The sequence below is a fragment of the Nicotiana tomentosiformis genome, chromosome 5 (genome assembly GCF_000390325.3).
Source record: "Nicotiana tomentosiformis chromosome 5, ASM39032v3, whole genome shotgun sequence".
Lineage (NCBI taxonomy): Eukaryota > Viridiplantae > Streptophyta > Magnoliopsida > Solanales > Solanaceae > Nicotiana > Nicotiana tomentosiformis.
This window is the reverse complement of record NC_090816.1, coordinates 21,309,211-21,381,299: the sequence shown is the minus strand read 5'-3', so window position 1 is coordinate 21,381,299 and position 72,089 is coordinate 21,309,211. Positions and strand designations below refer to the sequence as shown.

General features: G+C 36.2%; 4 protein-coding genes and 2 non-coding genes across 9 annotated transcripts; all 6 read right to left on the bottom strand.

The window, feature by feature from the left end:
- Positions 1–15,362: 15,362 nt before the first annotated feature.
- LOC104089899 (zinc finger protein ZAT11-like) lies at positions 15,363–16,460 on the bottom strand. The gene has a single exon (XM_009594909.4). It carries the CDS (start codon positions 16,323–16,325, stop codon positions 15,819–15,821), a length of 507 nt encoding a protein of 168 aa, XP_009593204.1. The 5' UTR covers positions 16,326–16,460; the 3' UTR covers positions 15,363–15,818.
- A 17,822-nt stretch (positions 16,461–34,282) lies between these two features.
- On the bottom strand, positions 34,283–34,441 carry LOC117276565 (U1 spliceosomal RNA). The gene has a single exon (XR_004506827.1). It is a non-coding gene; the product is annotated as a U1 spliceosomal RNA (small nuclear RNA).
- A 464-nt stretch (positions 34,442–34,905) lies between these two features.
- Positions 34,906–41,553, bottom strand: LOC104095375 (uncharacterized). The gene is made up of 9 exons (XM_009601499.4): positions 41,361–41,553; positions 39,034–40,685; positions 38,604–38,830; positions 38,188–38,520; positions 37,199–37,445; positions 36,489–36,617; positions 36,196–36,411; positions 35,631–35,754; positions 34,906–35,352 (listed from the first exon to the last, which is right to left on the bottom strand). Exons 2-9 carry the CDS (start codon positions 40,579–40,581, stop codon positions 35,114–35,116), a joined length of 3,063 nt encoding a protein of 1,020 aa, XP_009599794.1. The 5' UTR covers positions 40,582–40,685; positions 41,361–41,553; the 3' UTR covers positions 34,906–35,113.
- A 7,041-nt stretch (positions 41,554–48,594) lies between these two features.
- TRNAC-GCA (transfer RNA cysteine (anticodon GCA)) lies at positions 48,595–48,666 on the bottom strand. The gene has a single exon. It is a non-coding gene; the product is annotated as a tRNA-Cys (tRNA).
- Positions 48,667–49,421: 755 nt separating this feature from the next.
- Positions 49,422–57,120, bottom strand: LOC104095373 (elongator complex protein 1). Of its 4 annotated transcripts, none has more exons than XM_009601496.4 (6): positions 56,818–57,120; positions 55,234–55,558; positions 51,295–54,352; positions 50,923–51,021; positions 50,515–50,833; positions 49,422–49,808 (listed from the first exon to the last, which is right to left on the bottom strand). In XM_009601496.4, exons 1-5 carry the CDS (start codon positions 56,974–56,976, stop codon positions 50,524–50,526), a joined length of 3,951 nt encoding a protein of 1,316 aa, XP_009599791.1. In that variant the 5' UTR covers positions 56,977–57,120; the 3' UTR covers positions 49,422–49,808; positions 50,515–50,523. The 4 variants fall into 4 exon arrangements, with proteins under 4 accessions (XP_009599791.1, XP_009599790.1, XP_033511776.1 ...); XM_009601495.4 differs by having other exon boundaries at positions 49,422–49,805; XM_033655885.2 differs by having other exon boundaries at positions 49,422–49,805; positions 55,234–55,555.
- Positions 57,121–63,328: 6,208 nt separating this feature from the next.
- LOC104095372 (ACT domain-containing protein ACR9) lies at positions 63,329–68,800 on the bottom strand. Its single transcript, XM_009601494.4, has 6 exons — positions 68,452–68,800; positions 66,142–66,360; positions 65,957–66,062; positions 64,496–64,844; positions 63,945–64,229; positions 63,329–63,824 (listed from the first exon to the last, which is right to left on the bottom strand). Exons 1-6 carry the CDS (start codon positions 68,603–68,605, stop codon positions 63,678–63,680), a joined length of 1,260 nt encoding a protein of 419 aa, XP_009599789.1. The 5' UTR covers positions 68,606–68,800; the 3' UTR covers positions 63,329–63,677.
- Between the last annotated feature and the right edge of the window lie 3,289 nt (positions 68,801–72,089).

Genomic DNA, 72,089 nt, shown 5'->3' with positions numbered 1-72,089 from the left:
TAGATGGTCCTACTATTGAAGACTCGCCTCTGAGAGATATCTTCTCATTGGTTAAACTTTTTCTTCCCATTTGTATAACTGTGGAGTTTGATGTGGATCCGTATGACGATCCTGAAGGGGATGTTCTTCCTTTGGATTGTGGGGATGATCTTCCCCATCCTCTACCTCTACCTCACCCCCATGGGGGTTCCATCCTACAAGTATTCACGAGATAAGAAATCTGGTAGAGAACTATCAATTCCCTTTTTGTATTGAATTTCAAAATCAAAAGGGGCTAATTGAGCCTGCCATCTTGCAAATATTATTTTCGAGGCATCATGTTTAAAATCTTTGTTAAACATATATTTAACAGATTGTGCGTCAGTTTTTATCAAAAACTTTTGATTGTATAAATCATCTTGAAATTTTAAAACACACTTAACTATGGTTAACATTTCATTAGCCACAGTAGCGTATTTTCTCTGGGCTTCGAACCATTTTCCAGAGTAAAATCTAATCAAATATTCATGCTTATTACTAGGATTTATTTGTTTCAAAATCCCTCCGTAACCGATATTGGACGCATCTGTCTCTATAATCTTTTGCCATGCAGGATTAGCAAGGGTCAGACAAGATAAAGATTTAACAAATTTTTTAATATTTCTTCATTGACCGTATAATGTCTTTGTTTTGGGATCTTTCTTCATTAATTTATCCCAAAATTTGTTATAAAAGGTCTTGTATAAACATGGAACTTGTTCCTCGGTAAATCCAACTTCTGGAGTCCATTTATGTATCCAAGGAATAGAGAATTCCAAAAAGAAATATATCTGGTCAATCTTCTCTAAGTAACAGATATGATCTGTGTGATAAAGTTCATTTATAATTGGAGAAATTTTTGTCCATTCTTTGTATAACATGAGAAATGGATCTGGTAAAATCTTTATAGTCGAAGCGTGGTATGACCACCAGTTTAAGAACCAATTTGGAATGGGATCTGCAAATATCTTTGCACATACTTTAACGAACCAAGTATGCTTGTGCCTATCATTATTTTAGTAAAGGACTTTATCAAAGGCCTGGATATAATCCCAATAAGTAAAATTCATGCGAGACTTGTTAAGGCTTATCTGCCTTTCTTTCATCGTGGATATTCCCCAATCTTCAACAGATATAATCTGTTTGATTATGATCTTTGAGAAGTTATAAACATTCTCGTTTGTACTTGTAACGACCCGGCCGGTCGTTTCGAGAGTTATAACCCTGTTTTTCCCATTCCTACTTCTTTTTGTGTTATTCAGCTATATTATGTTATATCGGATTAGTTGGTTCGAGTCCGGAAGGAGCTCGGGGTGAAATGAGACACTTAGTCTCTTAATTGAAAATTTTAAGTTAGAAAAATGGATCGGATATGGACCTATATGTAAACGACCTCGGATTTGAATTTTGATGATTCCAATAGCTCCGTATGGTGATTTTTGGCTTAGGAGCGTGTCCGGAATATTATTTGGAAGTCCGTAGAGCAATTAGGCTTGAAATGCCGAAAGTTTTATTTTGAGAAGTTTGACCAGGGGGTTGACTTTTTGATATCGGGGTCGAAATCTGATTCTAAAAATTGGAATACCCCTGTTATGTCATTTAGGACTTGTGTGCAAAATTTGAGGTCAATCGGATGTGATTTGATAGGTTCCGGAGTTGTTTGTAAAAATTAGAAATTTCAAAGTTCATTAGGCTTGAATTGGGATGTAATTCATGGTTTTAGCATTGTTTGAGGTGATTTGAGGATTGGACTAAGTTCGTATGATGTTTTAGGACTTGTTGGTATATTTTATTGAGGTCCCGAGGGCCTCGGGTGAGTTTCGGATGGTTAACGGATCAAAAATTGAACTAGAACAGCTGCTGCAATTTCCTTCTGTTGGAAATTGCTTCTGCCCAGAATCGAGCCCAGATCGAGCTCAGGGTCGATGGCCACGATCGAAGCCCAGATCGAGCTCAAGGTCGAGGGCCACGATCGAGCCCAAGGTCGAGGGTCACGATCGAAGGCATGATCGAGCCCAGGGTCGAGGGTCACGATCGAAGGCATGATCGAGCCCAGGGTCGAGGGTCACGATCGAAGGCAAGATCGAGCCCAGGGTCGAGGGTCACAGTCGAAGGCTGGGAAGAAGACATAACCGAGAACCAGGAGAACCAGGATCGAGGACCTCGATCGAAGGCCAAGATCGAGGCAGAACCGAGGATGTCTGGGAAGAATTATAAAAATGGGGGCTTCGTTCCATTTGCCATTTTTGACAAATTGGAGCTTGGGGAGAGGCGATTTTTGTTATATTTTCAAGAAAAACTTGAGGTAAGTCCCTTGTGATCATTTCTACTCCATAATAGTGAATTATCATTGAGTAATCTGACTAGATTACATGATTTTGAGGTGTAAATCAGAGATTGAAACTTAGAAATTTGAAATTTGATTTGTATATTTGAGGGTCGAGTTAAGGTCGGATTTTGGTAAAATTGGTATGGGTAGACTCGTGGTTGAATGGGCTTTCGGATTTTATAACTTTTGTCGGGTTCCGAGACGTGGGCCCCACAGGCGATTTTTGAGCCAATTTCGGGTTTTGGTCTAATTTTGAAGCTTTTCTTGTGGAATTCATTCCATTAGCGTATATTGATGGTATTATACTGATTGTGAATAGATTTGGAGCATTTGGAGGCCGAGTCCAGAGGCAAGAGCATTGCGGGGTAGAGATTTGACCGGTTTGAGGTAAGTAACGATTGTAAATCTAGTCCTGAGGGTATGAAACCCCGGATTTTGTATCATTCTACTATTTTTAGTAACGCACATGCTAGGTGACGGGCGTGTGGGCGTGCACTATTGGGGATTTTTGACTTGGTCCGCCCCGTAGCAACTGTAAAGTTTCATACTTTGTTGAAACCATTGATACTTATATGATTTAGAAAGATTTTATGTAAATTGGGCTGAATGCCATGTTTGGGCCTTGCGCCAATGCTGTTTGGACCCTTAGGGGCTGTTTCTTACCATCCTCTCATTATTTTCGACTGAAAATCTATACTCAGTCATGGTTACACTTGTTTACCGCATAACTCCATTTTATGACTCTATTTTGATGCATATAAATGTTTTGGGCCGAATGCCATGTTTTACTGAAATGCCCGAGTGGCTTGATTTGTGAGAATGAGTATGGATCGGGGCTGCCCGCCTGCAGCATACTTATGACTGAGTGAGGCCGAGGGCCTGATTTGTGAGGATGAGTGTGGATCGGGGCTGCCCGCCTGCAGCATACTTTATTATTATCGCACGTGAGTTGTCCGTGCAGATTATAGCGCTTGGGCTGAAGGAGCCCCTCCGGAGTCTGTACACACCCCCAGTGAGCGCAGGTACCTACTGAGTGCGAGTGCCGAGTGCTGAGTGACTGGGAGGCATGAGTGATTGTGAGGTATGCCCGAGTGGCAAGAGTGATTGTGAGGTATGCCCGAGTGGCAAGAGTGACTGTGAGGTTTGCCCGAGGGGCTGTATATGAGTGATGTTTTGCCCGAGGGGCTGTTTATGATTTCATCATTTTGCTCACCTTTGCATTGAGCCTTTGTTTGAAAAACTGTTGGAAAGATGTTTTTAAATGATTTTCTTTTTACTGGAACTAGGTTTAAACGAGATGTTTGATTCAAATCCTGATTTTTAAAAGCATGTGGTATTTTACTGAGATTTCCTAATATGAACGTCATATGCTTTATTGCTCGTCACTACTGCTCAGTCTTTATTTATTATTGTTACTTACTGAGTTGGCGTACTCACGTTACTCCCTGCACCTTGTGTGCAGATCCAGGTATGGCTGGACACGGTAGCAGTTATTGAGTGTTTTGGTTGCAGATTTTTCTTAGAGATAGCAAGGTAGCTGTTTGGCGATCGCAGCCCCTGCTCTTCTCCCTCTTGTCTTCCTCTAGTTGTATTTAGCTATTTTCCAGGCTGAGTTAGCCTTGACATTGTTAGACAGATCGTAGTAGATGCTCATGACTAGTGACACCCCGATGTCGGGCTTTTCTTTTCCGCACTTCTGTTTTTCTTTGATTTAAACTCTTTAAATGGAGGTTTTTATGTTAGATAACCTTGAAATTATCTTTGAAATGAAAATATCGTTTTGTTTTGGAAATGAGTCGGCTTGCCTAGTTCCACGATAGGCGCCATCACGACAGGGGGTTAGTTTTGGATCGTGACAGTACTATAACCAGAAAAGTGCTAAAATTCTGCACTGCCAGTACTAGTCAGTATAGTTTCATAATAAGAACGGGTTTTGCATGACTCACTCGGATAATATAATCCATTTATCAAATATCTTTGGAATATCTTCCATGGTTCTTCTTTTCTCTAAATGTCAGAATTTTTTAAAATAACTATTATTTTTTTTTTAGTCACTTTTTCATAGGACTTGATATCATCATTGTCCTCTTTTGTAACAGAAGCAAAAGTATCACTTTGCTTTTGAGCAGTCAAATATGCCTGCAATTGCGCGTATAACGGGCTATCTTCTGGAATATCTTCCAGGTGAATAGATAGTCCTACTATTGAAGACTCGCCTCTGAGAGATATCTTCTCATTGGTTAAACTTTTTCTTCCCATTTGTATAACTGTAGAGTTTGATGTGGATCCGTATAACGATCCTGAAGGGGACGTTCTTCCTTTGGATTGTGGGGATGATCTTCCCCATCCTCTACCTCTACCTCGCCCCCATGGGGGTTCCATCCTGCAAGTATTCACGAGATAAGAAATCTGGCAGAGAATTATCAATTTCCTTTTTGTATTGAATTTCAAAATCAGAAGGGGCTAATTGAGCATGCCATCTTGCAAATATTATTTTCGAGGCATCATGTTTAAAATCTTTGTTAAACATATATTTAACAGATTGTGCGTCAGTTTTTACCAAAAACTTTTGATTGTATAAATCATCTTAAAATTTTAAAACACACTTAACTATGGTTAACATTTCATGAACCACAGTAGCGTACTTTCTCTGCGCTTCGGACCATTTTCCAGAGTAAAATCTAATCAACTATTCATGCTTATTACTAGGATTTATTTGTTTCAAAATCCCTCCGTAACCGATATTGGACGCATCTGTCTCTATAATCTTTTGCCATGCAGGATAGCAAGGGTCAGACAAGGTAAAGATTTAACACGTTGTTTAATATTTCTAACCAAAATAGTATGACTATCAGTCCAAGTATTTTTATAATTCTTTTTTAGTCTAATCATATAAGGGGGTTAAATCGCGAGATAAATCTTTATAAAAAGGCAATATATAATTCAAACTTCCCAGAAATCTTTGTAACTGAGTTCTATCAGTAATAACATCGGGAAAATTTGAGGCAAAATCTATAGCTCTTTGAATCGGAGTTATATTTTCTTGACAAATATAATGTCCTAAAAATTGAATATTAGTTTGGAATAAACTCATTTTTTGTTTTGAAATAACCAAACCATTTTGTATAACAATTCTCTTAAAAATATCCAAATGCTTAATATGCATTTCAAATGTTTTGGAGAATACCAAAATGTCTTCAATATAAACATGATAAAATCCAGATAGGGGTTGAATATATCATTCATGATTTTTTGAAATTCAGAAGGGGCATTTTTCAAACCAAAAGGCATGACATTCCATTCATATTGCCCAAATGGAACATTAAAAGCAGTTCTATAAGTATGCTCTTTAAATATTTGAATCTGCCAATATCCAGATTTTAAATCAAATTTTAAAAATATATTGGCATCATATAATCTTGACAATAAATCCTTTTTATTGGGAATTGGATATCTAATCCACTTTAAAAACTTATTTAAAGGTTTATAATTAATAACCAATCTAGGAACTCCACGTTTCTTTTCACCAGCATTATTAACATAGAAGGTTGTGCAAGACCAAGGAGATTTTGAGGGTTTGATCAAACCCTTTTGTAGCAAATTATCAATCTCTTTCTTGCAGAATTCTACCAATTCAGTGTTCACTGACAAGGTCGAGATTTAGTAGGAATATCATTCTCAACAAAATTATCTTCATATGGCAGAGTAACAATATGCTTTATTCTATTCCAAAAGGCACTGGGATGCTTTGCACAAATATCAATAGCAATATTTTCGGAGATCAATTTGATCTTTTCTTGCACTTTAGTAGAATTTAAAGTATCAAATATATTCATACTAAAAAATTCTAATTGTAACGAATCAATATGCTTCTGCTTCATATCAATTAAAGCATTTATATCTCTCGTTACTGGATCTGTAATAAAAGTATAACTAATCTCTTTATCCTTATAAGTAGCAGTAAAACCTTTCGAGTATATGCTGGTAAAAGGATAAATAGCATTTATAAACAGTGTTCCAAGTATAATTGGAGGGTATAACTGATTTTTCACTAAGAAAAAGAAGTGAGGAATGCAGACTTTATTCTAACAAATACCAGTATTAGGCAATTTATACTCTATATCTAAAGCATGTCCTGATGCAGATTTAACCATATGAGTTATTTTATGAAAATATTTAGTCGGCACTAAACCTTCTTGAATGCAGCTAACATCAGCTCCACTATCAATCATAGAAATATTTGTAATAGAAAAACTATTATCAATAAGAATAGTACATTTAATATACCATCTATGAGTAGTAACAATTTGCATCATTCCGAAAAACATATCATGTTGAGAATAGATCTTAATAGGTTTTTCAGAAGAAATATCATTTTCAGAAATACCTTTGTTTTTATCATCAGATTTCTCAACTGGAGAATTGATTTTCTCAATCTGAGTAATCCTATGATCACAAATCATTTGATTTTGTTTAAGAGATTTGATCTCTCGTTTCAAGTTTTCAACTTCAACCTTTAAATCATCGAAAGAAGAATCTCTTGCTGGAGTAGTACTTTTATTTAAAATACGGTTATTAACCTCTGATAAAGAATAAGGAGCAGAATATTCAAATTCCTTTTTTGAGTTTTCAAAAGGTTTTGAAGAACTTGAAGAAGAACTTGAACTATTACTAATAGCCAAATTAATAATCTTTTCGCGAAGTTTTTCATCAGTAACTTCTTTTAAAAGTTCTATCACATTATCAGATGTAATAGTTTTCATATTCAAATCTTGAAATTGAGATTGTAGTTTATAAAACTCATCACCATCACAAGTGCATGTATTACCTTTGCAAGTTGAGCAAGTATTATCAACATTTTTATCACTATCAGATAAATCAAGTAAATCTACTTCAGCTTCAGATTCTGACTCGGAATAATAATCAGATTCTGATCCAGAAGTGTATAACAAACCATAAATCTTATCACGTAACTCATCGTCTAGTTCTAAGATTTTCAGCTTTTGAAGCTTATAGTTTGGAGCTATATGGCCAAACTTTCCACATTTGTAACACTTAATATCAGCAAGTTCTCTCTTAGACCTATTTTTGGTAAATCTAGTAGACTTTCGATGGGCTTTCTTGGCTTCTCGTTCCTCTTTGGATCTATATCTAGATCTCTTTTACCTATAAGGACTGTCTTGGTTAGGGTATCTATGATACTTATATTTTTTCTTCTTATGAGTAGAAGTCTTGGGTAAACCGAATTGGGTGCAAAAGTCCCCTAATTGGTTTCTTTCCTTAAGCTTATCCATTTTAAGTTGTCTAGACAATCTTAACTCATTGCACAGATTTAACCCTTCCTGTGTGCAAATTCCTATCAACTTACCATAGGTATAGTCTTTGTATGGAATTTCACCATAGCTACCTCTTAGAATCTTTCTAACTCTTTAAGCAAATAAAGAGGGAAGGCCATCTATAAACTTAGCTTTCCAATGTTCAAACTTATTTTCTGGTAGTTCCATCACTCTACTCATAAAAGTATTTTTATACCATCTAAACTCGCTTAAGGTCCTACATCTAAGGCCATTTAGCAGAGTACGGACAGTCTCATTCTGATTGGTAAATCTACCATTAAAATGTTCTAATATGGTAAGAACAAGGGTGAAAACAGAATCTTCTCTATTTGCTACTAGAGCCGTGCCTAAGTTATCAACTCCTTCGTCAGGGGCTATGGCATTAATAACCATTGCCTTTTCTTCGGTAGTCAAATAATTATCTCACCAGCCACGAAGTTGGCTAGTAAAACCTGCAACAATCATTTTACAAATAGTTCTATCTGTATTTTTCACACTTTTACAGATAGTTGCATACATAAGCATTCTATGCACAAGAATAGTTAATTGTCTATCAGTCAAACCATCAAGATTCCATTCATAAATTTCGGAACCACTGTAAGACGTATTAGTCTGATTCCAATCACGTTCCTCTATTAAGACATCTTGAGGAGTAGGACGATTGTAATAATAAGTTTGCATTTTGGATTTATCAGCATATCTGCTATTCTTTTTGGGATAACCTCTGAGTTTATTAAACTCTGACCAAACTTAATTTTTATAATCAAAAGTAGTATCTATTTTATCGGCAAAATCTTTTGATAAATCAATAGGTTTGACATTTAAACCAGATAACTTTTTATCTAGAAGTTCTTCTAAATCGTTTAAAGATTTGAATTTAAAATCCTAAATTTTAGGGGGTCTTTGAACATGAGTAGGAACAATTTGAGCTTCTGATTTGCTTCCTGAAGTAGAGGCAATATCAGTTACTTTCTTGCCAGTACTCATTTCTTTTATCAAAACTGTTAAATCACAAAATTTTTTATCAAGAGAACTGATATGTTCACCCAAAACTTTAACATATAAACTTAAATAATTATTTTGAGAAATTAATATTAATTTCTACGATGCTGACTGCAGCAACATCTTCATCAATAAATTTTTGAAATGCAGTAAAAGTAATACCTGTATTATTGGGTAAAACAAAAGGTGCTTGAGGAGGGTATATAGCTTTAGTAATATTGTCACTCCCGTCTTTATAAGATCTTTGTAAAACATTTATATAAAGAGGTAAATAAGTGGTTATAAACCAAGGAACAAAATACATAATTTGATTATGTAAAGCACAGGTTTCATAAAAGTCTTGAGAAATATTATTTAAATCTTCTTTACTATAAGTATCAAAAAACCAAGTTTTAAACCGGTTCCATTTATCACTAAAAAATTCTTTTTGGATATAAATTCTAGCTTGTGACTCTAGACTAAAATCAATTTGGTGTGGGATCATTAAGTATCATTGGGGTTGAAGTCCATCTCGGACGCAGAAGGAATATCCTTATCAGAAATATTATCATTATCCTGAACAATATTTGTCTGGGGGTTAATCTTAACCCTTTCAACTAGCTTATTACCTACTTTAGTAGAAATTGTATGCAAAGATGCAGCATGATTTTTAGCTGGTCCATAGACTGGTTCAACATGATAAATATGTTGAATGTCGGTTAACAGTCTATGATTGGTAAAGGAATGTCTATTATAATTAGAACTAGTAGCAGGCAACAGTCTATTATTAGAAAATGACTGTCTACTATAAGGGTACTGAATTAGCTAGATTAAGAATTCTCAAGTGTGTTAAAATAGAAATTTTTAACTGGTGGAAACCTCGATGGACATATAAAAGTCAGCAGAGGTGCGAAACAATTCCAGTTCTCGAGTCCCTAATAGGGATTTTTGTCTATATAAGCTTATATATATACTATACTATATACTATATATATAGTATACATATATATATATATATATATATATATATATATATATATATATATATATATATATTAAGATGTATATATAGTATATAAAGATGTATAGTATAGTATATATATATATAGTATAGTATAGTATAGTATAGTATATACTATACTATACTATATATACATCTTAAGATATATAAGCTATATTCGATTTACTATATATATATCTTAAGATATATAAGCTATATTCGATTTACTATATATGCATCTTAAGATATATAAGCTATATTCGATATATATATATAAATATATATATTTATATATATATATACACTATACTATACTATACTATATATACATCTTAAGATATATAAGCTATATTCGATTTACTATATATATATCTTAAGATATATAAGCTATATTCGATTTACTATACATATATACTATACTGTATTATATATATCTTAAGATATATTAGCTATATTCGATATATATATATACACTATACTATACTATATATACATCTTAAGATATATAAGTTATAAGATATATAAGTTATAAGATATATATATATATATATATATATATATCGAATATAGCTTATATACTATACACTTACTATATATATATATATATATACACACACACACACACACACACACACTATACTATACTATAATACTATATATACATCTTAAGATATATTTATATCTTAAGTGTATGGTATATATATATATATATATATATATATATATCTTAACATGTATATATAGCTATAAAACGTTTGGGGTTAAAACAAAATTGGGGGGTTAAACGACTATTTTATAAATAGCCAAAGGCTATTTTGGCAGGTAAAACAACCATATTTTAAATGCCATAACAGCTATAATGTGGCAGATTTGGTTTTTTAAAAAAAATTAGTCGTTGGGCACGGATAGGCCCGTTTAGGACCGCTTGAACCGGCCCACTTCCCAGCCGGTCCCGGTCCAGGTCTCGCGGGCCTCGCCTATGGGACCGGTCCACTACCCAGCCCACCTCCCCACGGTCCCGGTCCTATCCGGTTAGGACTGTTTAGGCCCACCGCCCATTTGGGCTTGCGGTCCTGGGCCCGGTCCTAACCGGCCCACATGCCACCCTTATTCTGAACCCTCTCCGACGAGTCATACAATTATAATTGAACACAGGATAAGCACCAAATGGGAGAACGAGGCTGTAATACGCAAAATGACCAGTCGGGTCGTTACAGTTAGCTTGCTAAAATACAAAGAAGACACAACGTTTGGGGGACGGGTGGGCTCCAATGGAGTGTTTTGTTTAAAAATGGGGGGGCAGTTTTTATGTTGCTACTTTTGTCTGGTCGGGGAAGGAGACGGGCTTGTATTTTTATATAGGTATAGCGCATATATAGAAGGCGTTATAGTATAGCGCCTCCTGCATATGCGCTATACCTCCCGCCAACTTAAAGTTCATATATAGCGGATGTATTCACTGCGCTATACCTTAACGGATAAATGTGTCGTTAAGGTATAGCGCAGTGAATGATCGCGTTAAATATAAAATGGTACTCAATTGTTTTTCACCTATTTTTGTCGTTTGAGTCCAAAAAGACCACACTTTGGTACCGGACTCCAAATACTAATGGCGACTTGGCCGGTCACAACTCAAAACTTTGAACCTAACTTGAACTCTAAACTAGGAATAGAAGAATTAAGAAAAATAAAAAATGGGAGGACTTTTAGCTCCCGTTTGATTATAGATTTTGGCTTCACTTTTTCATTTTTTGTTTTTTGAAAACATTATTTGTTTGCGAAATATGATCATGTTTTGGAGAAACAAGCTTCAAAAATTTTCAAGTTCCCAAAAAACTGGTTTAGGGCACTGTTTGGATGAAAAATTTTCTTACACTCACAAAACATCAACTTTTCTTCAAATAAAATGCATGTCCAAACACAATTCAACTTTCAAAAATTACTATCCACACAATTTCAAAAACTCTTTTTCATGTTCAATCAAATCTATATCAGTAATATGCGAAATTCAACTTGGATGTCACTTTATTTTTGCAGATAGAAATCAACTTGCTTGACTAGTTTAGATTCTGTAACGACCCGGCCGGTCATTTTGAGTGTATTAGCCCTGATCCCCTGTTTACTACTTTTTCATTACCTTTTTCTGCTTATATGACTTGCCGGGAGGTTGTTGTTGTGGTTTCGGAGTGAATTGGGACACTTAGTTCCTAAAACGGATGCTTAACGGATCGAAATTTGGACTTGTGAAATTGCTAAAGCTTTCAAGCTTCTGGTGTAATCGCACATGCGGTGGGGTGGCCGTAGGTGCGGACACGCACGTGCGAGAGGCCAAGTGTAGAAGTGGGATTGAGGAGATGGACAGGGGTCACAGGTGCGAGGGAATTTTCGCATCTGCAAGCTCGCAGAAGCGCTTGAAATTCCGCAGATACGGAGAGTGAGCTGGAAGGGGAGACCGCAGAAGCAGACCACTATCTGCAGGTGCGCACACGCAGGTGCGACCACCTGATCGCAAAAGCGGTCCCAATCACCTTGAGCCATTTCCGCACCTGCGATGGAAATTTCGCAGGTGCGACTGGTGGTCCGCAGGAGCGAGATCGCTGGGCAGAAAAGAGAAAATTTTGAGGGTTTGATCTCATTTCCAATTTTGGGACTTTGAGAGCACGGATTGGACGATTATTTGAGGGATTTTCAGAGAAAGTTGTTGGGTAACGATTCTTAACTCCTTTATGGTTATATTCCACTAATCTATGGTTGATTTCATCATTTAATTTCGGATTTGGATTGCAATTTTGGGGAAAATGGGAAGAAGTTCTTCAACTAAGATTTTGGGTATTGATTGAGATTTTGACATCGGATTTGGATAATTTTGGTGCGAGTGAACTAATGAGGGAATGAGTGTTCATATTTTGTGACTTTTACCCGATTCCGATATGTGGGCTCGGGGAGACTTTTTTAGGCGATTTTCTAATTTCTTGCTTTAGTTTTGATTTCATTAATTAGATTAATTTCTTATAATTGTATTTATGGTATGTAATTGATTTTTGTCTAGATTTGGGCCATTCGGAGTCGGATATTCGTGAAAAATGAATTGTTACCGATTGATTGAGCTTGGTTCGAGGTAAGTGGCTTGCCTAACCTTATGTGGGGAAAATCCCCTTAGTATTTGGTATTGTTGTGATATGTGAGCGCCGTGTACATGAGGTGACGAGTACGTACACGGGCTATTTGTTGTAAAACCCAATTTATTTTACTGAGTAGCAACTTATTTTTCCTTAAATTTGAGTTATATCGTTTAAATGAGTATTAGTCTGTTTTCATTCTTAATTGAGCTATACCAATATGGGTAGTTATCCTGTTTAGTCTAATATCGCATGTCTACGTGCTTTAACTGCTCGTTTGAACTATGTGAAGCATGCTTAGTTGATTTCCTGCTTTTCCTTATTCTTCATCAATATAACTATAGAAATCTTGCTATCAATTATTGTATTTATCGGTTTGAGCTGTGTGTTTACTTTTGAGACTGCGAAGCGGTTCCTCGGAAGTTCTCCCTGCATATTTACTTTTGAGACTACGAGGCGGTTCCTCGGGAGTTCTCCCTGCACATTTACTTTTGAGACTACGAGGCGGTACCTCGGGAGTTCTCCCTGTATATTTACTTTTTGGACTACGAGATATGAGATGGTATCTCGGGAGCGCCCCTGTTGTTATATCATTGTGTGGTGGTGTTATTGCTTTGTGAATACTAATAACCCTTATAAATCCCACATGGCCATGAATTCCTCAATTCCATTCTTTCTTTCCGACCAAAACCAGTTAAACCAACTTCTCCTCCTAAACCAAAAACACATGAGTGTTCAATTTGTGGGCTTGAGTTTCCAATAGGCCAAGCATTAGGTGGCCATATGAGAAGGCATAGAGGTATGACGAATGAAAATAATATTCATCTTGTAAGGAAATCAAAGAGTCCAAGAGTTTTGTGTTTGGATTTGAACTTGACCCTTTGGAGAATGATTTAGAGTTTAAGTTGAAGAAGGCTGCCCCTGTAGTTGATTGTTTTTTGTAATTAAATACGGGACGAGATAAGATACGAATTTATTTTAAGGATTCTGCAAGTTCAGTTGAACTCATTATTTTTTACTTGTACTATGTAAATATATAAACTTGAAATGTGTTATGTGTACGTGAAATAAGATATTCATTCTAAAACCACAGACTTTATGTTTTGGATTCACTTGTGTACTTGACAAATTAATCTTATCAAAACGTCTAGACGCTAATTTTTTTTCTTTTCTTTTTTCTCCTTATTATTATGGATCTATTACGAATAGAGATTTATATATTCGTTTATATATGCGTGGGATAGGAGCCTCACCTTGTAGATATTTTACTCATAGATTACATGAGATCGTAGAAAGATTAGTATACCAGACACCAACTTGAATTCAATATGTCTTTAACATATGATTGGTGATCGTTTTCACTGTATTTTTGTATCAGTATATTTTAGTCGTCCAATTTTCAGATCATACTTCCATAAGAGATAGTAATTAACTCTGTAGCAAAGAGATTTCGTTTACTATATGAGAATGGTAGCTGGCTGAAGGATAGGACTAACGTCCATCCTCAGAATTTGTTATGACTGTAAATATTTCCTTGTTACATAAAATTCTTTAACTACCACAACAGAAAAAGAGATTCGTTTAGTTTATATATCATGCATGAATATCAAAGTCTGTTGCTATCATATCTAATTCAAGAGATACACCTAAAACATGGATAGATGGACTAATGTTTGGAAATGGGAAGAATTTGACAAAATGATTATTTGTTTATATTTCATTAATTTGTGATTATTGACACATTACTATTGGATTGGTAAAGTAAAGTTGTATATTTACATATATGTTGTATGTTCCAATCCCAATCCAACAGATTAGTAGATGTGGCTCCACCCCATCTGAGTTATGATCTACATATATGTTGCTTGGACTCTTCAAAATTGTCACCAAGTCAGATTCTTCAAAATTAATGTATCTTTTGAGGATTCGAAATGAATGCAATAACATTTTTAGAGAGTCCAAGCAACATAAGTTCTGACAATTCGGCTGAAATGAAGGGTATCTCACCAACTGATCAGGCCAATTTCTGTTACATTTTGCCCTATTAATCCATGTAAGCAGCCTCAGATATGTCTCTCCCCTTATTTGTTATGTTAGTTTTATTACACGACAGAAATGACATTGCTTGAATAGTATACATATGGCTACACCCTTTATGAAAATAATCTCAAAACTGCTTTCTCTAGAGGGGTTGTGGAAAAATTTCTATCATCCCGTGTTGAGTCCTGAATCGGTGGGATATATGTGGACTTGGTGTTTTTTTTATATGATCTCGGAAAAATCTTCGCCTCATAAGCTAGTTTTTCGAGTTGACTTAGGCTTGAGCCTCAATTTTTATCATCCCTATTCTCACCCTCCTCATCATATGAATGTGAACTGGATTTTCCAAGCATTAAGCTTCAATCACGGGTCAAAGATGCAAAACCATCACAAGAGTTGTGAATAACATGACCAATATACTTGTTTTTATGTTCACTCGTGATCTAAACTAAAGCAAATGTAATAGTCAATATTTATGAAAGAAATATTATAGTATATCTGAAATTTTCCACAACTAACAAATAATACCAAACGCAGTGTAAACACAATCATCAAGTATATAAAACACTATATAAATCACATATATATTACATCCAGGCTTATGTATGAATAATCACATACAGTTAACCTTTAATTTTGACATTCTTAAATAATCCATCTATAAAACGAAATCCACAAGATTAGAGACTCCTAAATCCCTCATATAAACGAATAAATAAATCCTTATCTAGAGCAAGATCTATAACAAGAAAAAAGAAAGAAAAAAAAGAAGGCAGCCCGGTAAATAAGGCATCTCGCGTTCACGCAGGGCCCGAGGAAGGGTTGCACCCTAAGAGGTGTGATGTAGACAGTCTAACCTAATGCAAGCATTAGTGGCTGATTCCATGGCTCGAACACGTGACCTATAGGTCATTCTGAGACAACTTTACCGTTTCTCCACTGACTCCCCTATATAACATGTAAACTCCAGAAATTATACTTTCTAGTGATTACAATCACAAGAAGCAATCAACTACAGGAGATGACTTCCCCAACTTGAACTCTAAATCATTCTCCAAAGGGGTCAAGTTCAAATCCAAACATAAAACTCTCCGACTATTTGATTTCTTTACAACATGAGGAACTTGAATATTATTATTTTCATTCAATATAGCTCTATGCCTTCTCATATGCCCACCTAAAGCTTGACCTATAGGAAACTCAACCCCACAAATTGAACACTCATGTGTTTTTGGTTTAGGAGGAGAAGTTGACAACTGATGAAAATTCAATTCTCCCATTAATCTTGGCTTCTTATGACTTGCCCTGTGACCGCCGAGAGCTTGAAATGAAGAAAATTGTCTATTGCAAGTTTTACACTCGAAAACTCGATTAGGAGATTTGTTGATATTGTCAAAATTATTTGCTTGGCGAGAGAGAAGCATCAAGTAATTGGCCATGGTTGTAATGGTATCAAACTCACCTTCTCTTTCTCTCTTTATTGGTAGAACCACCATTTTCATGCAAATGTTTGAGAAATGGTACGTACTTTTGTTTCTTTTGTGGGGTTTTTTGGTTGAATATTGGGTGTGGACGAGGGGTTTTTGGTTAACTTTTGTAGGAAGAAGAAAGAATGAAATATTGTTTAGGTTCTTGTGGGGGAATTAGGTTATTTATTTATAAGGGTTTTTAGTTTGATTAGTTTGACTAGGATTAGTTGAATTTTTTGTCATGACGAGATCGGGCGTGTACTTTCTTGTGGGATAAGTTATATACACTTCTTTATCTGTTTAGGAAATGACAGTGGGGATTTTAATCTAAAATGAGTATGTAGAAGTTTTGATAACATGAATGAGTGGTTTGTTCAGTGGCGGAGGTAGAAATTTTACCAAGAGATTCGAAAAATTGAAAAAGTAAATATACGAAGTAGCCAAGGAGATTTCAACATCTTATACAGATAAAAAAGGTTTAACCTTATATACGTAATGTAATTTTCTGATGAATTGAAGAGGGTTCAGATGAACCTCTAGCTCCGCCTCTAGTCTTGTTGGGTCACATTAGTGGTAGCAAAATAGATTTAAAAAACAGTTATCGGTCCATATTATCTACTAAAATATAGGTTGAATAATGAACGTTTTAAAAATAGATCAAATATGGATAAGATCCATATTATCCACTTAAAAAATGGATAACCAATTGGTTTAACTTTTATATTTGCGAAAACTCAAATTAGAGGTTCCTCGAGTTTTGGAGACTAAGGAATTCTCCCAAAAGTGTTCATATTCAAAAAGTCATAGATAAGATATTCATATTATTCGACGGGTAACCCATATTCTATACGTATTAAATATAGGTCGGGTCGAATATTTTCGTTTTTGCATTAACCGTTTTTGACTCATTCATATCCGACCTGATCCGCTCGTTTGCCACTCCTGGGGCAGACATCATGGATTACGCAAGCGTGACAATGTGGCTTAGCGAATACTACTAATCTCTTTGCCGAAAGATAAAAAACTATAACAATAAATTACTAGTCTCCTACTTGTACTAGCAATTTGCATAAACAAAGTCGTGAGTTGACTAGCGAACCAACATGTTACATGACGATATATATTTACGTAAATTCGTGGCACCTTCATTTTTCTAGAAATTCTATTAATTAGTTCCTCCCACTTTGGTTTATTTTTTACTTTGAAAGAACTAAAATGATAAGTCAGCAACTACTATTATCATTAAGTCGTCTGTTGGGGGTCGGAAAGGGGAGTTTTGTTCATATGCTAATTAAGCAAAGGAATATAATGTTAATGTGGTGAATAATGATAAAAGGATTGTCATATGGTGAGCAATAATGTAGGAATTATTAAGGAAGAAATAATAATACATGGAATATTATGCAGAGATTATATATATTTTAAGGATATTTTTATCTTTAAACCTCCTATTACACATTTTATCCCACATAAAACCTAATGCGGACATAAACTAAACACCACATTAGTATACGGGAATTATTTTTTTTGAGACAGCTAACAAACATTAATAATCATGCATTATCTTTTTTAATTCCTCTAACCAAACATAAATAACCATGGCTTGTATTATTTACGGGAATTATCCCATCTAAATGCTACACAGATATTTTGATGCATCGATCGAAATTTATGTGAGAACAAGGAATTAAACATATTATTTGTGTACGGTTAAAACCGATTCCCAGTCATAAAGACCGGTCGAGACAATAACGTTTCAATCGAAGGGTATTCACATGGCAAGCTCGAACGAATTCCGAAGTAGAGACGTCGAGCTTCGAGCTATAAGACCAATCAACAGCAAAACTCGATATCATTATCGAGCTCGTGTCTGAATCGGACTACGGGGCAACGCCGATCAACACAGGCCTCGAATATCGATGCTCCAAGGCAGAACCGAGCTCGAACTAAGACTGGGGATTCGATCTAGCACCGAGCTCGAGTCAGTGCCAAGCTCGCAGACAAGAGCCGTTACAACCGCACCAAGGGAGAGAATCTTGGCGAGAATCAAGGGAAAGACAAACCATCGTGGGTTCTCCACTATATGTATTATGTTATTATGTTGTTATAGATAAAGTAGTGACCCTCTACTATAAAAAGGGAGATAGACTACAATAGAGAGGGATCCTCCAAGATACATTAAGATTTTATTGTGCTTGTTCTTTTTATATTTTTCAGTCTTCCCGTCCATCATTCCCATTTCATAGCAAAAAATACCTGTATTATCATTTTGTATCAAAAAAATTTGCATACCCTTAGAACCATATTTAAATTTAACGTTATCCGATTTTTCGGGTAAACAGTTTGGCGCCCATCGTGGAGCTAAGGGTAACAGTGATTGTTTGATATAAATCTACAGTACACTCCAGCTTACAACTTGGAATCAGCAATGGCTCTACCTATCGACCTTGAAGCCGACCTTCAAGATAAAACCAACAACTTGGTGCCCGGGGACGGAAGGCTACCTGACAACGGCAATGAGGCTCGAATCGAAGAACCCGAAATTCGAACCGAAGTACCACTGGATATCAATTCGCAAATAGCTCTAGAAGCGAATCAGCGTTCTGAACCGGAAAGAAGCGTTCAGGGCGGTGCTCGATCCATAGCCCGAGACACCTACAGCACGGGGGAAATCGGGGTCAGCTTGCGTATGATTTTTGAAATGTTACAAGCCCAACAAGCGGCGATAGCTCAGTTGCAGAGCCGAACTCATACGCAAAGCGGGCCGAACTCCAATCCGCTTCTTCGAGAAGTCACCCCCAAAACGGAACCCGCAGTAGTGAAATCAAACGAGCAGGAATCGGGGACCGCTCCTGAAATTGCTAAATTGCTCGAGAAACTCACAAAGCGAGTCGAAGCCAACGACAAAAAAGTAAAAACGTATAACGCTAGGGTCGATCAAATTCCGGGGGCTCCGCCAATGATAAAAGGGCTCGATTCGAAAAAAATCATACAAAAGCCTTTTCCCTCGAGCGCGGCCCCAAAACCAATCTCCAAAAAATTTTGTATACCCGAAATTCCCAAATATAACGGTACGACCGATCCTAACGAACACGTCACCTCCTACACATGTGCCATCAAAGGCAACGATTTGGAGGATGATGAGATCGAATCCGTATTGTTGAAAAAGTTCGGAGAGACCCTCGCAAAGGGAGCAATGATCTGGTATCACAACTTACCATCAAATTCCATTGATTCTTTCGCCATGTTAGCAGACTCGTTCGTAAAAGCACATGTTGGTGCCATAAAGGTTGCAACGAGAAAATCGGACCTCTTCAAAGTAAAACAAAGGGGTAACGAAATGTTGAGGGAATTCGTATCCCGATTTCAAATGGAGCGTATGGACTTGCCACCGGTCACAAACGATTGGGCCGTACAAGCTTTCACCCAAGGACTGAACGGGCTAAGTTCGACAGCATCACGTTGGCTGAAACAAAATTTGATCGAGTACCCAGCAATAACTTAGGCAGATGTACACAACCGGTACCAATCAGAAATCAGGGTCGAAGATGATCAATTGGGAGCTTCGTATGGGCCCGTACGTCAGAACCACACAACCACTAAAAATCAAAGGGAAACCAACAGAGAACAAAGGTCGAACAGAGACCGATACCAACCGTATGACACAGATCGGATGAACAATGGTTCAGCACGTGATACGGTTCGGAACAACCGAAGGATTGATCGGGGGCAAAATTCTCGGGGACTTATGAGCAAGAGCGGCTTTGATAAATATACAGATCCTGTAGAAGTCCCTCGACTATCGGAGTATAACTTCAACATTGGTACATCCGCCATCGTATCGGCCATCGGACGCATCAAAGACATCAGATGGCCTCGACCCATGCAAACCGATCCTGCCCAAAGGAATTCCAATCAAATGTGCGAATATCATGGAACCCATGGCCACAGAACCGAAGATTGCAGGCAACTAAGAGAGGAAGTGGCCCGCTTATTTAACAAAGGACACCTTCAGGAATTTCTGAGCGATAGGGCAAAGAACCATTTTAGAGACAAGGAATTCGGCAAGCAAAACGAGCCAGAAGAATCGCGACACATCATTCACATGATCGTCGGCGGTGTCGATGCCCCCCATGGACCGATGCTTAAACGCACTAAAACATCGATTGTGAAGCGATCTCGAACTCAAGATTATACACCCACATAGACTTTATCCTTCAGTGATGAAGATACAGAGGGAATATTCCAACCTCATAACGATGCACTAGTAATGTCTGTACTCATGAATAAAACTAAGATTAAGCGTGTGTTAATTGATCCAGGTAGCTCAGCCAATATCATCAGATCGAGAGTCGTAGAACAGCTCGGCCTGCAAGATCAGGTCGTACCCGTAACTCTAGTTCTAAACGGATTCAATATGGCATGTGAAACCATTAAAGGCGAGATTACCCTACCGATAAACGTGGCCGAAAACATCCAGCAAACAAAGTTTCACGTGATCGAAGGTGAAATGAGATATAACGCCCTCTTCGGAAGGCCGTGGATCCACAGCATGAGAGTCTTACCCTCGACCCTACACCAGGTCCTCAAATTCTCAATATCGGGAGGTGTCAAAATAGTGTACGGGGAAAAACCGGCCGCAAAAGAAATGTTCTCCGTTGAAGAAGCAAAATCAATATCCTCGCCTTCACCGATAAAAGGATCAGGTTCAAAGCAGAGTGCCAAATAGCAATCACAGACATCGGCTTCGACCCAGCCAGGTAAGCAGAATGTTGAAGAAGACGATGATGATCGATGGATCCCTCGATCCTTCGTAACCCCTGATGATTTCGATGCCACCAAATCAATAATTGAGGAACTCGAACAAATCGTACTGATCGAACATCGGCCCGAACGAAAGGTATACCTGGGAACGGGTTTGAGCCCCGAACTCAGGAAGAAACTCATTCAATTTCTTATCAATAACATCGACTATTTTGCCTGGTCCCATCTAGATATAACAGGGATCCCGCTGGACATAACGGTGCACCAGCTAAGCTTGAACCCTATGTTCAGACCGGCGAAGCAAAAAAGAAGGCCCCAGTCCGAGGAAAAGCACGCATTCATAAAGGACGAGGTAACCAAACTTCTCAAGATAGGGTCCATTCGGGAAGTAAAATACTCTGAATGGTTAGCCAATGTGGTTGTTGTACCTAAAAAAGGAAACAAACTTAGAATATGTGTGGACTATAAGGATTTGAACAAAGCATGCCCCAAAGATTCCTTTCCACTGCCCAATATCGATCGTATGATCGATGCCACGGCCGGTCACGAGATCCTCACCTTTCTCGACGCCTATTCCGGGTATAATCAAATTCAGATGAACCCGGACGACCGGGAAAAGACTTCATTTGTGACCCAATATGGAACATATTGTTAAAACGTAATGCCCTTCGGGCTAAAACATGCAAGAGCTACTTATCAACGCCTAGTAAACAGAATGTTCGAAGAAAAAATAGGTAAAACAATGGAAGTCTATATTGATGACATGCTAGTTAAGTCCTGCGCGCAGAGGACCATTTGGCCCATTTGCAGGAAACGTTCAAGATTCTGAGGAAATACAACATGAAGCTCAACCCCGAAAAATATGCTTTCGGGGTCGGTTCGGGCAAGTTCCTTGGCTTCATGGTATCTAATCGGGGAATTGAGATCAACCCCGACAAAATCAAGGGCATCGAAGACATCACCATCGTGGACAGCGTGAAAGCTGTACAAAGGTTAATAAGAAGAATTGCAGCCTTAGGCCGATTCATTTCAAGATCATCGGATCGAAGTCACAAATTTTTTCCCTACTCAAAAAGAAGAACGACTTCGCCTAGACACCGGAATGCCAACAAGCGTTACAGGAATTGAAACGATACCTCTCGAGCCCGCCACTACTTCATACTCCGAAAGCGGATGAGCAGCTCTACCTCTACTTGGCGATATCGGAAGTCGCCGTAAGCAGCGTCCTGGTTTGAGAAGAGTAAGGTACACAATTTCCCGTTTATTACGTAAGTCGGACCTTAGGAGAAGCGGAAACTAGGTATCCACACTTAGAAAAATTGGCACTTGCCCTGGTAAGCGAATCTAGAAAGTTAAGGCTGTACTTTCAATGTCACCCCATAAGCGTATTAACCACCTGCCCACTCCGTAATATTTTACATAGGCCCGAACTATCAGGCCGATTGGCCAAATTGGCCATCGAACTCAGTGGGTACGATATCGAATATCAACCCCGCACGGCCATCAAGTCTCAAATTTTGGCAGACTTCTTGGCTGACTTCATGCCAACCCTCATACCCGAAGTCGAAAAGGAACTCCTTTTGGAATCAGGTATATCATCCGGGGTATGGATCCTTTTTACGGACGGTGCTTCGAATATAAAGGGGTCCGGGTTAGGCATAGTTTTGAAACCCCCCATGGGTAACATTATTAGGCAAGCTATTAAAACTATCAGGTTAACTAGCAACGAGGCTGAGTATGAAGCCATGATTGCAGGTCTCGAACTAGCTAGAAACTTGGGAGCAGAAGTCATTGAGGCGCACTGTGACTCTTTACTGGTGGTGAGTCAAGTAAACAAAACCTTCAAAGTCTGAGAAGGTAGGATGCAAAGGTATCTGGACAAACTGCTTATCACCTTACACCATTTCAAATAATGGACCCTACGGCATGTTCCACGAGACGGAATAATGAGGTCGATGCTCTCGCAAATTTGGGATCGTCGGTCGAGGTAGGTAATTTGAGCTCGGGGACTGTCGTCCAACTTTCAAGATCGGTAATCGAAGATGGGCACACCGAAATACATTCTACTAGCTTAACTTGGGATTGGAGAAACAAGTATATTGAATACTTAAAAAATGGAAAGCTCCCTTCAGACCCTAAAGATTCCAGGGCCCTACGGACTAAAGCTGCTCGATTTACGTTGGCTGCGGATGAAACACTATATCGAAGAACATTCGATGGACCGATGGCAGTATGCGTGGGTCCGGGAGATACCAATTACATCCTCTGGGAAGTACACGAGGGCACTTGTGGCAATCACTCTGGTGCCGACACATTAGTTTGAAAAGTGATCAGAGCGGGGTATTATTGGATCGATATGGGCAAAGATGCGAAAGAATTTATTCGTAAATGTGATAAATATCAGAGGTTTGTGCCAATGATCCATCAAGCCAGGGAGCAACTTCACTCGGTCCTATCCCCGTGGCCATTCATGAAATGGGGGATGGACATCGCCGGCCCTCTGCCGTCGACCCCAGGTAAAGCCAAATTTATTTTATTTATGACTGACTATTTTTCTAAGTGGGTTGAAGCGCAGGCATTCGAGAAAATAAGAGAGAAAGAAGTTATAGACTTTATTTGGGATCATATCATATGCCGATTCGGGATACCCGCCGAAATAGTGTGCGACAATGGGAAGCAATTCGTTGGCAGCAAAATCACGAAATTCCTCGAAGATCACAAAATAAGAAGGATATTATCAACACCATACCACCCCAGTGGGAACGGTCAGGCCGAATCAACGAACAAGACTATTCTTCAAAACCTGAAGAAGAGATTGAACGACGCGAAGGAAAAATGGAGAGAAATCCTGCCCGAAGTGCTATGGGCATACCGAACAACGTCAAAATCCAGTACGGGGGCGACCCCATTCTCCTTAGTATATGGTTCCTAAGCATTGATACCAGTCGAAGTCGGTGAACCTAGTCCCAGATTTTGATTCATGACGGAAGAATCAAATAACGAGGCTATGAACACCAGCCTTGAATTATCGGACGAAGGACGAGAAGCTGCCCTCATCCGATTAGCTGCCCAAAAGCAATGAATCGAAAGGTACTATAATCGAAGAACTAAACTTCGTCATTTCAAGCCCGGAGACTTAGTGTTAAGAAAAGTCACCATCAATACTCGAAATCCAAACGAAGGAAAATTAGGACCAAATTGGGAAGGACCATACCAGGTGCTCGAGAACGTTGGAAAAGGATCATACAGGCTTGGCATCATAAACGGCAAACAGCTATCAAGCAGTTGGAATGTATCACATCTAAAATAGTACTACTGCTAAGGTACGACCTTTCCATATTCATCTAACTAACCCATGCAGAAGTCCGAACAAGAGCTGAAGAAGATCTTTCAATCAAGAGCACGCGTTGCACTCTTTTTCCCTTAGACCGGTTTTTTCCCAAATGGGTTTTTCGGCAAGGTTTTTAATGAGTAAACCATCAATCGTGCTGCACTTTCAACAATATCCGAGGCCTCTTTCCGACAAACCTCGAATACCGGGGGAGCATTAGGGCCCTCAAATACATCGAGTTCAGATGCAAAAAAGTCATCTCACAACAAGGTTCCAACATGAAAAATTGTAAGAGCCAAATGGTCAAAATGAACCATGCTCATATAGATCGGCCCAAACATAAACACATGTACAATGACTTGAGATTTATTGTGGAACCAGAATTAAGATTCACTCAACTATCAAGCCTACGGGCTACTGTTATTCCAAGTTCGAGCAAAGCACTCACTCTACCATTAAGCCTACAAGCTACTTACATTTCGAGTTCGAAACATTCACTCGACTATTAAGCCTACGAGCTACTGTTATTCCGAGTTCGAACAGAGCACTCACTCTACGATGCCTACGGGCTACTTACATTTCAAGTTCGAAACATTCACTCGACTATTAAGCCTACGGGCTACTGTTATTCCAAGTTCGAGCAAGCACTCACTCTACAATGCCTACGGGCTACTTACATTTCGAGTTCGAAATATTCACTCGACTATTAAAGCCTACGGGCTACTATTATTCCGAGTTCGAGCAAGCACTCACTCGACTATTAAGCCTACGAGTTACTTACATTCCGAGTTCGAAATAATCACTCGAATATTAAGCCTACGGGCTACCTTTATCTCAAGTTCGAGCAAGCACGCACTCGACCATTACGCCTACGGGCTACAATATTTCAAGTTCCAAACATTCACTCGACGACTAATAAGCTACTTTTTACATCTACGGATTATGTTCCTTCAAAGTCTGAATTATCGACTCAACAAGCAAACCCAGGGGCTACAAATCTGATTGATCACAGAGACTACAAGGTCAACATTCGATTAAAAGTCTTCACAAAACAAAAACAAGTCGACCTGATTATACATATATATACGAAAATTGCCTACGAGATTAATGTACAACCATGAAGAATTAGAAACTAAGCTTCCTGGTCGAGCTCTTCCCCATCCTCGGATCCGCTTTCGCTACCATCATCATCATCATCATCATCATCAGAAGCCAAGGCTTCAGCTTCCGCTTCGAGCTATTTTGCCTTTTTTACCTCTTCGGTAAGTTCGGCAACCCAATGAACTCGAGTATCGGCGACCTTCGCTGCTGCTCGGGCCTCCATCTGAGTAGCCTCAGCATCAGCCCGATATAGAGCAATAGACTTATCCGCCAAGACTTTCGACGATTCAACCTCCGCCTTAGCCTCAGCAAGTCGTGTTTCAAGCTCCTCAATCTTCTTAGCTTGAACCGACCCCTTTTGCTTGACACTTCGAAGTTGAACGTCGGCCGATAATAATTTTGTTAAGATGGTTTCTTTTTCCGCTGCCAGGCGGTCGAGGGTCTCCTTTCACCGATTGCATTCAGCTCGGATTTGATCGACTTCTTCTCGAAGTAACCCGATCTTTTCGATATTTTGCTATAACTGAGACAATGAAGGGTTAACTTCCACGGTTGAGTCAGAACCATACTTTAACAGAATGAGGCTCGCCTGCTTATCGAGATCGACCCCTTCTTCATGGACCTTAGCCAAATTCGCTTGGAGGTCCTTTATAGCCTCGTCCTTTTGGCTGCAAAGAAGCCGCATGGCATCTCTCTCACCTGAGACCTTCCGGAGCTCGGCCTCACACTGGCTAAGATCGACTCGAAACCTACTAATGGCCTGCACAGTAAGAAACACGAGTCAAGTATGGAAAAGAACAAAGAAACCAAGTATGGAAGAATCATAACCCGAGTAATGAAATGCTGAGCCTCCTCTAATAAAAGAGAAGCGTCACCGATATCGGAACCATCGTCGACTCTAGTAAAACAATCCCTAAAAGGATCACCTGCACCAGAGCCTGTGCCGATATCGGGAGTCTTCAATTCTCGAGCTTCCTTCAGCGCCTCCTCAGAAAAAGATGGAAGAGAAGGCGAATCACCCATTGTCATAGCCCTGAGCAAATCGCTCGGAGTACTCCGGTCGAGATTTTGGTCTTCGGAAACAACCCCGAAAGGCACAGCCGTCATCGGCTCGGGAGCTCTGGCAACCTCGATGGCATCCGTAGACCGGACTACCAAAGCCGAGGAGCTATTTTCTTCTTCTTCTTCTCTCAGTCGTTGGACCGAATCAATCGAAAGGGCAATTCTTTTTCTCTTCACCCTGCGAGTTTTGGGCTTGGGGTCCTCTAACCGAGAGGAAGCTTTTCGCTTCTTATCTTCCCCCTGTTTAGGGACCAGGGACTTGTTTCCTTCTTCGCCGCTCGAAGGCCTCAAAGCGGCATCCCTGGTTACGCCTGCACAAGAGGAAATCGGTAACGAATAGAACGCAAAGAATACTTCGAAGGAAACAAGAAGCAAACCTCACCATGGTTCTTGGCCTCCCATTTGCCTTTTGCCAAATCACGCCAAGCGCGCTCGGCATAAGAGGAGGTCGAGGCCAACTTTCGAACCCAGTCCTCGAGGTCGGGCACCGCTTGTGGCATCTAAGGGGCAGCTGAACATCAGGGAAGGACATCAGAAAAAATCGAAAAAGCACCTGAAAAGTGAACAAAAATCACTTACGGTCAAAATTCCATTCTTCAGGGAACGGCATCTTCTCCTCAGGAATGAGATCACGGGTCCTCACTCGGATATAACGACCCATCCAACCTCGATCCTTGTCTTCATCGATGCTCGACATCAATGCCTTCGATGCCCGACGATGAAGTCTGATTAGTCCGTGAAAGATCTGAGGCCGATACATTCGTATGAGATGGTTCAGAGAAAAATCCAACCCCCCGGCTTTGATAGAGAAGAAGCACAATAAGATCACTATACGCCATAAAGAAGGATGGATTTGGCCGAGGGTAACTTGATACCTTTTGCAGAAATCAATAATCACTGGGTCGACGGGTCCCAGTGTGAAGGGATAAGTGTAAACACTTAAAAAAACCCTCCACGTAAGTGGTAACATCCTCATCGGAAGACGGAATTTGCAACACGACCTCGGAACCCCAGTTGCAGTCTTTTCGGACGTCCTCGAGGTGATCCTCCGTTATAGAGCATGTATACATCAATATGTGTTCGCATCGACCCGGAACGGAGGAAGGGTTCTCCACCTTAAAATCAGTTTTCAAAATACACGGGCCAGGAACATAGTCATGAATTGATGGCTCCACCGACGCCTTATCATCAGACGGTCGTGAGGAAGAGGCTTTTTCCTTCTCAGGTACGGTTTTGGAAGTTTTCGCCATTGATATGATAGGAAAGAGTGCAAAGGAAGAAATAGACAGCACCAAAATTCTGGTATGGACGGCCCCGTAGCAGCGAAGTAAAGAGGATAAATAGGAAAGTTTGGAAGAAGAGAAGGCGCAAAAGTGGTAAAAGTTGTGTGGAAAGACTATTTATAGACTAAGGCTTGACAGTTCGGTATCAGCGGTGGCTGACCACCATCTGACACACATTAAATGCCTCGGTAAAATCGAGTCGATGGGACAGCTATCACATACGTCGAGATCGGGTTCGATAGAAACGTCGGCATAAATTTGATCGAGCCGCAGGAAAATCATATCGTTCCTCGCCACATCCTTTCCGAGAAACGAGGGGACTATCTGTGTACGGTCAAAACCGATTCTCAGTCATAAAGACCGGTCGAGACAATGACGTTTCAACTGAAGGGTATCCACATGGCAAGCTCGAACGAATTCTGAAGTAGAGATGTCGAGCTTCGAGCTATAAGACCAATCAATGGCAAAACTCGATATCATTATCGAACCCGTGTCCGAATCGGACTACGGGGCAACACCGATCGACACAGGCCCCGAATATCGATGCTCCAAGGCAGAACCGAGCTCAAACTAAAACTGGGGATTCGATCTAGCACCGAGCTCGAGTCAGTGCCAAGCTCGCAGACAAGAGCCGTTACAACCGCACCAAGGGAGAGAATCTTGGCGAGAATCAAGGGAGAGACAAACCATCGTGGGTTCTCCACTATATGTATTATTTTATTATGTTGTTATAGATAAAGTAATGATCCTCTACTATAAAAAGGGAGATAGACTGCAATAGAGAGGGATCCTCCAAGATACATTAAGATTTCATTGTGCTTGTTCTTTTTATATTTTTCAGTTTTCCCGTCCATCATTCCCATTTCATAGCAAAAAATACCTATATTATCATTTTGTATCAAAGAAATTTGTATACCCTTAGAACCATATCTAAATTTAACGTTATCCGATTTTTCGGGTAAATATTATTAAATAATTAATTAATTAATTAATTGACTGAACTTCGTGTGCTAATCGCGTTCAACATTCATCGCATGTGTACCATAGGTTAATTACAGCTAGCCTTAATTGTTCACACTACATCATATACTTGTTTGACCCAATTTACTAAATCAATAATATGACGTTAATGATGATATTTTGATACTCTTGAGCCATTCACATTTATCTATTTTATTCTGTGCTATATTTTATAATTTTCAGAAGAAAATAAACAATTGATTTTTGAAAAAACAAAACGGTATTCTCGTTCAAGTTTATCTGCATTACGAAACTTCGGAGAAACTTTCATATATATATATATATATATATATATATATATATATATATATATATATATATATATCTACTAAAACATAACCTTATTAAGATAGATGTTAGTGAGTCAGACATGCACTTTATGGGAAACTTTGGACTTGTCTAAATCTAGAAGGTCGTAAGTAAAAACAATATGTACTTGTTCGTACAACTGGATTTTATTTAAAAGTCATCAGTTGACAATAGTAAAAAAATATAGTTGTATTTTGTTAGGACAGATATGCATTTCTTTACACTTCTCTGGAGTATTTCTTTGTTGAATAATTGTACGTAATATTTATTCAAATACTACTTGGCAGCAGGCGGGGGCGGATGTAGCTATTCGAGTACGGTTCAACTGAACCCATTAATTTTAATACGGACTTCGATATATGTAAAAGATCACCAAATTTCAATAAATACTACGTTGTGTGATGAGTTTAATGGTAAAAATATAAAGATTGAACTCATCAAAGTAAAATTCTAGATATGTCTCTAATCAGCAGCTGCAGCAGATATAGGATTTAAGCGTAATGGATTCAATATTCAAGATTTTTAGAATTGAACCATTATATTTTTAAAATTGTGAGTCTATCTGAACTTTAATATTTTGATCGTGGAGCATAAATTCATATTTAAGTACCAAAAAATTTGGTTAGGTATATAGTTCGGATATATATCTCGATTAAGTTTCAGGACGCTCAAACAGAAAATCTTTTGATAGGGCGTGTTTTACACCTTTAATAGTTGTACCCAGTACAAATTTATATTAGTCGACTGAGTGTGTTTTGAATATGAATGAGTAAACAAAAAATACATCAAGTTTAACAAGAAAATACCAATTAAACAACTACGGGAAGGCTAGTAGTCAACTAATATGAACACTTTTTATTTGTACCAACTTCTTCCTATCTCTTGACTTATGAATTAGTGTAACAGAAACTAGACTGAAGAGAAAACCATTACAACGGTCCTTTTCGTAATTGTGTTGATCTTTTATAAGGACAACAACTCGCCACCCTAACATCATTGAATTTATATATTGACATTCAACGATATATACTTTGACATATTTGGTCCTTTGCATTGGTGACGGTTGTGATGAGATAGATAATATAACTACTCTTAACAGAGATTTCGGTTCGAGCCTTGAAAATAAAAAAAATCTTGACAGAGAGTGTTTTTTTTCATTTAATGAACCTTATCCAGATTAGTTGGATCTAATATGAATACCCAATATCGGTGGAAAATCAAAAAACATTCAAAGATATAGGTATTAGAAGTAGGGTTGTACATAATTTGATAAATACCGAATTACCTTACCGAAATCGAAAATTTTGGTATTTAGTATTCGATATTTTGGTATTCGGTATGGTATTTAGTTTAAGTTTTAAAAAATATTGGTATTAGGTATGGTATTTGGTATTTTAAAATAAAATACTGAAATACCAATACCGTACCGAAATATATATTATATTACACAATACACATATTATTAATTATAACATAAATATAAAAATATAAAATTTTACTTTTCTTTTTTCTCTAAGTTCATCAATTAACTCTAAGCAAGTAACAAGATATTTCTAATGATCAAATATATTCTTTTATGTAAAAATTTCTCTCTCTGGGTTGATATTTGCTAGTTTTGGACAAAATTTTTGTCAACAAATATTTTTAGTTTTGTACTTTTGAGTACTTTAATTTATAATGTTACCATCTATGATTCCATGCACTAGTTAATATTCAAACCGAATAAATCGAAGTTACCAAACCGAATAAACCGAAACTGAAAGGAGAAAAACCGAACCATACCGAATTTAATTAGGTACGGTATTGGTATTGCATTTTAAGAAATCGAATACCGAAAATATCGAAATTATCGAACTAAAATATCTAAATACCGTACCGTATCGACCGACGAACACCCCTAATTAGAAGTATGTATGTGTGTGCACGCGCATAGAGATTTGGGAGGGGGGGAATAAAAGGTCACATAAGTGGTAGTTACCCTCAATAATTTCCGAGATTTTTGTGCTTTTATTTTGTGGTCTTCCATTTTAGATATTATTTGAAGAAATTTTTACCCGATTAGCCTTCTAGATTATAGACTATATTCTTCTACAATTTGTCAACAAATATCCTATTCTTAATTCCACGAAAATTTTAATTCACATGCACCTTATATTTCCAGAAATATTTATTTTGGTAAAACCTTCCACAAACAAAAAAGAAACTGTTTGAGAACACTCACAAAGTACTCATAAAACTTCAATAGATCAACAACTATCGAATCTTGTTTTGTTTCCACAAAGTTTTCCTTAATTACATTTCTCGAAAAAGCTTTTCATTAATTGGCAAACCCCTTTTAATAACACAAGTTTGGATAAGTATACATAATCGAAGTCTTGAGATAACTGTGACAAAGTCGTATCCACATGATGGTGAGTTGTAAGGAAAAAATACTACTCTATCTTGCTAGATCTTTCTAACTTTTTACACTATCGGATATATATATATATATATATTAAAGGGTCTTCCTAATATACTATATGAATGTATATCTAAGTGAAATTTGCATTGATAGTGAAAATATTTTATACTATGAAGGGTTGTTTGGTTCGTACACATTTATGCACGAAAGATATGTATTTAATTTTAAGTTGGATACAGTTTTGCTCAGGGGCGTATGTAATCCTATAACATCGAGTTCAATTGAACTCATAACTTTCGACGTGGAGTACAAATTTATATGCAAAAAATCACTAGATTCTCAATAAATTATGAATATGAACCCATAACTTTAAGGATATAATGAGTTCGTTGGTAAGAACCTTAAAGGTTGAATCCATAGAGTTTAAATCTTGGATCCGCCTCTGGTTTTGCTTACAATATTACCTTTATTTTTAAAAGTAAACAAGAAAAAAGAAAAAGGGAATTAACGATTTTGGGGGGATTTTAGGTGTTTTTATCCAAGGATTATTAATCCCGGTATTAGAAATCCATATTAAATCTCATCTGAAATAATACTACAATTGTGGTATAAAATAATATTGATATTGATTATATCGAAAACAAAAATCCAACCACATGTGGAATAGAATAATCCTAAATTCTATAGCAAAAAATAATTTTTCTAATCCCTATAATCAGATGATCCCTCAGTGTTTACAAATTAATTGAATCCTATTCCGTGCAGTTGTGTACAACAGTTTTGTCCTTACATTATTAATAGGAATTAAAGATTGTGTCTATGTTCCAAAATCATTTTCAGACTACATACACTGTTTCAACTTAGCTTAATTCAGTGACAAAACTTTGTTCGTCTTTTCATCAAATAGGTAGGTGCTTTGACTAATAATATTGATAACGCCAAGAACAAACCTTAGCAAAATGACAAGTCATTGCCATAGATTTTTGTTAGTTTTTAAAAGCTTAGATAAGATACATTGAGTTGATCTCAAGTAGAGTACTTAGTCAATATATTAAACGTTTGTATTTTTCAAATTTATTATGCTTTGAATCTTCAAGAAGCAACTTGACAATGATCTCTACTTAGCTCTTCCTACGTAATAATGACCAGGACACAATTTTATTCGTGTGACCGTAAAACTGTTGAAATTTGTGATCTTAAAACTGCCATAACATTTGTGTGGTCATAAATACTTTTTATTAAGGAAATATTGAAAGATGTCAATTTTCTTAAAATTGACTAACAAGGAAATAATGTCAATATTTTTGAAACGGATGGAATATATTTTAGTTTGTTACTTTTTCCCTTTGGAGAGTACCAAGAGGCAAAAGAAAATGAAGTATGAAAAGTACAATGTCTTATCTTTCAGCTGAACATTTTTCAGAATAATTTTTTCCTTTTATATTTACACATAATTTAATATTTCTCACAATAGTAGTAGGACTTTTAATGAATATTGACTTTGTTGTGAAGATTATAATAAAAATGAGACTTTCTAGCTCTATCATTGGGGCGGTTGGTTAGAAAAACTAATTAGTATAGGAAAGCAAATGATTTGATTGAAGTCAATACTTTAGTTCTGTAGAACTATTATGTAATTGAACAAAACTCAACTTATTATATAGGCAGAGAAGTTAATGAACATGCAAAATTAGAAAATACCAACTGATCCATTATGTTGCTACATCATCTCAACTAAAGCCTTCAACCTACTACTTGTGACACTAAATCTACTTGGTAAATAATAATGTACAACTTTTTCCAAGATACAAGAAATTAAATAAAATGAATAAATTCCAACAAAGATCATTTTTAGTTGGAAGTGAATCTAGGATTTAAACTTAATCGGTTCAACTTCTAAGATTCTTAATACTAAATTTATTAACTTTTGAAATTCTGGGTTTGAAATTTTATAATTGCTGACATTTGGTGAAAAGTGACTTTTCAAATATATCTACACTTAGTATCTACCGATGAGAAGTATAAATTTTGAGTTTATGGGTTTCGAATTATAAACAAGACAGGTTACTACGTTCTGGATAAATTATTTATACATATTAAATAAATTTTTAATAAAAATATAAATGTTTAAAGCCAAAACTAAAGAATTCTACCGAACTCGTTTTTACCAAAATGTTAGGTTCACTTGAATCATATACTCCATCGGTTAATGTACTCCCTTGCCATGTTAACCACTGGGCCCGAAAGAGAAGCACTGGCGTCTGGAATTGGAGCACAATAGGCGAGGGTTTGTAATTTGAAATCTCTAAAAAAAACTACTTCTCCATCCAAAGAGGGGCTGAATGTGTCATTCACTTATAGTAGGGTAATTACCAAAACATATTTATCAATATAATCTCTTAGTTGAATCGCGGAGCAATGAATACGAGTAGGTATTAATCCTATTTGATTATTTTTCCCATTATTCTGAACCAGTTTCGGATTTTGTTCTAAATCCTGTTAGGTTTTACAGTTGCAATTCATTTGGCTAAAATTTAGTTTCCTGCAATTTATAGTTTCGACCCAGAACAAATTGTCATCTTGATCTAAAAATGAAAGTAAATCAAAATCTACATTTTAGATACCACCTAATACTATTTTTATTTGTTCAGAAGATATGTGATCAATTATCTCATCTTTCATTGGCCCAAAACACAATACAAGCCTAAGATCAAAGATTTTGATATCCGCACGAACAGGCCCCCACTGCCACAAATTATAACATAGGTTCAACCTCTTGGGTCGAACTTAAATAGGCACCCCTCCAAAGTGCAATGGAGGTCACCAACCTAGGCCAGGGGTTTTCTTGATCGCCCATTGACCCCGTCCAGGTAAGTATGTTGTTTGTTGTTCCCTCTCATATATTTATAGTACTCCAGCTCCTTGCTTTCTTCCGCCTCAGCCAATGTGGGAACTTTTCACCACTAAACATTTTCTCTTACTACGTACTTTCTTAGTTTTTTTCTCTCTATTTACTTATTGAATTTGGGACATTCTTAAGTACCCCCCACCCCCCGGAGGGGGGCAATCCCACCATCTCTTTTTTTCGTTTTTGTTTTTCTCTATTTTTGTGAATATACGAATCATTTCATATGAAATATGATTCTTATGTACAACCCTATCAATCCACCCACCCACCAACTTTTTTTAGTTTTGGCTTTTTCCCTTTATTTAGTGGATATCTCAAAGAGGGCGGGACATAAAAACACGCGCGCACAACCCAGGAAGCCGTTTGTCTGAAGGGAAAAAGAGACGAGATCAAGTACCTTCAAAGGAAAGAAAGAACTAGGATGGAGCCGTGAGTTTACTGATCAAAATTGTTACTAACTGAAAACGTATACATGTGAAAGCATCAGTAAAATTGTTTAACCAACTGAAAAGAAGCACAAACAAAACGGCCTTATTTCCAAACAACTGAAACTCTCATTACCAGGCACAGAGAAAAGTAAACATTCTATTGTCGCATCAGTTTTGGAGGCTAGTGCTATATGGATACGTGAACGCTTCAGCTTCAGAACGGATTGTTAACGGGATCACGCTGCAAGGCTTTCTGCACAAGCTCAGACTGCTCTTTCACATGAACTTGGTAGAACCCAGTGGCTGTGGCGGCAGAAGGAGCACGACCGACATACTTGATGTCATCCATGTTACCTCTGCCTAGTGACTTCATGGCAGTAGAAAGGCGTGGTGCAATGTAATGGAAAGCACCCATGTTCATCGGCTCCTCTTGGCACCAAACTATCTCTGCATCTGAAAATATGAAAAAGTTTGAATTAGTTATCACCAGATTTTAGTGCCAACGCATTACTAACTCTAACAGAAGGTCAAATGACATTTGGTTTCTCTTTCTCCATATGAGAAAGTCCTGGCACAGAGGTATGCATGCAGTCATTTTCAGGGATGCTGGTTTGGCATGCTGTGTGCTTTCATCTAAGATATGAAAATGCAATTTCTGGATAAACATACACAAATAGATTTTCATTTAATTTCATGAGCAATAGGTAGCCCAAATATTTCAGAGGTCATACTTGGATATCGCTTCAATTCACGCTGGATAAGGTCGTATGGGAAAGGACAAAGCTGTTCCACCCGACAGATAGCAACATCTTTCCCATCGGCTTTCTTTCTTTCCTCGTCAAGCTCATAATAGATCTGTGAAGAGGCATGAAAAAATAATTTAGCTCTACAAACTTGTGGGGAGAAAAGAACAGTGTAATCCAAGATAAATAAAATGATCCCCATCCAAAACATCACTTTAATTGGAAAAACTCTTTTAACTTAACCTTTGTAACGGGGTTGGGGGTATAAAAGGGGTGTCACAACTCTGGCGACTCCGCTAGGGATAACCAGAATTCGAGCTTTGATACATTGAACCTTATTTGGTTTTTATCATGTTTTTGAATATATTGTGTTTTTTGGCCTAATATGCTATTTGCCATCTAAAGATGTTTATATCTGCATAGTGAGAGAGGAAAGAGGTGCTTTTAACTAATCCTTCATCAGTAATGTGTTTAAAATTGCATGGCACAAACCTAGGATAAACATAATAGATAAAAATGGAATCAGATCAAATGAAAGAAGTATGTTACACACCTTTCCTGAGCAAAGGACCAGCCGCCCGATACCCTCTTCAAGATCTGAGTGGTCATTCTGATCTTTTATCAGGCGCTTAAACCTGGTACCTTGTTTGTCGAAACCTGGGTGGCCTTGGACATCGTCGAACTCAGATAGATTTGACTTGCACTCTTTGTGACGAAGCAAGTTCTTTGGGGCCATCACAATGAGAGGCTTACGGAAATCTCTGTGAATCTGAGGAGGAACTACACATGAGAAAATAAAAGGCGCAAAAGTTTAAAATTATTAACAAGCTCAAGAGTGGCACTTACTTGACGCCGCAAAACATGGAAATAATTTGCAGGAGTTGTTACATTAACCACCTGCCAATTACATTCCTGAATCTGCTTTCGTAGTGTAGGTTCCATCTCCGGGATAACAAATGGGTTGTCATCACTCATCTGCCATGGAAAATCATCTCATTAGGTTGAGCAAAAAACAAAGGTAATCATACTTTGTTGAAGCAATCAAAGGAACACAACTTTCATAATGCCTCCCAGATCTAGTGATAAGCATAACCCATTTATTGGAGAAAAAAGTGAAGAAACAAAAAAAACGAACCCAAAACCATCTTGGACCATGCAAATATAGATTCAATTGATTCAATGGTTAACCAACATGTAGCCAGTCAATGGAGAATTTGACCAACCTCATTCTCATAACCCTGAAAGTAGAAGATGCGGGACTCTAAAGGAAGACAAGACATCACCATTAGATAACACTTTTGAAAAATAAAATTGTTCACTTCACTGTAATACATAAGCTGGACCTTATATTCTATATAAACCTAGCACACTTCTAGGAACAATCCCATGCATGGAATCACATGGTTCCAACCTCTTGTATTTTTTCTCTTCTTTCAACCATGTCATATCATATTCATATTTCATGACTTGGTAAATGCTCCTTAGCCAAAATGGAAAGAGAAACTTCCTAAATATCAGAAATGCAGCTTCTATTAATGTGAAAAATAGCTATGCACCTGGAGGAAACGTTCCAAACGTCCACTTGAATGCTCAGGACCCTGGCCATCATAACCATGTGGCAAAAGCACAACCAACCCAGACTGGCGCAACCACTTCGCCTCTCCACTGCTCACAAACTGGTCAAATATTACTTGAGCTCCATTGGCGAAATCACCAAATTGTGCTTCCCAAAGTACCAATGAATTTGGGTTTTCCATTGAATAACCCAATTCAAATCCCAGAACACCAAACTCTGAAAGGGAGCTGCATAGGAATAAGAGTGAATACAGAATTATATATTGATCTTAAGGATCGTATATTAGATATTGTTGATAAAAACCACATTCGATAAACAAAATAATCCACAACCACAAGTTACTCTACAGATGGACTGGAAGTTTGGAACTAATCATATTCATGAAAAAATAACAAAAGCCTCCCACTCCAAAGACATAATAATTCTCCAAGAGTATCAACTTCCTGGTTCCTCAGAGAGGGAACAAGGCATACTTTACAGCAGAAGAAAGCTTCTCATAAGAGAAACCAAGACTTGAGAAGGGACGTAAGACAAACATGAATGACTAGATCAGGACGAAACAAGACATACTTTACAGCAGAAGAAAGCTTCTCATAACAGAAACCAAGAATTGAGAAGTGATGTAAGACACACACACACACATAAATAAATATTTGCTCCTAAAGTGAGCTGGATATCAAATGTGAACTTTTCAGTAAGTTGATCCAAGTTCTTAGACAGAAAAGCTTTCACTGACAAAATCGAGGATCAAGTTAGGCATATTCTGATAGGCAGTCGGAAGTATATTTACACGACTGAGGGAATCTGCCCACTGAAGACTAGCATCATTCAGCAGAGATCAAATGGAAATTCAATATCCTAACAAATAGAAAAAAATATCCAGCGAAAGCTGGCATACTAAAGATAAAATACCTCAAGAATGCAACCTCGTAAACTGGGTTAGGAAAAAAAACAGCTATCAGAACATACCTGTTGCTCACGGTGAACATCTCTTCATTTTGGTTCATCATAACATGATCAAGAGGACAGTACTGTACCCCTGTCTCCTGATCATGAAGAACAGAATGTCTGTGACTGAAAGTTCCTCTCTCAACATCCTGACCACTCAACCTAACATGATTACCTTCCACAAGCAATGTTGCAAAAGCAAGTGCTTCTCCAACTGCCCAGTCAACACCCTCCCCTGTCTCAATCATTTTTCGGCGATCATCAAAAATCCGTTTCACTGCCCTGTGAGGCTTAAAATCATCTGGAAGCGTTGTGATTGCTTTCCCAACATTCTTCAAGATCTCGGGTTTGACACTGCAGAATGGCACATATCTTGAGTCTCATGATTCAAGCTTAGAAATAAACCATTTGAAGTTAAATGGCCGATAAAAGCATACCCAGTGTTTCGAACACGTGAAAGCTGTGAAGGAGACTTAAACCCAGCCCAAAAGGCAGAAAGCCAATCTCTTTTTTGAGGGACATAATCTTTACTAGCAACGAACTCTTCATTAAGTATTCTATTAATCTTGTTATGTATCTTTTCCACGTCATCTTTTGTCACCTGACCGGATTTTAGGAGTTTGTTTTGATAGATCTCCAACGATGAAGGATGATTTCTGATGATCTATTGCAAGACATAAAATGATAAAGATATCAGTGTTGTCATATAAAATATAAGAAGATCCATTGCTTCCAGCAGAAGCTAAATGGATTCTTTTGCAGTTGGTCACAATTCACAGTAGAAAGGTAAACAGAGTGACTTGTGCCCCAAATCTAAGTTCAACAATAGTTAAGCATAAAGCACACAAAAAATTCAGTGAAACTAACCTTATACATTTTAGGCTGGGTGAAGGACGGTTCATCAATTTCATTGTGTCCAAAACGACGATAACAGACAATATCAACCACAACATCTGAGTGGAATTTCTGGCGCCATTCTGCAGCAAGTTCACACACATGAGCAACCGCCTCAACATCATCACCATTGACATGGAAAATTGGAGCATTCAAAGCCTTTGCGACGTCAGTACAGTACTGAGATGATCTTCCAGCCCTTGGATCAGTAGTGAACGCCACTTGATTATTAACCACAATGTGAATGGTCCCACCAGTCGAGTAATTTGGAAGAGCGCTCAGATGCAATGTCTCATAGACAACACCTTGTCCTGCAAAACTACCATCACCATGGAGCAAAATACCCATGTTCTTTGTTCTATCCACGTCATTACTATAATATTGCTTTGCTCTAGTTTTTCCAATAACAACCGGATCCACAGCTTCCAAGTGGCTTGGATTTGCAACCAAAGATAGATGAATTCTCTTCCCACCCCTAGTAGGCCGATCATAAGAAGTTCCCAAGTGATACTTAACATCACCAGTTCCCACATAACCAGCTTCATCCCCAGGTTTTGTGCCGCCGCTAAACTCACTGAAAATCTGCTTTAGTGGCTTTCGAACAACATTACCTAAAACATTTAATCTTCCTCTATGTGGCATCCCAATAACTATGCTCTCAACTCCAAGATCTGCTGCCCTGTCAAACATCTCCTTCATGCCAGGAATCAAGGTCTCACAACCTTCAAGCCCAAATCTCTTGGCTGCCATCCACTTTGTGGCCAAGAAGTTCTCAAACTGTGTACTCCACATCAGCCGGTCAAGAATAACTTCACGCCGCTCACGATTGTACTCCATAGATGTTGGGGTTTCAATCCGTTCTCTCAACCAATTACATTTATCACGATCAGAAATATGCATGTACTCGTAGCCAATGCTTCCACAATAAGCCTGCTCAAGCCGTGTTAATATTGCCCTCAAAGTTTGCACGGGACGATTCTCAGACAAGAATCCAGACATCCTCCAAACACCAAGGAAGAACTCTCTATCAAGATCAGCTTCAGTGAACCCATATAATGCTGGATCCAAATCATCAGGAATTTCCCTCTCTTCCAAACCTAATGGATCCAGTTTCGCTTTCATGTGACCATTGACCTGATAAGCTCTCACGAGCAACAGAAGACGCATACTCTCTTGGATCGTCTGGCCTGAAATCCCAGGCGACGTGGCAGCTTGTCCAACAAAATTCCTAAAGAAGTTATCCCATGACTCGTCAACACTATTTGGGTCTTGCTCCCAGGCTCGCTGAAGCTCCTCAAGGTAGACGCTGCTCGTTCCATCTAAGAAACTGTCAGTCAACTTAGAAAGTGGTACTGGTCTAGGGACAGGAGCAGCTTGTGCCTTCGGCCTGAAAACTGTGGTGTGAAAAAGTCGACCTTGTGATGGAAGAACGCGAGTTCTTGGGACGTAAGAACCACCCTGCGAAAGAGCCCTTCTAATAGCAAGCTTTGCTACACTCGACCCAGCTCTAAACCACGCCATTACTGCGATTTAAGTTCTGAAATCTAAATGAACTCTTCGAATCTTTTAACAAACCCTTGACCTAATTCAAACCTTAACAACAATCATCATGCATCGATAACAACCTAGAAAAAAGACAGAAAAACTATAATGAGTAATTTGAGCCAAACAGCAAACAACATGCATTCACTCAATATCTTTTGATTATAGGAACTTTCAATCAATCAATCAACATTAAAAATTAATTAGTACAACTTAATAAACTCAGCAGTGTATTTATGCTACAAACCAAAGCCCTAACAGTACCATTTTTTTCTTTGTTTTGTTAACCGAGAAACACCTGAGGGACAGGGCAGGGTTCGGTAAATAATGGACCCCGCCACTCTACCCTTCTCCACTTAAAACACCAAGCTTTAGTCTGCGGCAGAAGTTCGAACCCTTAAAAGATGTACTAAAATTTTAGCAGTCCATTTTCCCTGAAACAACAATTTAACTGCTGCTAAATCCAAAATTGTAACCTATAATGAACGAAAATCTGTCCGAAAAAGAAAAAAAAAACAGAAATGTTTAACGAGCAGCTTCGTTAATACAAAATTTAAAACCTCATATTGTAAATGAATCAACTACACTATAAGCTATCAGGTGTCAAGTTCACATAGGCGGTGTAACACAGTATTATAAATGTAACACAAAAATTATACTGAAATGAAGAATAGCGGCGAAACTGAATTAAGTGAAAATGAAAAATACAGATCGATATGTAATAGTGGAAATTGAATGGGAGAAGAGTGAACTGATACCTAAAATTGCGAGGAGAGAGAAGTGGAGGAAGGAGGTTAGGGTTTCAAACCCTAGAGCGACATCGCCAATAGCTGAGAATGAGATGGATGGATTTTTTGAAGAGAAAAGGAACGATTCAACGTTCAATCGGCTGCTGCTATAAACGCGTGTTAAGCTGAAGAATGCATTTCCACTGCCGCCACTCTAGGACTAGGAATACTTGGCTTTATTTTTATTTTTTATTTTTATTTTTATTTTCAAACAATGTCTACTTTGACATACAATTTTTGGGTTCCACTAATTTACATTCACGCCACAAAATTTCTCTTAAAATAAAGTGTTTAATGCAAATATGATTTTATTTTCAGGACTAGAACATAATACTTTTGATTATGGATAGAAAGGCGCTTATTATCCCACTGCAACTTCAAGTAAATAATCTTTTAGAATTCATTCTAACTTAGAGAAAAATTGGGACTAAGACTTGATCCTGAGCTATATGTCTACATTAGGTTCAGCATTAGATAAAAGTTTCTTTAATTTGTTAAAAAGATATGTGTTTGATTTCTAGAAATTACGGAAAATCTTGAAGTGGTTAATTTATTGAACATCAGAATCTTGAAGGGGTTAATTTATTGAACATTAGCTTAAAATGAGTCCAAATCTATCTATACTTATATTAAAAGCACGAAAACCCTTGACAAAATGTCGTTCACTTTTTTTACCTTTTAAACATAGAATTCATACTAGATAAAATGGTCATTTTAAATATTTTCCTAATATTTAGGAGCTAGAAATTTGTTGAGATTTGGTTATTAAATATTTCCTTCTTTAAAACTAGATACCTAAAATTAAATATTTCCTTCTTTAAACTAGATACCTAAAATTTAGGACTTTAAAATTGATTAAAATTTTACCTTGAATAATATTTAAAAAGTCAATTAATATTTACCTTAAATAAACGTTACTACAAAATTTAGACTTGAAGTAGTTCTATATGAAATTGAAAAGTGACAACGTAATGGTACTCCAATTATTCATGATGAACAAAATAAATTTTAACAACAATGAGTAATAATTTTGAAGAATAATTTTACTTACTTGGTATTTGCAATAAATTACATTAATTTATTCTAATTACTTGGTAAATAATGTGAGACTATAATAAAAAACTGAAAAATATAAAAAAAAATAGTGTTTCACTTTTCTTTAAATTTTGTCTTCTTCTAGAAATTGATCAACCTTTTTATCATTTAAATAAATTTCATATTGGAAAAAATCATTGTTTAATTATTATTTTTTAATATTTAGGGCATTAAATTTTCTAAAATTTTGACTGTTAAATCTTTTTTTATTTGAACCATATAGAAAATCATAATATTTAGGAATGTAATCCCAGTAAGATTATTTATATAAGTCGAGTAAGTTAATTTTTGCAAGAATCATAATTTTAGGAATTGTTATCTCACCCGAAATACCAATAATATATGTGACATTAGAAGTGTTCCATTTCAAGATACCAAGAGATAAAAACTTAAAGCAAATTGTACAGAAACCATAGTCATGAGCTAACAACTATTTTCAGGTCGCTAAATTTTTATAAATTTAAGGTTGGTAATGTAAAAATGTTAGCTATTTCACGCTATTCTTTTTTAAGAAAAAATTTAATAAAACACTTTCCAAAAGTGTTGTCATAGAGTTTCTTATCTTCTTGTAGTGTCGATAAATCTATCTAGCGGATGGATATTGTATGTAATCCAAATATCAAATTAGGAAAGTGACTAACTGACAACATTCATCATTTTTTTAAGGAATTTGGATTTTTAAAATTTTGCAACACTTTTGAGAATAATATCTATGTAATTTTCTTAAAATTTGTATTCATTGATTTAAAATACACATGCAATGCATATTATTATGTTGTATTTGGATATTTGTTTGTTTTATGCATTTTCTTTGCTCAATTGTTTTGTTGTCGTTATGTTTTATTATTTTGGTGGTGTATACATACGTTTGATTGTATGTAGCATATTAAGTTTATAAGGAATTTACTACAATTACAAAAGGATAGAGGTCTAAAGCATATGAGAAAATTTTAATTGAACCTGAGATATCAAATTCAATGTATATTTTGTTGTCAATATGCCGGAGTATGTCTGCGTGTTTTGTATCATAATAGAATATAGCCGAGATAATTAATTGGATTTTTTTACCTTTAAAAGTATATTTAATGTTAACTCAAATCACCATAGGATATGTACGTCATTAAATATTCTTATCCTAAATTTAGGCTGTCATGTATTTTGTAGTCAACTGCTATTGGTTGCAAAGTTGCATATGAAAGATTTGCTTAAATGTTACCACTTTGGCTTCAATTAATTCTTATTTTCTTTAAAAATAGGCAATAAATTAAAATTTTGATGCGAAGAAAAAAAAAAGTATTATATCGAATATGCTTGCAATATAAACTTTGTTTGTTATTGGATAAAAAGAATAGGTAGGATAACAATAGATAAGTGATTTATAACTCAAAAAAGGAGCTTAGAAAATGGGATCACATAAAATTTTATATCTTTCTATACAAATTTCATATTAACTAGCATGGATAAATGCAGACGTTAATACTAAATTGTTCATCTCACAAGTTCAAAAGATATTCAATTATTTTTTATTTAACTATTACGTAAACATAATAAATGAGTGTTGCATCTTCTTTAACGTATCTCACTATTTCATATTAATCGTTTTCTTGTACACATTTTCTAATTGAGTAATACGGAATAAACGTACAACGCACGTACTCTAAAGCTAGTTTAGTTAATGGATACTGAATATTCACATAGCTTACTGCAGCAAGAATCGTTCTTCTTCGTTGTTATTGTTGCATAATTCTTACCTTTTAAATTCTTGCAAAGCAACGTGAATGAGGACTAACATTTAACATTTGAAATTTATGATGTTTCCTTGTATTAACATTCTCTAGTTCACCGGAAAATATTATAAAATGGTTATCATTTCATTCAACAGTTACATAGTATAATTGGGGGGGGGGGGGATCCACATGACAATCCCTATAATATTATCATTGAACATGTAGCAATTCCCACATTATTATTCATAGTACAAACAATTACTACATCATAATTACTGCACAACTAATGTGAGAACTATACGACCCACTTAATACGCCAATCACATATCATAACTGTAGTGAAAACAGAATTTTTATCAATGAAATTTACCATATTAGAAAGTAAACACACGAACATGTCAAGGCGATTCAACATTTACTATTTATGCATAAAAATTAGCCTTATATATATACAGTATAATTTTTCGGCGAATGGAGTTCGGATGAACCCCTTCTGCCATCCTAGCTCCGATCATAACAATACTAATAATTTTCTAATCCACTCACAGGTAAAATATGATTTATCTTTCAATATAATGCATATACTATTATAATCTGTTTCACTAACTATTTATGAAATAGTGAAAACTGAGTGCCAACGGGGGACAGAATGATGTACATAGCAAAGGTTCTTTGCTTTGTTCCCGTGTCACTTGCTAACCAAAAATTAACACACTCTTGTTAATTGCTTTTGAGCACAAGGGCTCTTTAATCCTTATATTCTATATCAATTAGGTTTCGGATTTTGAGTTAATTGACGAAAAGAGGTTAAGAAACCACAATAAATTTAACCTATCAGTTCTAAAACTATCAGATCTTGCCTAAAACTATCAGATCTTGCCTAAAAGAGCATCTCCGACGACCTCGTCTCATATTTTCTTAATTTTCTCAGTTTGTGTATCATCCCTTGCAACCGGTGAAGCCCAAATTTGAATGTCAAAACCTTGCCAGAAAAATTAAACACCAGCAACCACTCAAAACTACAATATAGTGATGGACAGAAAGTGTTTTCTAGTGTAAATGTTGTATGGGTAATGTTTATACACACTTAAACACTATTATATAAAGATGTATGAATGTGTATATATGCGTACAATGTTGTATAAAATATCTATGTTTTTAATGTATAAGCGTGTATATACATTGTACGTGTATAATATGGAAGTTTGACACTTTCTTCTCTTATTCTTCTTTGTCTTATTTTTTTGGTATACATTTATTAGAGATTGTATATACAAGTTTATACAAAGTTATACATAATTATATATGTAATGTGCATGTGCGGTTAAATCTAAAATTGAAATTTTTATATGTTCAATATTTTTTTCTCGAACAATCTATGTATAAATCGACTTTCCTTGTTGATTTATCTGCTAAATCACGAACGTGCAACAATTTTTTCAATTTTTATTTTTTATTTATACTATTTGAAACTTGGAAAAGAAGAAAATTTATGGTTCTCGAGTTGCATCGTATATGAATTTGCGTTTTTGTAGCCGGAATAGAAATATATATAAACTTGGGAAAGAAGAATAAAAAAATTATCCAATTTTCGTGCCTAAAGATCTGCAAAATAATAATAAATGCTTATTTTTTGAACTTTTGGCCTATTGTTAAGGAAGAATTAAAGCTCTTGTCACTTGGCCCAAGAGCCCAACCTAAAATGGCCTAGGTTTGAAGTCCTTATTCGGGTTGGCCTAGGTTGTATAAAATTTGAAAGAAATTTTTCAACCTTTAGCTCATTATTAAAGACACACTTTTAGGATTTTTTTTCCTTTTCTTCTTTATTCTTTCCAAGAATACTCAATCTCTCTCCATTCGCCTCTCTCTTCTTTCTCCCTAAAAATTACAGAATTATTTTGTACACACACGTTAATTACTTTTGAGCACAACGGCTCTTTAATCCTCACATTATATGTCAATAAGGTTTCAAATTTTGAGTTAATTGATGGAAAGAGGTTAAGGAACCACAATAAATTTGGCCTATCAGTCCAAAAACTATTAAATCTTGCCTAAAACTATCAGATCTTACCTAAAAGAGCATCTCTGACGACCTCGTCTCGTATTTTCTTATTTTTCTCAGTTTCCCTTGCTACTCGTGAAGCCCAAATTTGAATGCCAAAACCTCACACGGAAAATTCAACACCAGTAACCACCCCAAACTGCAATGTACTGATGGACAAAAGGTGTTTTCTAGTGTAAATATTGTATGGGTAATGTTTATACAAACTTATACAATATTGTATAAATATGTATAAGTGTGTATATCTGCGTACGATGTTGTATAAATTATCTATGTTTTTAATATATATAAGTGTGCATATACATTATACGTGTATATATGATAGTTTGGCACTTTCTTCTCTTTTTCTTCTTTGTCTTATTTTCCTGGTATACATTATTACAGATTGTATATATAAGTTTATACAAAGTTATACATAATTATACATGTAATGCACATGTGTAGTTAAATCTAAAATTGAAATTTTTATATGTTCAATTTTTTTTCCAAACAATCTATGTAAAAATCAACACTCCTTGTTGATTTATCTAGCAAATAATGAACGTGTAACAATTTTTTCAATTTTTATTTTTTATTTCTGCTATTTGGAACTTGAAAAAGAAGTAAAATTAAGGTTCTCGAGTTGCATTATATATGAATTTGTATTTTTTTGTAACCGGAATAATAATATATACAAACTTGGGGAAGAAGAATAAAAATCACTCAATTTTCGTGCTTGAAGATCTGCATCATAAAAATAAATAATAAGAAAAATGCTTATTTTTCGAACTTTGGCCAATTGTTAAGGAATAATTACACCTCTTGTCACTTGGCCCAAGAGCCCAACCTAAAATAGCCTAGGTTTGAAGTCCTTACCCGATTTGGCCCAGGTTGTATAAAATTTGAAAGAAACTTTTCAACCTTTAGCCCATTATTAAAGACACACTTCTAGAATTTTTTTTTTCTTTTCTTTTTTTGTTCTTTCCCAGAATACTCAATCTCTCTCCGCTCGCCTCTCTCTTCTTTCTCCCTAAAAATTACAGAATTATTTTGTACACACTCGTGTTAATTGCTTTTGATTTTATGTCAATTAGGTTTCAAAATTTGTGTTAATTGACGAAAAAAGGTTAAGGAACCACGATAAATTTGGCCTATCAGTCCAAAAACTTTTAGATCTTGCCTAAAACTATCATATCTTGCCTAAAGGAGCATCTCCGACGACCTCGTCTCGTATTTTCTTATTTTTCTTAGTTTTTGTATCATCCTTTGCTACTGGTGAAGCCCATATTTGAATGCCAAAACCTCGCCGGGAAAATTCAACACCAGCAACCACCCAAAACTACAATGTAGTGATGGACAGAAGGTGTTTTCTAGTGTAAATATTGTATGGGTAATGTTTATACAAACTTATACAATATTGTATAAATATGTATAAGCGTGTATATATGCGTACGATGTTGTATAAATTATCTATATTTTTAATATATAGGTGTGCATATACATTGTACGTGTATATGAAAGTTTGACACTTTCTTCTCTTTTTCTTCTTTGTCTTATTTTTCGGGTATACATTATTAGAGATTGTATATACAAGTTTATACAAAGTTATACATAATTATACATGTAATGCACATGTGCAGTTAAATCTAAAATTAAAATTTTCATATGTTCAATTTTTATTTTTTCTTGAACAATCTAGGTACAAATCACTTTCCTTGTTGATTTATCTCCCAAATCATGTGCAATAATCTTTTCAATTTTTATTTTTATTTCTGCTATTTGAAACTTGGAAAAGAAGAAAATTTAAGGTTCTCGAGTTGCATTATATATTAATTTACTCTTTTTGTAGATGGAATAGGAATATATACAAACTTGGGGAAGAAGAATAAAAAATCACCCAATTTTCGTGCTTGAAGATCTGTTGAATAAAAAAATAATAAGAAAATGCACATTTTTTGAACTTTGGCCTATTGTTAATGGGTTAGAGATTTGCAAAGTTGTAACTGGGTTATTCTGCTGCCATGTATGTGGGTGGACTATATTTTTGTGTAATTCTCCCTCTTTTATATGTGCTAAGTTTACCTATAGGAAAGAGTTGGAAGGAAATTACATTAAGAGTTCCGATATTATTTTTTCAAATTCTTCTAATCTTCATCATCAATCCGGCCAAAAATAGAAGGAAAAAAAAAAACAATAAGATAATCTCAAATCCATGTTCAGATATTAAGTACTCTCTATCATGTTGTGGCAAGGAGAAAAATATTCAAATAATAAAAAACATAAAGAAGAAGCTTTTTAAATAAATTTAACAGAGGGAAAAGCAAAGTAAACAGAATAAAAAAGGGCCCAACCGGGTTCGAACCGGTGACCTCTTGATCTGCAGTCAAATGCTCTACCACTGAGCTATGGACCCTTTGTTATAATACTTTAATTAATTAACATATTTATCGGCAAACAAATATTATAAGAATCCAGTATATGAAGTATATTCATATTGAAATAGAAGACGTCAAATCATCGTTAGAATAAAAACATATCGTGATTCTAACTATAGGACTTTGGTATGATGTCCTTTGAACGTGGATTCACGTAGAACATTGCACCACCATACGTATATGATATATAGGATAAATGTGAGACCCAAACAGAGAAGTGTTGCACCTCTGAAATGCGTGCATGAACGAAGCAATTTTGTATTACTTTGATTAGTTTCAAGATCACATTTCATCTGGAAATTTGATTAACACACACACGTACAGTAATTCAATAGCATTTTGACTAAGTCTTTAACAGATATTCATATAACTTGCATTTTTTATTAACCAATAAGGATCTGCTTTTGCAGTCTAGAAAAAGACGTTCCTTTATACCTGCAAGCAAGATCACCAGCACAGATTGGACTGCAATAATACTGTAATTTTACTTCACATTATATGTCAATATATATATATATATATATATATATATATATATATATATATATATATATATATATATATATATTAAAAAACATAAAAACCAATTTTCTCCCTTTTTTCTGCAATTGGGGAGGGGGGGAGGGGGGAGGATAAAGTCATTCAAGAGCATCAGGACTTCTTAATTTAGTAGGCAACTTTTAAAATAATTAACTCAATTCTCGCAAGCATTCAGGAATATACAAGGAAAATCTTTCCGGTGATACTGCATACGACGAATCATTTACATTGAAATGACTTATATTCTTCACAAATATAGTTGGCCATATTCCCAGAACAGACAACAAATTACTTGCATTCCGCATGTAGAAAACCGATCAACATTTAAATTTGTTAAAAGAGCCATCACTCTGTGAAAAATGCAAGTACACAAGATATATAACTAAAAAAGCTTAAACCTACAATGTCAATAAGAAAGTAATTTCATTGGGAGACAAAAAGACCAGAATTTGGAAATTGGAACTCCTCGGTGATTAATGAGAACTAGAAGAAATTCACTTTCTGCCATCTCCCATGCTCCGTAGTGCTCCCGACCACATCAGCCATAGGATGACATTTCAGATTATACACGGCATGCCTGCTAACATAGAGAAGACAGATATAGCAACTTACCTCAACAGCAAAGGCATAAGGAATCATACAACAAGTGTTATCTGAGCAAAACTTGAGCCAACAAAAGGAAGATTTGTTCAGTGATTTATTAAAAGTGGAAGACCTCTACTAGTATCTCTAGAAATTAAGCAGTAAATAGAACCATCTCCGCTACTCAACGCCTTAAATATGAGACAAAAGCAGCCATCAGGCCTGTGAAATTAACAAAAGAAATTGACCATAGAATTTTCAGGTGGTCAATCAATCTAGTAAGTTAACTCTTCCAAGCACAGGTAAAAAGCAACATGATAATTCCCATTCCTTTTCAACTTTTTTAAGTATGCAATTATTCAGGTATCTCTATGTAAGAGAATACTGTGTCTGATATGCATATTATCCAGGTATCTCTATGTAAGTACAGTTGGGCAGATTTGTGTATTGATATTCCCTATTTAATTATCAAGGACCAAGGTGTTAACAATTGTACAGGATTTCAACACTAGTCGAATTGCTCAGTAACATCTTTCTTAGCATTACTAGTTGCTGAAACAGTGAAGTTTGGTCAATAAAATGTACCATCACCATTATAAACTACAGGCTAACGCTGAGCTCAAACCAGAACCTCTCCCAACCACATTATCGGAGAAGAGCAAAGAATGAGTGTAACGTAAATGAGAGAGAACCAAATGGCATACCTTTGCATTTCAAATCAATACTTTTGACTGCCAGGAGAAAAGCTCTGAATGCGGCATTTCTTCCTTTATTTTGGGGATGTAATTCTCCAGAACATAGAAATGCTCATTGATTCTATCATTTGACATGGCCTCGTCAGCTAATTTTACAGCTGCCATTTGGGACAGTTGAAAATTTGTAGCAACATGTTGCAACTTCCTAGCAATATCTTCCTTTCCCAGCATCACAAGGCATATCAAGAGAGATTTAAGCTCGCGCTTAGCTCCAGTAGTCAGAGACATCCCCGTTAAATGCTCTACCAAAGCAATCTCCTCACCAGGACTGAGTTGCAATGTACCATTAGTACAAGGATCAGGAAATAAAATAATATAAGCATCAAAAAGAAATATGAGACTTGCATAATAACATACCTGCCAGCACGTATTTTCCCTCTATTCCGTTGACGTCTCATGTCTCTCGCTTTTGTACTAGCACTGGATTTGATAGATGCAGCTGATCCCTTTCTTGTCCTGCTTATGAAAGAGGTTAGTTAGGAAGCTGGACTTTAAAACATACTTCCGTTGAAATAGAATATGTTAGCTCCTACACAGTAGACAATAGGAAGATGCAAGGAACATGTCAGAGGGTTATCATCAGGACATATATGAGTATACATCCACAAGAAGATGAAAATGAGAGAAGCAATATTCGGAAAAGGAAGGTAACAGCGTGACATATGATGTGAGAAGAATCAATTATTTAGAATAAGACAACCCAAGATTGCTTATTAAAAAACCACATACCCCAAGGTGTATGCACTCATTCCACTGAAATTGCTACTAGTTTCAGACGCAGTATCATCATCAAGTTCATTTATTGATCGCTCATCTGACTGTAGCTTGGCAGCAAGTAATAATCTCCGTTGTCGAACCGCTAAATAGCGAGCCAAGTACTTCCCCACTTTCTCCAACCCTTCCTCATATTCACCAACCAATGAGCTGGCACACTCAAGTGATGCAGTCCTTACTTCCTGGACCAAGTCATCTCTCCTGTGAAGAAATGCAGTCCTCAGAGCTTCTTCCCATTCCCTTGCACTGACCAAGAAACAAGTACCAGCATTAACATCTGCGCAATAATCCAAAGCTATTTTTGCAGCATCCCCTGGTTTACCAAGTGCTTGGAGTTCCTCACAAAGCTCATGTGCTAGTTGCAACAATTCCTCCTTCCCAAGTTTAATGAGACCAGCTACCGTCAGAACCCCACCCCAATTACCACACTCACGATAAGCCTTCAAAGCTTTATCCAAACAAGAACAACACAAATAAGTTGTAGCAGCATCCTCGAAGCATTTTCGGGAACTAAGATGATCTCCCCAGGCTTCAAGTACTTGGTTTCTCTTGACAGAGTCGGTAACTAATTGGAGTCCCGAGGGGAAAAGTTGGGGATTTTTCTTCATGAGGATTATACAATCCTCAAAGTAAGCATCTCCTGCAGAAACAATGTGTTGAAGCGCAGTCTCGAACCTCTGCAATCTAAGGTCTATATTGTATTGCATCAACACTATTGGCAAGTTTTCTAGTTCTTGTAGATAGGGAAGAAATTCTTTTGGATCCTTCTGCGAATTCAAGGCGACGATAGCTGCAAGGTTCAAATCATAAAGTCCTAACGCAGCTTCAAAAACTGCCTCTGAGTCTGACAACCACAAAAGATGCTTTAAAGCTTCCTCAGCAGAAGGGTAGAGTTCCCTTCTCAGGTCATCTGAACCCGATAATTCCTTTTCTCGGATAATTTTTATTCTCTCTAAAGCTTTTTCAAGAGCTGGAGGGTCACTTCGAGCTAAAGTGGTCAGAATGCAGAGTTCCCTAGCGGGACTTTCCGCTACATGCTCCTCCAGAGCCTTCCTTATGGCCAGTAGGACAGAATGGATCTTGCTATTGCCATGAGAACTCTCGAGGTCTCCATGTTCTACAACTTTAGCTTCATTGTCATGAGGTAGGGATCTATAGTTTTTGTACAGTGTCTCCATGATATTTTCATTCTTTATTGAACAGACAAATTCAGTTATATAACTTAGATTATTCACCTGCTTGACAAACTCAGCAGCTGACTGAACAAAGTTTTGCCAACCACAATGGTCAATTATAACATTGAAATCAATTCTGTGCCTTCTTACCATGAACAATGCATCTTTGTAGCGCTCCTGGATCAAAGCATTAATTATTGAAGCGAGGACCAATTTTCTGGGGTAGATGCACTCAAGATTCCCTCGAACTGTTTGAAGTATGATAGCAGATTCGTCCCCGTGAAGAACACCTACAATTTTGGCACCTCTTTCCCATATTTGAATATAGTTTCTTTCATCTTCTCCTTTTTTGTGCTTGAAAACTGCCAGGAAGTTCCCATACTTAACCTCCAGTTCTCCTTTCAGGATATCACTAATATCAATAATAAACAGTAAATCCTGCTTAGTTGCAAGAATCAAATGGGTGACAGTGTGATCAGCAGAATTCGAGTAGAAAGAAAAACTGCTGCAATTGTTGCACAATGTCCGTTCACCAACGAGCAAACTACCACTGTCATCGAGACCAAATAGCAAAGCTTTCTGCGACAAACAGTCTCCAATTTGCACAAGATCCATCCAGGGGCAAGATGAAGAAAAACTCGTATCATCACGTTTCCGATGAAGCCCTCTGACATCAGCCACCTTCAGAGCATACTCAAACACTTTTCCACCGTTAAACTGAACATACGCCGAGCAGCCATTTCCCTGGTCGGGGACTATACCAATTACTGTACCTTCAAGAGTTAATCTATTCAAAACTTTAGCATGCCAACCAGAGCATGTCACTGAACTAGGAATACGATCTTCAGAACACGCAAGCTCAATTTCTTGGAGGCAATATATAGAAAGCTCATCCTTAGAGGACTCTTTTATTGCTGAGTTGCTAATTTGACTATGGCTAACACCAAGAAGCTTATGTGAATCCAACCATGCAAGGTGAATGAAATATTTATATCCTGAATCAAAAGAAGCAGCCTCAACATCAAATTGTTTACCTTCTAGCTCCTCCCAACACTCAATTGCAGGAAGCTCTACAACACATAATCTGCCATCTGACAAGGATGCAGCGAGGTTATGTATAGAACTTTTAGAGCAAAATGCCATACTCTGAATGGCAGAGGGAAAATTCAAACAAAAGAGGTACATAGGTGGTGGGATGAGAGATAAAGAAAGAGGGGTTATTAGTATCTTGGAGTCATCAATTACAAGTGCCACTGAGTTATTCATGACAGCTGTAATCCAGACAAAGTTGTAGGTTGTGATAAGCCCACCAACAGTCCAAGAAATCAACTCTTGAGGCTTTATCGGATCCCACATGAATCTGACTCTATCATCCTTCATGTACCTGATTTCTTGCTTTAAGTACCAGTGATTGTTACTTAAGAACCAGATCCTCAGAGAGTCGTACTTTTCACCTCTGACCACAGCAGCTAGAAGGTCTGAGTTACAATTCCACTTCACAAATTCTACAGTAGCATCAACTTCTACATTGAGGCAAAATGAGCTTCTTTCTAATCCATTCCTCTCAAAGAAAACTATAGATGGGCATTTTCTATCTTCCTTTCGGTCATAAACTGCAGCAATTTTGGCTCCACTGGGCATCCAATCCAAAGTTGACCCCATGAAAGGCTTTGACTCTGAAACAGAATGGAGTGCCCCTGAGTCCCGTTCCCAGATTTTAAGCTTCTTATGGGAGAGATGAGAATTACTCACCCTGCTTAACGTTGCAAAGTATTTGCCATCACCTCTCCATGAAATTGAGCTCTCCAACGAATAATTGGAAGAGTAAGTATGTTCATCTGAACAACAGCACAATTATTTTCAGTCATTTCCTTAACAGAAGCATAATTCAAAACCAAATGTGTGCAGCAAAATATGTCAAAAGTACATTGAAGTTACATTCTTGAAAGAAGAAATATTCTGCAACAATCCAAGAAAAGGTAATAGTAAAGACAACAATAACTGTTTTGTATACTTAATGTAGACAGGCTATCATATTACCTTCCCCAAGAGGGCACAAATGAAGAACCTATTCACATAGTTGCAAACTGAAAATCAAGAGTTAGTACAATGACCTTTTGCATGCTTCAACGCTCCAGTAGAGTTGAAGCAGCATGCTAGGCTTTAATATCACAAGAACTGGCGTTTTCACATGCAAAAACCAGTGGCATTTTGATAAGAGAACTAGCATATGCATTGAAGGACAAGATTACTTACCACAAACAAGCAGACATTCTTGTTAGTACAACTACTGTACAAGTTTATCATATTAAACAAAATCTTACACAGCCTGGAAAGTACGCATATGTTTCAACTTTCAAATGATTATGAACACCTACCTAAACCAAACTAGAATTATCATTTTCCGCAGTTCAATTTTCTCTAAGCATAAAGAACATGCTTATTCAGCTAAATACAATCCTCTAAATATTATACCTTGCATCTGGAAAAGACAATAGTAAAATGATCTCAGTAGAGGAAAATGTGCTAGTTCATCATCATTCATGGGTATATACCAAGCAAAAACAATGCCATGCTTGTGATTTCAGAGAATTTCATCTACAAAAACTATTCCAGAAATGTATACATAATCACCAAAAGAGCATTTTAAGGATGATAGAACTTCAGTTGAAGAAGAAAAAGTATTTATTAGTTCAGATATATGGAAAGAAGTCCTTACGTACGTCAATATCTTCAGGCAGATCATCCAGTGCCATCTCATATAAAACATCCCAGTCTGGTGTCATCATGAGAATTTGTCCAAAACCAGTAACTACACCAAGAATATCTCCATCTGGACTAGGTGATATACACTTAACTCCACCCTCCACTCGGCCAACAATTTCTGTCGTATTATCATCCGCAGTATATAGCAATAGAAGACCATACGAAGTCCCAATAATCAATGCTTCTTTTTCCATTAGATAATCCATGGAAGTAATGAAATCCCCAGGCTCCAAATCAATAAGGTTATCTGATAAGGAATTCCACGCTCCTGCATTCTGCTACAACCCCAAGCAAGTCAGAGAAAGATTTCAGCGAGGAAGAGGAAAATTGACATATAAACCTGGCCATAGAATAGAATGATAAAGATCTCTACGGACCCCATGCAAAAACTTATGAACTATTGGAAGTTTCTCCTTCATTAAGCCACATAATACAAGGGAATGAAATAGAACGGAAGGCAATAAACCTTTCTTCGCCTCTAGGCACACCTTGCAGGCACTTTTTACAACATTTAAATGAGCTTCTGCAATATCATAAGCATTTAGCCTGCATCATAACTCGATGTGCACGTTATCTTCATTTTCTCCAGATTTTATTAGGAGAAGCTACTTTCACATCTAAATTTACTTGACCACATTTAAATGTTCTAAGAGAAGAAAAAATCAACTTTTAGATCCTTTCTTACAAATAAAGTTTTGTGGGGTTGACGATTTTCCCACTACCACCCTTGCACTGTTCCCTAAAATAAACCTGCTAGTCATATACAAGCAAACACAACCTGAAACATACCACACTACTGTTTATGTATAAACTTAGAACTCCGTGCCCTCCAAACAAATGACAAAATTTGGAGTATGCCTAATCCAAGCTGAATCATGCCAATTTTTATCTTTTATAGATCAATTTTTATAACTAAGAATGATTTGAAAAGCACTACTTATCAAACCTTAAATTCTTTCGGTGGTCGTCTCCAAAAGATTTTTTTTTTTCCTTCTCCAAAAAAAGGGAAAGTATTCCACTGCCCACATAGTAATTTTATCACATAAAATTGGACAGTGTACTTATAATCTCCTAAACGTCACAAGTAAGTTTCCCTTGGATACAACTCCAACTACCCTGACTGTCAAATCACCAATTATACGTATTTCAATTCCACAATCAATACTTGCTTCTTCCATTTGCATTTCTTAAAGTTAAAATAAATAATCATCCATTGTGCTAGAAATAGTAATACGCAAGAGAGTAGACAATTGCTTTAGTTAGGTACATCTGTTTCTACTGTAGCCACATTCTAACAAAAGGTGCCGATAAGTAAATTAATATGTGTTCAATATGACTGGAACAATACTATCAAAATAGGAAAACAAACTTTTTCCCTAACTTTGGGTTTAATAGTTTAGTGGTCACATTATGACATTTTCAGACTAGGAGTTTCAAAAGTCTATATTTCTTTCTTAAACTCGGTACTCAATCAAATACAGGTTCACATAAAATGAATTATAATAAAATAAGTAAAACAATTTAGAAAAAAACTTACATGAGGAGAAGGTAGAAGTAAACTGTATATGAAGTTGGAAGAGGAAGCTAAGAAGAGGCGATTGTGCTCCACGTCAAATGCAGCGAAGCTGATAACTTCATCCTCGGAATTTAACTGAAGCTTCAACAATTGCTCCTTCAATATCTTCAAATTCTTCATCTTCTATCGCTATTCCGTAGCAATGGAATCGAAGAATTGCAAAGCAAATTGATGCGCGAAGATGAGGATGACGGAAGTGGGTTCTGGGTTGGGTTTAGCAGTTGCTGAACCCTAGAATTTAGAGTGAGCTTTTTTAGGGTTTAAGATGAAGAGAGGAAAAAATTATAGTTAACCTACGTTTGACGCATAGATGGGGCCTGTTTGGACAAGTGCTTGCTTTTTTTTTTTTGAAAAAAGAAAAAATATATTTTTTCTATACAATTTTAATATGTTATATACAAACTCATATATTTTTCCAACTATCTAATTTAAAATTGTGCGGGGTAAAAATAATTTTTGCCTTCTTTTTATATATAACCATTGATAGGACATGAACCTTGATATAAATGTATGGAAGTCGAGTATTAAAGTAGTAAAGTAGGTAGTCTAGAGTGTTCATAAGAGTAATATTGACATGCAGTCTCGCTTTCTGTTGGTAGTAGATTTTTATAACTAACCTTTATTTTCTTTCATTGTTGATTACCTTACTGTCTTGTTATTTTATTCTGCTTTTATATGGCTTTTTGGTACTGTCCCTTCTTGTCTATATTTTCATTAATGTAGTACTTATGCTTTTCTGAGGCGAGGGTCTATTGAAAACAACCCCTCTATCCTCAAAAGGTAGGGGTAAGGTCTGCGTGCACACTACCCTCCCAGATCCCACAATGTGAAATAATATTGTGTATGTTGTTGTTGTTATTTTTATATATAACCGGAAAAACCGAACAACTAAAAATAAATTTTATTTGATACTTCGGAGTTATGTAATGAAGCTTGAAGTAGGTAGCTTGATTTTGGACATTCACTTTTCTTGATTATCTTTGAAATCTCTCTAAAAGCAACATTTTCAGTTTAAGTCTTACACCGTCTTCGATATTAAATTTGATCTTATATGCACAATTGGGAGACCAAACTATTCAATTTAAAGGAGAAGTTCCTACCTTGAGGCTTGAGTGCGTATGATCATTTAGATTTACAAAAGGTGAGCACTATTACTGTTTGAACTTTCAAATGTGTTATTTAAAACCAGGGAAAAGGGTCAAATATATCCCTCAACTTTAGTATATTGTTCGCATCTATACTCTGTTATACTATCGGGACATATTTACCCTTATCGTTAGTCAAACTTTTTAAAAATGCCCTCCACCTAACGGAAAGTCACCAAATTAAAAAAATACCTATTTTTTAAAGCCCATTAATAACCCATTTTATTTACTGCACTTCTTCCTCGCATATTAGTCATCTCTTTCGTAGTCACTTGTTGAACTCAAGAAGTGAAAGGCATAAAAATACCGATAACTATATATTCATTTATACATTGAGTCTCAATTCTTTTAATATCCTTATTATATTCTACCTTTTTAAATTTTCTTTTTTTCTTTCAACTTCTCGCTTTATTTTTTTTCACCATGTCGAGCTATACCGAGTATTCATCATGATTTTCTTTCCACCATGATTTAAATATTTATAGCATCTTATTAGGTTGCCAATTCTAAAGTCTTAAGGCAGCTACCGAAGTATTTCTTTCTCTAACAGTGAGCCTTTGTTGATGAGTATTCATGCACCATGATTTTCTTAATCTGCTTTAAGCATTTAGGCAACAAGTAATTATCGCCAAATCACGCCTTAAGAACCAAAGTTAGATTCCAAGATATAGGATGAGATACTCATAATTCTTAGTAACAACTGAACTTATAATGAACGAAAATTAGAAAATAATTAGAGGAGATTCAATTTAATATCAAGCTACAGTCGAATAAATGCATCAAGAATGAAAGAAAGTACACCAACAAGTTTGAAAGTAACTTAACAACCTAAGTACACTACCTTCGTGTATTAATCAAATACAAGTATTATTAAAGCATATATCAGTTGTTACCAACTTACAAACCAACTGTCAAGTGTGTATTATATTGGATAAAGGGATGCCATATTATAACATGACATCCTAATACCACCATGAACAACTAAAAACCAAAATATAAGTTATTACTAATCATACTTTCACTACTATTCCCGGTCTCTTTATAAACGAATAAAATATGTTAAGACGTCTCAGAAATTAATGTTTTGTATTTTTAAATGATGGGTTTAACGATTTTGGGTTAATAATTTTTTTTTAATGATTATTTTATTAATCTGGTGGCTTTTCGTAAAATGGAGGGTATTTTTAAAAAGTTTGGCTAACGGTAAGGGTAAATATGGCTTGATAGTATAACGGAGGGTAGATATGAATAATATGCTAAAGTAGAGGGGTATATTTGGTCCTTTTCCCTTAAAACCAATAAAAATGTCGTTTGTATTTCACATGTCAAAGCTAGATACTTCCTCCGGTTCATAATAAGTGACTTTTTAGTTTTCGACACAACCCTTAAGAAAATACAAACTCCTAGAGAAAAAGATATATTCACTAAATTACCCTTAATTAATTATTATGTTGACATATTAGGATATGTAAATAAGGGCAAATTTTGAAAAAATAAAATTAATTCATTCTTGATTATGTAAAATGACACTTATTTTGGACCAAAATAAAAATGCCAATCGCAATTTATTTGTAACGACCCGGGCGGTCATTTTGAGTATTACAACCCCGTTCCCCCATTTACTGCTCAATTTATGCTTTACAGTTGTTATGTAACTTGTCGGGGTGATTAGTTCGGGTCCGGTGAGGTTTTGGAATGATTTGGAATAATTAGTTCCAAGGTTTAGAACTTAAGTTGAAAATGTTGACTGGATGTTGAATTACGTGTAATGACCCCGGAGATTTTTTACTAAGCAAATTAAGATTTTGTGGTGCCGAGGTAGATCAATTAGTAAAAGGTTGTAGAAATTTCTTGCGGCTCGGACTTTTTGGGTTGAACAATGCATTGGGAAGTAAAAAAAAAAAAATTTACCGAAAAAAGGTCATTTCTGCGGCCCACTATGCGGACCGTATAATGGCCGCAGAGTGAATTGGAAGTGGGGCAAGTTTGGAGATCAGGTTTGCGGCACATTATGCGACAGCATACCAGTTCTGCGGTGCATTATGCGACCGCAGAACAGGTATGCGGGCCGCATAATAACCGCAAACTGAAGCAGTGATGCCAAGTTCCAGAGAGTCTTTTTGTGACCCATTATGCGGTCGCATATGCGACCGCACAGTGTGTTCCGGAGCATCATTTTTCTGGTTTTATAAACTCAACCCTATTCTTATAAAACACTATTAGGGGTCATTTTGAAGGATTTCATATGATTTTTTAGAGAGAGATGAGAGCATCTTAGAGAGAAAAAGTGAAGACCTAGCCATTTGTTCATCAATTCTTGTTCAAGGATTGAAAATTTCACAAGGATCTTGATAGGGTTTCAAAGATGTAAGAGTTTCTTTCCCTAATTCTTCAATTTCGATTTTTGGGGTAAAAGATAGGAGATTAAGAGTATGATTCTTGGGTGTAAGAGTATTATTTATACATACACGTACCAATAAGGTTTATGCAAAGATTGTTGAGTTCAAATGGGTAAAGATTTCGTTGAAAATGGTAGAAGTCTTTAAAGACTTTAATTGAAGATTCGATGGTTGAGTTGATGTCGGAATTTGTTGAAATTTGTATGGTTGGACTCATGCTTGAATGGGCGTTCATATTTTATAACTTTTGTCGGTTTCCGAGACGTGGACTCCACGGGCGATTTTTGAGTGCAATTTCGAATTTTATTGAAAAATTAGTATTTTCATATAGAATTAATTCCTATAATTTGAATTGATTGAATCGAATTAATTTGACTAGATTTGAGGCGTTCGGTGGCAGTTTCGCAAGGCAAAGACTTATTGGAATAAAGAATTTGCTCGGATTGAATTAAGTAATAGTTCTAAATTTGGTCCTGAGGGTATAAAACCCCGAATTATGTGTTATGTGATTTTTGAGGTGACGCACATGCTAGGTGACGGGCGTGTGGGCGTGCACCGTAGAAATTATGACTTGGTCAAATTCCATGGAACTGTAAAGTTGAATAATCTGTTGTTATCTGTACATTCTCTATGTAGTAGAGGAATTGAACCACAAATCATGTTTAGATTATGTGTTGGCACTGTATGGACCCACAGAGGTCGTGTACATGTTGAACTATCTGCTAAATTGTTATTTTGTACTCAGTCATAATTTACTTGTTTATTTTATCTGAGTCTCCATTGTCCATTAATGATGCATCATATCATTATTGTTTGGGATGATTTTCATGATTATTGAGAGTCCGAGAGACTGGAGAGATTTATGACTGAGTGAAGCCGATGGCCTGATTGTGAGACATTATACTATAGCACGTGAGTTGTCTGTGCAGCACGTGAATTGTGTGTGCAGCACATGAGTTGTCCATGAGGATCCATATATTATACTATAGCACGTGAGTTATCCGTGCAGTACGTGAGTTGTCCGTGTGGATCCGGATATCATACTATAGCACGTGAGTTGTCTGTGCGGATCCATATATTGATACTATAGCACGTGAGTTGTCCGTGCGAATTATATCGTTTGGACTGTAGGATCCCCCCCGGAGTCTGTACACATCCCTAGTGAGCGCAGGTACCTACTGAGTGCGAGTGCTAAGTGCTGAGTGAATGGAATGGCTAAGTGACGGCGATCCTGAGATGATGCATTTGATTTCATTACTGATGCACTTCGGCTGTCATATATCACTGCTTTAGAAATTTCTGAGAGATATTATCTTATGTTTTAGTTGAACTTGACATGAACTTACTGTTTTGGCCTTAAATGTTGAACTTGAAAGCATGCCTATCTTATTATGTTGGAAATTACTGTAATTGGACTCAGTTGTGAAGCTCGTCACTACTTTCAGTTCTTTATTTAGTATTGTTACTTGCTGAGTTGGTTGTACTCATAATACACCCTGCACTTTGTGTGCAGATCCATGTATTCCCGGACATAGTGGGTGTTGATTCTTTCGCACAGCTGATTTTTTCGGGGATTCAGAGGTAGATGTCGTATTTCGCAGACCTTGTCTCTCCTTCCCTATCTCCTTGTTTACTGTATTTGGTCTGATACTATTATAGACCGTGTTTTCCAGGCTTGTATTGATATTAGATGCTCATGTACTAAGTAACACCGGATTTTGGGAGTGTTTATATTTGTACTTGAGAGATTTCTTCCGCTGAATTTAATTATTGTATTTTCAAATTTAAAAGATATGTGATTTATTGGGATTGTCGGCTTACCTAATATTGAGATAGACACCATCATGACGGGTGAGATTTTGGGTCGTGACATTATTTTCATTATAGATAGATCTTTTTTAAAATTTTATAGTGATTTTCTAGTCTAGACTTCTCTGGTTTTTGCGTAATTGGTGTTGAAATGGAAGGAAAAATGAAATTGGGTTAGCATATCTTTTATGGGGATCATCTTTAAAGTGAAAAATCAACCTAAGTTTATTCGGAAACTTAAAAGTGTTTTTCAATTTGATATGGGTGATGTGAAGGCGGAAAACGAATACTAAAATTTGGTTTTATTAGTGAAAATAAGGAATTTTGAACAAGAATGAACTAAATCGATCGTAAATATTACTTTGTAAATTTTTGTATGTAAATATTCTTAGATTTCTTTAGTTACTCCACAATTTATTCAGGAGGAGAATTAGAGACTTATTTTTTTAATTATCCAGAGGATGATTCACATTAGTTCATTAATTTATATTAAATTTGCTTTATATTTAGTCATAGATTCATATATTTAGTAAACCAACTTAATTTGTGTTGATTTTTATAAGTAGAAATCAACATAAGCCAACTCATGTGCACGTTGACTATTCCGTCATGCACCTGCAATAAAAAATATTAATATATACACATTTAAGGAGTAAACACCAGGAATTAACGATGCTGCCACATTAGTTTATTTAGAACTCGAGTTGAAAACCTAATACCCTGTTTATTTTTTCTATATTCTACATTAGACTTGACCCAACTTATTTGGAACTAGTTGTTTCCAGCATTAGACTTTGCGCTGTTGCTTTCAAATGCTCAACTAAATGCAAAAAAAATAAAAAAAATAAATAAAAAAAAATGAATAGCTTCTATCTAACAATCATTTTTAATAACCGAGAAATTCTCGAGACCCAGTGACGCACGGTTCAAAAATCGTTGGATAATGAGTTCACCTCTCTACCCACGGATAATGAGTTCTAACCCGTGACGTATGTCTAACCCACACATCATGTGGTGTGCTTTTACCAATAGACCAAAGCCCTCCTTCCTAAGAAGAAAAGTGTTTTCCAGCTTAACCTTCTACCATCCTGGACAAAACCTGTATATCGCGATGAAGAATGGAGAAGCAACATTATATCTTCGAATAAACCAATACACACTGCCCATAACAACAGAAGATGCAGAAAGGGAAAAGAGATGGAAAATTAGAGGAGATTCTATTATGTCAAGAGAGTAGAGAAAAACATAAGATTAAAGCAGAGGTATTACAACCTCTCATTAAACTCATACAGCTGTTAACCCACAGAAGCCTAGATAAGTCACAAACTGAACTTTGGAAGCGATGGTTCTCCGATAGCTCAGGGTTCTCCTTACGCTTTAGTCTTGTTGCGGATATATATACATGGTGACAACACTTGAATGTTGCTGAGCTGAGTTAAAGAAATGGTGCCTTGGTAATTCTTGAATTTCACCAGCCCATTAATGTTCTTTTAACTTTCTCCAAGATTTCAGTTCGAGCTCGCTTGCTGGCTAACGGATACTCTGGGCTTTCATCCAAAAGGAACCTATAAACTTCCCACTGCCGCTCTGCTGTTGAATGCCTTGCAATTTCAGCCTGCAGACCAATTAGGAATGTACTCATTATCGGAACTGGAGATAAAATGCAATTACACTTCCATTAGAGCTAGAAAAGCAAAAACATTTATGGAGGAGAATTTGAGCATCTGGAACTTACAGAGAAAATACAGATACCAAGCTTTTTTAAGGCAAATGTGACATCATAGAAAACACGGGGCCTTCCCTTTCCAGATAACTCAACTGGATTAGCAACCAATAGTTCTGTATCTGGGCCACGACTAGCAACAGTGACTCGCAGTGGATGAAGCATCTCTTCCTTCAAGCGAGAACACAAAGATGCTTGGTTTTCATCATCTAGAATCTTTTTCCCATCTGTTCTCTGGATAAATAGGTCTATGGTGCGAAAGCCCTTGGCGGAAGACAAGATTCTTCCAAAAGCAATCTAGACGTTGAAATAACAAGCACATATGTTTTAATGTCTGAAAATAAGGCAATAGGAAAGGCATCCCAAACTAGAAACACCAATAAAGATTAAAGATATGAAGTATAGACAATCTCATTCTTTATATGGTCCTAATTTTTTTTTCTTTTGTGGACAATGTAGACAGAAATTTGAATCCACCTCGACCATCAGAAGTGTTTTGCTTACAAAACAATTTGATTCGAGAGAACAGGAAATCACTACACAGTTACTAAAATATATGGTACCTGAATATCACAGTCCTTTGAAGTCCTCAAAATGTCATAGATGAGGCCCTTTTGATCAACACATTGTATTTGAAGCAAGGTATGGACTGGGCTCAATAAGTTATCCACTGTGATGGTTGCCTTCTTTAATTTTGTCGTATCAGAAGAAGAGGACTTAGGAACTGCTTCCTTAGACAATTCACAACTAAACAATTCTTCTGCAACTTCTTGTGGAAGAGAAGAGAATCCTTGCTGAACTTCGCATTCAGGCCCTGCCAACTGAAGTTCACAGCTAATGCAGTATTCTCCCAAAACATCACTTAGATGTTCACATGTCTCATCTCGTCTTTGTTTCGTGTGCAGCAAGTCCCTAATATGGCAACAGAACACCAAGCAGAAATGTAAAGGAAATTACTACATAACAGGCAATTATTGATAACCTTTAATGCTTAGTTTTTCCTCATCTGATGGGGAGGAGATGAATACCAACCACATTAGTAATGGCCCAACAGTCAAATTATATGGTGGAAATGAAGTTTGAATTGCCAAAAGGATCAGCAAGAGACAAATCAGAGTATTGTACCAAAAAACACGTCAATATATTAGCGCATAACTTAGCGCAGGTTTTGGGGAACAAAAGTTATATCCATAATCTTTTTTCATAGTTAAATAATCTGGTTGCTGCGAGATTTTATATATATTCTTTTAAATAATCTGGCTGCTGTAAGATACTATATTATGAAACTGATATCAAGCGGGCAGCACCATCAATCATTCAGTCACCAGTAACTGTTTGGTTTACTGGCCAAAAGAGGCTTGCAAAATTAATTAAGTACTTCTAATACTTAGAAATAAGATTTATTTAACTACATTGGCTTAAAAATTTGCATGACCCTGTGAATTTTGTTTCATGATGCCTCAATCCCAAACTAGTTCAGATCGCCTATATGATTACTCTAAATCCAGTTTGCTCTACCTGGACCCATTGCATTCCTGAGAACAAGAATCAAATTACTGCTACCATGTTTGTCTTCAATATATGATATCTTACAGAGTTAGAGTTGGTTCAGTGTACAAGTGTAAGAGAGCACAGTACTTGAAATTGAGTTTGACCTTGTAGTTTTTTGACCTCGTAATTATACCTTAGTGGTGGTAGGCTTAATTAATAATGGTGTTAAAGAAGAGTTGTTCAGTCCAAATAGTCAAGTCACTGTGGTTCAACCATCATCCATCAGATATACAACAACAACAACATACCCAGTCTTATCCCACACCGTGGGGTATGGGGAGTGTAGTGTGTACGCAGACCTTACCCACATCGTCCATCAGATGTGCATTAGCTAAATGGGATTAGAAGACTAGCATCAATAACAATGCAGCAAGGCCACAGAATATAAAATCTTATATTAAGTAGAGAACCAAAAGCCGATTAGGTTGAAAATCAAAGGTGCCTTAAACATGTCAAGAATTTCAAGGACTTACATGTCATCTGTTAAGAAGAAGAGATCCAAAACTTTGTCATCTGGTGTTGTCATAACTTTTACTCTTTGAATTGTTAGCTCGAGCTCGCAAAGGACCTTGGTAACATCTAAAAAGCACAAATAACCACATTATGAAGCCACGTGCAAGTAAAAAAGGCACAAAACTTTAGATGCATTTATACTTACCATGTAGCAACCCTTTCCTGTCTAGGCAAAAAACCTTCAATAGGTAAACTGTAGGACGTGGGGAACAAGTGGACTGTTGGCTTAAGTAATAAGGAATCATGCATGATGGACATGCAGACATAAGCCGATTTTTCAAGCTTGCCCAATCAACTTTCAGCCAGCTTGGACGCGGGATAACCCATAGTACTATGTAACACCATTTCCCATCGGTGGCAAAATCTGTATTAATTTATACATCAATGTCATACAACATACTAAGTGGCTGATGAATGAAATCATCAAGATGTAAAATTTAATGGAGCTATCCAACATTTTGTCAGTGAAAAGCAAGAACTTGAAGCTATATGTATACTTGAGAACTTTTAAGTTCGATTAAAAGATGTGTTCTGACATTTTATGGCAAGTAGTTCTTTCATCACAGGATTTTCCAAACTTTCGACATTGGATACGAGCCAGACAATCTTAAAGACGTCAAGTACTTTTAGAGAGACAATTCAACTTGGAAGCAATTAACACGATGCTTAATTAATGTATCTTTTATGTTTTCTCTCCTCTTCCACCAACAATGATGTTCGGTCAAAAAATGCATATATTTAACTATTGTTGCCTCACATTCTAGTACTTTTAATCGTCTTTTGAGTATTAGTTATGTTACTTTATGCTTAATATTATATTTTAACTGTGTAGGAATAAAACAGTGTGAAGATGAAGAAATTTGGAACAAAATTAAATAAAACGCAGAAGAAAAAAGAAGAAAATAAAAGAATGAAAAGGAGGGAGACAAAGGGGGGACACCCGGTGTTTGTCCCCCCAGTGGAAGACAAGCAAATAAGGAATTACAATTAGCAAGCTAAGAATTGAAGTTGAAAACGTACTGGTTTAAGCGCCAAGTCCAGCGCGACGCGCTGGCCTGGACACTGTGTGCGGGATTTTTCCTATTTCGCCTGGGACAAGGTTATTTCAGCCCTACATGGTCCCAACTCGTATAAAAGGGGTCTTAAACCTAATTTGGAAGGGATCTAACATATTTTTGGGAAGAGAACACGCCACTTTTGGAGGGGAGAACGCAAACCACTCTTGGAGGAGGCTTCTAACTAGTTTTTCTTCTCTTCTCTTCCTTTAACTTTATAGTTTATTAGTTCTAGAGTTGTGGGTGCTACATGAACATTGTAGTTTGAAGCTTGAATTGTTCTTGTTAATTTATCATATTGGTTTATTTATTCAATCTTGCGCTTAATTATTTGATTGCTTGATCACCAATTAAATACTATCTACGAATCTAGGATTGAGCAGAGCGAGATCTTGAACCTGAGTATCGGGAACAGATTTGCAGTTAGGATAGGGATATACCTAATTGCCTTGCTTGATTACTATACGGGAATTATTAATGCGTTCTTATTAATCCTAATTCCATAGGAATATAGGCGTTAGGTTAGCTTGAATAGGCGAGTAGTATTTCGGGAGAATACTACGAGTAATATTAACCATGTTGATCAATAAACCAGATAAATTAATTAGACAATTTAAGTAAAAAACTCAGCGGGATTGTTAGCTAACCCATAGCTCTGGAATATTTTCTCCCACTGAATTCGTCTCTAAGATTGCCGGTTTGTTTTCTTTAATTTCTTAGTTTGCTACTCTAGATTAGTTTTAGTTAAATATTCATACTTTAAAAAATCACTTGAATAGATTGATTGTTTTAATTAAAATTTAGTTTAACATTGAGTAACAAATATAGATTGGGAAGCTAGAGAAGCAGCTTATCAAATATTCCACTTTCTGCTGATGGGTCAGAAGATTAAACAACCTAACTCCAAACTCTACACAAAAAGCTGAACCTTTTTGGCCGCCAAGTCAGCACTTAAATATTCCATTGTCCATCCTATACGGCACATTTTGCTTTCTAGTTTGCCGAACGACACAATTCTATCTATAATCACAATTTAACTTTAAATTTTTCATTTTAACCCAGTGAAATGTTAAATACCCATACAAATATCTATGGTTTTGTTTTAGACCATAAGTTTCAAAACTTTAAAACTCTATGCTCAATCAAACATCATACATAAAAAAGATCACATAAAATGGAACGAAGGGAGTAGTGAAAATGTAGCTTAGGTTTCATACGACCAAAGATAGTAATTTGAGATTGAAAGCATATCAATGTAGCTTAGGTTTCATACAATAAAAGATACTAATTTGGGATTGAACGCACATCTGAGTGATATTAGACGAAACAGATTTCAAATAATTCAAGAAAATCAGAATCTTTTGGAAGAAGAAATTACAACAAAAATAAAAATAGCTGACCTCCGCGGTTTACATAGAGTCCGAATTCAAGAACGATACGACAGAGGTCGCATCCGAGTCCAGCTTTATCGGGGCAATTCACGGTGATAACAGTCGGGTCACCAGATTTCACGCCGGGTTCCATCAAAACGACGTCGTCCCATGCCATCCCCATTTCTCCGGCCAGAATTCACCGGCACCGGCGGCTGAGTTTGAGGAATTCTACGGCCAGAATTCACCGGTACCGGCGGCTGAATTAGAGAAATTATCCGGGCGAATTCATAAATCCAAGGAAGTTCGAAGGCCAAGAAGACAAATTCACACCGCCCCCTATTTTGCAAACAATCGGTGGTTTATTTCAGCTGAAATTGTCGATGTTGTTGATGAACAGGTTGTTGTTCGGTCAGAAATGGGCCCCACAGTCACATCGTAACCACGTCAGACGTAGTTTGGCATTTTTCAGAGTAGTAATAAAATACTAATTTCTAGGATTCGTTATATGTACTGAACCACAATATATGAAAAAATTCAAGAATAATAAGCACAAATTGAGAATATTAGATTCGAATATTTTTTTTAACTTGTTTTTTAAGAATATTCCATAAAATTGAAATGATGCAAAAAAAATAAATAAGTATAACCGATTTCTATGCAGAGATGACATTCACAAATCAAGAATATTAAAATTTTATTTTGATAAAAATACAAATGATAATACAATATAATTATTGTCTAATTTGTTATCAGTAATCTTATTTTTTGCTTGGTACTCAAATATATAGTCATTCGCCTATTTCATGCAACCTAGTTCTATACACGAGATTATTAGATTTTGCGGAACAAAATTTTGGATAATAATTAACGATATTTAAGAATGTTACCCTTTAAAATACATATTCATTTTTGCTAGAAAGTTTATTCTAGATTATAATTTATCGACACTAACTAAGTTAGCATTAAAGTGTAATAGATTGGGTAATTATATTTGGCGTTATAGTTTTTTACATAAAATTACAGAGAGAAAGATAGTAACACACTAAACAAAGATAAAATAAATAGAGTCTTAGAAGTTAGAAGTGTTACATGTCCAATTTTTTTTGACAGTGTCACATTTTTAGCTGTATGTATACATTAGAATTACAATACAAAATTTAATCAGTTTCAAATCAACTTCGCCTTAAACAAAAATTTTGATTTCAAAATTATCTAAGATTTTCAACAATCCAAAAATGAAAATAAAGCTCATTTTAAAACAGCAACATCATTTTGCCATTAAAAACTGGTATTGCTGATTGTATTTCAATACACCTTAAAAGAACCTATACTTAAATTTATTCATGTTGTTAATTTGTATCGGAAGGACCATGATTTTAAGATATTATTTTTAAATCCGTGGATAATCTTTTCTTTGTCTTCTTTTTGTACATGGTCAATATTTTATATTCAGCTTTTCCTTATCCAATATGCAAACCTGATTTTTTTAACAAGTGATTAGGAGGCATATGCAATTTTTAATTATCTTAATAAGATATGTATAAAAATATATTTTTCCCCATTAAGATAGATATATATTATCAAAATCATTGAACGGATGTTTCATGAATTCAACAACTAAGCAATCATAAAGTTGGAGGTAGGTGCTCTACAAAAATCATTATAATTCTAACCATTGGGGCATTAATAAATTTCATCTTCTACTTTTAACATGATTTTTTGAAGACAAACTTAGAAATTCCTTACTTTTTTAAATAACTAAAAAAGAGGATTTGTTTAATTCAACTCAAACTAATTATAACTTCTCTACACACACATATGTATGCATTAATCATAATAATAATAATAATAATTTAGTAGTAGTAGTAGTAGTAGTAGTATACCATTTACTATGCAATAGCCTCGATTAACATCTTATTAGGATCAAATAACATATAGATGTATTGCAAGTACATTATTTCCTACAAAATGTGAAGGATTTTTTTTCACCAATGAAAATGTGAAGGAAAATATTTTTTTGCAGATTTAATCTAAAATTTTCGTAAAATTGAGATGGGTAAATTTTCCCGGAAAGGTACGGGAAATGGTGAGATTTTTTTATTGTGGTGGGGAAAAAATAAGTTAATATGCTAAGTATTAAATTAATTTCCAGAACTCCAACAAGTGGTTTGCTATTTGCTATTGCGATTTTATTTTGATGATTGAAGTTGACTTGACTTTTGCCCATTTACCATTAGAAGTAAATGGTGCAATGGATTTGCAACTTGTTTTTGTTTGACGATAATTAAAACATAGAATTAGGCAGCTGCTAATTAGTTAACAATTCCAATATGACACTCAAGAAGTTTTTAGACAAACCCAAGAGCAACCGAACTCTATTAGAGTCCTTAATATGGTAATTACGTCACAAATTTGTTTAATTATACTGTCTAAAGTTGGTTTTCAGAATTATACAAGTTATAAATGTGCCTTAAGAAAGGGACCTTTTTATTATTATCTCATGCGTCTCAACAAATTTTAAGCAATATTAATTTTAAAAAAAATCTCAACAAGTTCTTTGGAAAAGTTATTAACACAATTTCTGATGAGTGCTTCCAAAAGTTCTTTAAAGAAAGTTTCCTAAGGCACAGAAAAAAAGACAAAGGTTTTTGAAAAACTTTTATTGCCATTAATTTAATTCTAATTTAATTTTCATATTTAGGTCTAAAATTATGGGGTAATTTTCTATTCAAAGGAAATGTGAGAAATGAGAAATAAGAAATGTTATAAAGGTGCCTTAAGAAGTAGTTTAGGCGTTCCATTCTTCTTTTCTCCTTTCTAGGCAGAGTCGGGCCCGGGCCTATATTATAAAGTGGGGTTATACGCATATAAAATCCGACAAAAATTTAATATATATATATATATATATATAAAATAGTGATCATTTAGTAGTGACATTCTATATACAAAATAAATTTTTGTCGAATACAAAAATGCATTCGTGACCTTCAAATATTGCGTCCGCCTCTGTTTCTAGGCCACAAAGTAATTTGTAAAACACTTAAATCTCTAAATTCTATTAAATAAATTGATTCACGCCTTATCTTGATTATAGACTTCACATGAACCTTATCCTAGGATTGATTGTTGTAACCATGGCTAAGGGTGTGCATTAGTCCACGACGATTTGAGTAGAAAGCCTACCTAAAAAAGACAAATACAAAAGGGACAAATGAATAAGCTAAAGGAGAAGATAATGAAGTATGACATGAATCGAGTGGGTCTAAATGCAACGTCAAAAAGATAATGCTAGGCAAGGATAAGTTGAAATTCAAGTATGTGTTGTTGGCCTCTTCCAAAATAATCCATAGCGGCCTAGCCAAACATTAATCCAAGTACAATTTTATCTTATAGTACATATTTTTCAATCTCGCTTTATACATGTAGTCTAGTAATCAATAAAACAAAAATTATCATAAAATATTACTTCTCTAAAAAAGAGACAGACTAGAGACGACAGAGGAAGGTATTCGATTAAAAAAAAAAAAAAGGATAATTTACGAAGGATAGAAACAAGCTACAAGTCTTAGCAATGCCTTTCCTGCGGGCAATATGTTTTTACACAAAAAAACAACAAATAAGACAAGAACTAAGGGGTCTTTGGTTGGAAAAATAAGTTAGCCAAT

What these genes read in the sequence shown, in the direction of transcription:
- LOC104089899 (XM_009594909.4), bottom strand. Translation starts at nt 16,325, where the DNA reads ATGAAAATGGTGGTTCTACCAATAAAGAGAGAAAGAGAAGGTGAGTTT.
- LOC104095375 (XM_009601499.4), bottom strand. Translation starts at nt 40,581, where the DNA reads ATGGCGTGGTTTAGAGCTGGGTCGAGTGTAGCAAAGCTTGCTATTAGA. An exon ending in CCCAGCCTAAAATGTATAAG is followed by an intron (nt 38,831 to 39,033) that starts GTTAGTTTCACT and finishes GTCTTGCAATAG; the next exon opens with ATCATCAGAAATCATCCTTC. An exon ending in GTTTGGAACGTTTCCTCCAG is followed by an intron (nt 36,618 to 37,198) that starts GTGCATAGCTAT and finishes TTTCCATGGCAG; the next exon opens with ATGAGTGATGACAACCCATT.
- LOC104095373 (XM_009601496.4), bottom strand. Translation starts at nt 56,976, where the DNA reads ATGAAGAATTTGAAGATATTGAAGGAGCAATTGTTGAAGCTTCAGTTA. An exon ending in TACTTCTACCTTCTCCTCAT is followed by an intron (nt 55,559 to 56,817) that starts GTAAGTTTTTTT and finishes TTGGGGTTGTAG; the next exon opens with CAGAATGCAGGAGCGTGGAA. An exon ending in GCCTGAAGATATTGACGTAC is followed by an intron (nt 54,353 to 55,233) that starts GTAAGGACTTCT and finishes GCTGTTGTTCAG; the next exon opens with ATGAACATACTTACTCTTCC.
- LOC104095372 (XM_009601494.4), bottom strand. Translation starts at nt 68,605, where the DNA reads ATGGGGATGGCATGGGACGACGTCGTTTTGATGGAACCCGGCGTGAAA. An exon ending in ACTCTATGTAAACCGCGGAG is followed by an intron (nt 66,361 to 68,451) that starts GTCAGCTATTTT and finishes AAATTAATACAG; the next exon opens with ATTTTGCCACCGATGGGAAA. An exon ending in TTGGTATCTGTATTTTCTCT is followed by an intron (nt 63,825 to 63,944) that starts GTAAGTTCCAGA and finishes ATTGGTCTGCAG; the next exon opens with GCTGAAATTGCAAGGCATTC.